Source organism: Ursus maritimus, unplaced genomic scaffold (assembly GCF_017311325.1).
Source record: "Ursus maritimus isolate PB19 unplaced genomic scaffold, ASM1731132v1 scaffold_8, whole genome shotgun sequence".
Lineage (NCBI taxonomy): Eukaryota > Metazoa > Chordata > Mammalia > Carnivora > Ursidae > Ursus > Ursus maritimus.
Genome location: NW_024426996.1, coordinates 13,644,571 through 13,716,659, shown reverse-complemented (window position 1 = coordinate 13,716,659; position 72,089 = coordinate 13,644,571). Strand labels below are relative to the sequence as shown.

Here is a 72,089-nt window from a genome sequence, read left to right as displayed (position 1 = left end):
CCCTATTTGTCCTAAATTCCCTGGAGCAAAGTGGAGCTACTCAGCCTTTTTTCCTTTCATTTACTCCACCCATGATACATCACCATCCCTACGGCATGGGGAGGCCCATCCATTATATTCTCTCCTATTCTGTGTTCAGGCATTTGTGTATGCATATGCATTTATGTGTATATGCATATGTATGTACACATGATCATTTAATGGACATGTAAGGATAGTAAAATGTATTGTTAGCACACCGCATTTACCTGAAACACAGGAAGTTAGGGAAATTTCACATATGGACACTTTGTAAAAAAAAAAAAAAAGTGATAGCCTGTTGTATTAAAGCAAGAGTTGTAGGTTCTCACATTAAACCATTAAATGTTTGGTTCTACTTCCGTAATTTCCTGAAGCCACATCTTTCATTACTTACCAAATATACATTCCTGTAATCCCTGGCCAGGTTCCTTCCTTTGCTCAATTTTTCGCTATTTTACGTGCATAGTACTCTCCTTTCAGCAGAGCCTACGAGCCTGGGGTCAGCTGAGACCCATTCTAAAACTTTACAACTCTCTACAGGCATATTTACAAAGTGTTACCTGAAAATACCAGGGAGCCACCAGACATTCCGTTTGTGTGCAATTCATTAAAAAGAATTTACATTCATTCCACTAGTAAGAATTATTTACTTCTCTGGCTCTGGCTTGAGAGGATGTGGTAGGTTCAAGTCAACAAAACTGTCCTTGTCCTCCCCTTATTCATCGGCATTAGCCACTCCACAGGTGTAAACCCATACACAAAAAAATCTGCGTGCTTGAAGTGGAGGAGATCTGAAGCACAAAAGCATAGAGTTTTGATTATAATGTACCTCCGGGGATTAAGTAAAAACCACAGCCAACAGCCAGCTCCTGAGGATTATTATTAGTGGTAATGAGAAAAACATTTTGAACCTGGGCCTCAAACTGCATTCAGTGTGCTAAGCAATGCAGGCACAGCATGAAGTGAATGTAAATGTTAACAAGTTTTAGCTTTAGGCTTCTCATTAGTGCCCTTATTGCAACTGTAATGTGCAGAATGCACCACTAGAGAGCAATCATTTCCCTTAGGAAAAAATACATGGATTTAACCAGAAGAAGGTACCACTTCAGACCCAGTAGAATGGCTATAAGCAAAGAAAAAGACAATATACAGTGTTAGGATGAAAAGAAACCAGAAACCTCATACTGTGCAGATGGGAATATAATATAGTACAGCCACTGTGGATAAGTTTGGTAGTCTCTTAAAAACTGTTACCATACAACCCAGCAATTCCAGTTGTATGAACCTATGAAGATAAATGAGAACATGTTTATGTTGAGACATGCTCATGAACATTCATGGCAGTGTTAAAAAACAGAGACCAGCCTTGAAAATTCTCTGAACAGACAAAAACAATTTAGTCATACAAACAAAACTTATCTTATTTTGCAAGACTAACTTGACCTGGGTCATTTCTTGCTTATGCCTTTGAAAATCATAAGCAAAACTTGAACAGTTCCCAAAGTTGGTATGAGGAAACACACTGACCAATTCCCTACCATTTAAGAAAATTCTAATATAACCAAAACTGTGAAGAATAAACTGCTTTCTCATTATATAAGCTGCTTGATAACAAATACTCCTCTGAGCCTTATTCCAGGTTTTGGTTTGAGTGCTCCCGGTGTGTGTACAATACATTTTTACTAATCACTACTTTGGTGATGGGTTGGTTTTACTTCCGTTATTTCTGAACTTTTGCCATGTCCTAGCAACAGAAGTGGGATCCAAAGAAGACCCTGAATGTCTCCAAGGTCAGTGAACAAACAGGTGCTGGTACCCATGAAGCCCACGGAACTCCGTCTTCTCACTAATCCTGGAACTTGAGGGTAAGTCAGTCTGGCATCTGAGCCCTGCTCCTTGTGTTTTCAGCTCTCCAACTTTATAGTGCACACCTGCATTTCGCTTGTTGAAACTTCCTGGTAAGTCATTCTATTCTGTTCAAAGGGTGAATGGGGGGGGGTGTGGAATGTGATTCTCTGTGTTTTGAAACCGTTAGAAAACAGGGCCTCTCTCAGTTTAGACATTTAAAGGCAAGGATAGTTTTCCACCTGGTCTATGGAGGAGGCTCTTGTGCCTTTTTGGAAAATGAATAAACTTTTGAAATTGTGGGGACCACTTTGGGGAACCTTTAATGTAAATAGGTCCACCTTAAGGAGCAGCCTTAGAAGATTCCAAACCTCTCACAGACCATGGAATGCATCCTTTTACTGATATGCAGAAGCTTCTAAAAGACAAAAATGACTCCAAAAAGAGCTCTGAAAGTATCCTTTACAGCATGCAAATAAAAAATCTTTGGCCATCTGAGCATGTATCCTTAATTTAGTGCATCTGTCAGGAACACAGCTTGGGAGGCACCTGGGTGGCTCGGTTGGGAGTCCCACTCTTGATTTCCGCTCAGGTCATGATCTTGGGGTCATGAGATCAAGCCCCTCGTTGGGCTATGTGCTGGGCTTGGAGCCTGCTTAAGAGGAGCCCTCTGCTCCTACCCCTCCACTCTTGCAGGCATGCGTGCTCTCTCAAAAGAAAAAAAAAAACAGCTTGGGTCCAACAACCAACAATTCTTTTGACTTTTGTACCTTGAGATTTGGGTAAAATTTTCAAAACAAAAGCTCTAAGATCTCTGTGGATGTCTCTTTTTTTTAATGCCTATGTATATTACAGGTGTGGTATTTTTCTTCCAGATGGTATTAAAATTAAATTGCGAAGAGTTCTATTTAATTCACTTAAAGAAAATTAAGGATACTCCCAGATGTTTTTCAAGATCAGTATGATGAGATAATCTTTGATAAATAAAAACTTGTTTAAGTTTGGCTGGTTTAATAAAAGCAGGTATGTCTTCAAAATTTGCCAAAAAGAAAAATAAGATGATTAGTTGTTTGATGTCTAATCCAAACATGAGTGTTTAAAGCAATAACTTGAAGTTTATACTAATTTTAACTGAATGATGGATATTCATTGACTAAGTCATTTCTAAACTTACATTTAGCATTTAATGTTTATCTACTTTTGGCTTTTTAATTTCTATAGGGAGATAAAAGATATTTGGGTCCATTAATAAACATGGTTAGTGCCACACCAAAAAAAATCTATGAGGAAGAATATACTTCTAGGAATTATGAGATACATTTATAAATTTGTCAACCCACAATTGTTTTCTTAGGAGCTTTAATTCCTAGTGAAAACTAACAGTTACAAATTCTAATATATGTAATTAAAACTACTAGAAGTAACAGGGCTAAAAAAATGAACTGTAGGTGAAAAGTAGGTAAGGTGGGGCGCCTGGGTAGCTCAATTAAGCGTCCAACTCCTGATCTCAGCTCAGGTCTTGATCTCAGGGTTGTGAGTTCAAGCCCCCATGTTGGGCTCCAAAAAAAAAAAAAAAAGGGTAAGGAAAATAGAATGTGTGTTTTGGATAAGGAAAGGTATGAAAGGACTTTTGGGGTTTTGCCTTGTTTTTAGGGAAAAAAAATTTTTGTCCTAAAGTAAAATGATTGTTCCAGAAGAAGGAAGGAAAAAGGACAAAACCTAAGTGGATATAGAAAGTTACAGAGGGGGGGCGCCTGGGTGGCACAGCGGTTAAGCGTCTGCCTTCGGCTCAGGGCGTGATCCTGGTGTTACGGGATCGAGCCCCACATCAGGCTCTTCCGCTATGAGCCTGCTTCTTCCTCTCCCACTCCCCCTGCTTGTGTTCCCTCTCTCGCTGGCTGTCTCTCTGTCAAATAAAATCTTTAAAAAAAAAAAAGTATACTGATGCAAAAATTAAAATTTGGCTGATTATTGGTCTGCTTTTAATAAGAAATTGTAAACAAAGTGTTTTTTTTTTTTAACTAACTTTGATGTAATTTGCCTAGGAAATAAAGATCTGTGTCTTATGAAAATATTTCCTGTGCTTCAAGCCTTTGAGTCTTCTCTATTAAAAAAGCTTTTTTATAACTATGAAACTTTTCTGTATTTGCCTTTGAAATCTTTTGTCGCTTTGGTTGAATGGATAACTATTTTCACAGTGACCAATGATCATATTGGATCAGATGTTTTAAATCTTTTGACAAACTTCTCCAAATCAAATTCTGAATGAAAAAGAGAAGTATTAATTTATTTAGGCTTATTTGATACATTAAATTGTATGGGAAACATCAAATAATTTGTAATTGCTTAATGTTCTTAGATCCTATTTCTGGGATATATAGGTCATTAAAATAATTCAGAAATTATAAGATTTTTAAGAATTTCATATGTCTTGTATAGTGTTATCAATTATAGTTTCAGGTATAATCTTAAAATACTATGGATCATAAAAAATAACCAAAGTTACCTGCCAGTTGCATCATTTTGAGGGTATATATATATATAGGAACTCTCACCAGATCTTTAATAAGTCTTTTGCCGTTTACAGACAGTAGTTGTTTACTCTGTTTTGCAGAAGTGTTCCTACAAAAATGCTTCATTTTGAAAGAAATTCATGGGAAAGATATTGACAGTTATTCAAAGATGCAGGCTTCTGGCAACTTTCGTTAACACTGAACTGGGTAAGAATTTCTAATGGAAAAACTGCTAACCCAAGATGAAACAAAACAAGAATTAGAAACAACTAAATGAACTTATGAAGATGATTAGAATTTTTGTGATTTCATTTAAGACACTGCTAGTTCTTTAATGTTTTTCAGATTTAAAGGACCCCTTTTTCTCCTCTCTTAAGCTATCTATAACTTACAGCAATTTGGTAAACTGTATGTTTGCAACAAAGGCTAAAGCCTTTATCGCTTTCATTCCACCTGATCTCTCCAGATTTTGAAAAGTATTTAATTAGTTCAGGAGCGCCTTGGTGGCTGTCAGTTGAGTGTCTGACTCTTGATTTCAGCTCAGGTCATGATTTCAGGGTTGTGAGATCAAGCCCCACGTTGGGCTCCACACTGGGCATAGAGGCTGCCTAAGATTCTCCTCCCTCTGCCCCCCAACCCCGCTCACACTCACATGCATGCATACTCTCTCTCCCTCTCAAAAAAAAGAAAAATTAGTTCAATAAGAATCTGCTCTGTTTGTAACAGGACAGTTGGGTAAGTCCTAGGCTTGGCTTCCTAGCCTCAAGCTTTTGAAAATCCAATCTGAGATTCCTTATGAAAAGTCCCAGCAAAGCAGTAAATCCCTGTTCTTGCTGCACTTGTGTAATTAGGCCAACTTTAGATTTAATTTGCAAATTAGTCTACTGTCATTATCTCTGATCATTATGGGAATGATGAGGAAAAATTACCTTTTGGGATACCTGGGTGGTTCAGTCGGTTAAGCATCTGCCTTGGGCTCAGGTCATGATCCCAGGGGCCTGGGATCGAGTCCCGAGGGGCCCTTGCTCAGTGGGGAGCCTGCTGCTCCCTCTGCTGGTGTGCGTGCTCTCGCTCTGACAAATAAAATCTTTTTTAAAAAATTACCTTTCAATAATACACCTGTGTGGATACTGGATTCTAGTACTATTGTCTTTGAGGTTTTGTTTTCTACCTGTAAACTAGACTAGATCCTGAATTCTTCTAGTTTGCTCCGGTGTTTGGCTAGAACTCTCCAAACTAACACATCCAGTTTTCTCCCACTCTTTTGAGTTGGAATCACTATGAAACTAAAACTGCCCTTTTCCCAGAGCCATGCAAGGTTAAAGCTGCACAACTTGATATAAACTTCAGAGAAATCCTCACAACAGCTCATATGTCTGATTCACATTGCAAACCAGGAAAATCTGTCAGACTCTCATGGCTTGCCCCCACTCCATCTGAACCCAACACTAGAAATTTTCTCAACTGACAGCTCTCCGATTTGCTGGAACTATTAATCTTTCTCTTTTGTTTCCATGGAAATGCATCTCGTTAAATTACCTGTTTCCTCACATTATACAGAGACCTAATTTAGGTGAAAGCTCAACTGACACAGGAAAGGACAAATATAAGGATGTTTTAAGTAACCATGAGGATGTGAATGCTAATATGTCATGTTGGGCCTATATATATAAATAGGTTTGTTTTTTTCCAAGTGGTTTTCCTCACCGTCATCACATTCACGTCTCCAGTGCATTGTATATTCTTGAGGGTTTTCAATGCCTGTCAGCAGCCACTGACATACCAATTACCAGACAACTGGATGAACTCAACGGTAACCACAGAGATGACGTAGATGGTGACTGCATGGCCCTCCAGTCTGACAACTAGCTGGATGAAAGCCCTGAACATGTGATTCTTTGGCCTGACTAAATTAACAGTGGTAACTGAGAATAACACTGTACTGGTTAACAGTACTCTCAGCCTGCTAAGGAAATGACCAAAAGGGGGTGATTATTAAAAATAAATGGAGAACAGCCTTAAAAATTCCTTGGGCCAACAAAACCACTTTAGTTATACACAGTAAACTTAATTTTGCAAGATTAACTTGACCCGGGTCATTTCTTGCTTATGCTTCTAAAATTCATAAGCAAAACTTGAAACGTTTCCCAAAGTTGATATGAGGTGACCACTGACCAATTCCCTATTAATCACTGGGAAGAATAAACAGTCACTGCTTTCCCACTATGTAAGCTGTTTGTTTGATAATATACCCTTTAGCCTCATTCTGTGGTTTGAATGCTTCTAGTATATACACAATAAACTTTTACTAATTACTACTTTGGTAATCAACTGGTGAATGGATAAACATGTGATATAAACATAAGATGGAAATACTGTTCAGCAATAAAAATGCTATAGTATAGATTGGTGAGCCTCAAAAACCAATTTATACTAAGAAGCCAGATGCTTAACTATCTAGAATACAATCTCACCTATACCCAGAAAAGGCAAATTTATAGACAGAAACCACATCCCTGGTTGCCTGGGGAGAAGTGGGGATGGACTGCAAGAAAAGTCATAAAAATTTGGGGGCAGGGATTGATGAAAATGTTTAAGTCTGGATTATGGTAATGTTGGCACAACTCTAAACTTAATAGATGATGGATTGTAAACATGGTGAATGAATTTTATATAAATTAGACCTCAGTAAACCTGGATCCCAAAGCACGTGGATTTAATACTGCATTAGAATAGGTAGTGAGCACTGTTAGGATATAATACAAATAGCCCTGTATCATTTCAGTCCTGGGCTCTGGTTTCCAGACAGGAAAAAAGAACATTGTTTGCAGATGAATGGGGGGGGGGGTAGGGAATCAGGCAATTTATGGTCAGGTAAAAATTTTATTACTTTTGGCCACAGGCCAAAATGGAAACATTAAAAAAAAAAAAGTTGCAAAGCTTCAGGTAGAATGGAATTATTTTCTGAATGAAAACCAGTACTGTGGAGTCACATTTATGAAGGGATTTATAATATCAAGTTAAGGGTCTGGTGTGTATAAAAAACTCATACTTGAGACAAGAAGTGATGATAGACCCATCTATGCCAAAGCAATGTTACGTATCCTGAATTATCCTTTATAAATTCCTGATTTTTAAATTTACAAGAAAGAAACTTCAGGGGACACCTTGGCTCCATTGGTTAAGCGTCTGCCTTTGGCTCAGGTCACGATCCCAGGGTCCTGGAATCAAGCCCCACATTGGGCTCCTTGCTCAGTGGGGAGTCTGCTTCTCTCTCTGCCCCTGCTTGCTCACTCTCACTCTTTCTCAAATAAAATCTTAAGGAAAAAAAAAAAAAAAAAACCTTCAGGTATGACAATATCTGGGACTAAAAACTGTTAAAGTCTACTAAGATACTCAATTTTAGAAAGGAGTCTAGCAGTAATAAGAGAAAGTTAAGTGAATATTAAGACAAAACTATGCCCTTTTCTTTGGCTCTAGAATGGTAGTGGCAACACACTACTTGTGGGGGTTACTAAAGACTTTTTTTTTTTTTTAATAAAATACACTTCATTATTTTTTAAGTAAGTGCTAGGCCCAACGCGGGGATTGATCTCATGACCTTGAGATCAAGAGTCCCATGCTCTACCTACTGAGCCAGCCAGGCACCCCCTAAAGGGCTCTCCCATTACTGTTTGTTAGTTCCTGGATAAAATAAGAACATTTTAAAATGCTTACTAGACTTTCAGGAAAGCAGGGAAACCTCCAAGGACAATATGTAAGCAGGAATGGTAAGTAAACAGAAAAGCCATGGTTGTCCTGAGGACAAATGCCCTTATCAGCACTGGGATTGAGACTAAAGCCTTGGATGGACGGTAAGGGGAGGAGCCAAGCCTGAGTACCCCAAATTAGGCCAGGAACAAAGAAGAGGGTTAAAGTGTCCCAGGGGCAGTTCCTGGCCTACAGAAGCAAATGCAAAACCTCTCTGAGAGAACATGCCCAATTTAGAAACTCTGGATTCCCACAAGTTCAACCAAGGAAGCATTCACAAAATAAAATCATCACACGCAGTGGCAGAATGGCACCATAAAGAAAAATTCAGTGACAATAAACAGATTTAGGACCCCTGAAAGACTTCAGATACTAGAATTACCACTCATAGGATATAAAGTTAACTATATATGAAATGCTCAAAGAAACGAAAAAGAAGCAAAAATGAATCAAAAAACTTAGGCCAAGCCTATCTAAAAGAGAATGAAATAGTACATTTGGGAATGAAAAATAGCAGTTGAAACTAGAGATTCCATGTTGTAACAGCGGCTTAAACTATTTCATTACTTTTCATTTCAGCTCTGTGTAAAGTTCCAGGAAAGGAAGTGATATTCAAAGAGCCCGTGGTTGAAATTTTCTAAGCAGAAAGATATATGACAAATATGACACACATCTAGATGCATTTTAATGAAACTACAGATGAGAACAGATGAAAGGATTGTAATAGTAGCAGAAAGTAAAAGATCCCATAGGAAGGAAAGGATAGCAGTTGACTTAAACTACAAAGGAAACTAGATAATAGTGGAATAACTTCTAACTGTTGAAAGAAAAGAATTATTAACTAGAACTGTACCCAGTTAAACTATCAAGAGTAGCAGTTAAGTGTTACGTGGAATCTGAGAGTAGACCTTAAGTGTTCTCACCAGACGCACACATGAAACTGTGATGGACCTGTATATCTCAAATCATGTTCTGTGCGTGGGTGTGTGTGTATATATATGCATTTTTAATGTAATCTCTACACCCAATATGGACCTCAAACTCAGCCCTGAGACCAAGAATTACATGCTCTACTGACTGAGGCAGCCAATTACCCCTATGTTCTATACTTCAAATATATGATTTTGTCAACTACAACAAAGCTAAAAAAAAATTTTTTTAGATGTAAAAATGGCAGTAAAATGACATTTTCAGATGAACAGAAACTGAGAGATTATCTTGAACTTCCTTAAAGTAACTTCTAGAAATACATTCTTTAGAAAACAAATTACCTCAGAAGGAATGTCTGAGATCACAAAAGAAAAATGATCAAAGTGAACCCAAATAAATATTAATGTTTACATGTGGATTGGGAAACAACTAAAATACTGAATAACAAAGGTTGGAAGAGAGGTGGTGAAATTTAGTGTTCTAAGGCCCTCAGTGTTCAGGAAGGCATTTAACATACTAAGTAACTTTAGGTTGTTGAAGATTTCAATGCACATTTAAGGTTAACTACTAAAAGAGTAGGAAGGGGTGGAGGGAAAACACACAGAAAAATATTTTTAAAAAGGCAAAAGTCTTGGACAGAAATGGAAGTGCTGGTAAAATTTCTGACCACTTAACCTGCTTCCCACCCCCCACCCAACCCCCAAAAAACAGGACAAGTAGGATAACAAAACCTATGTACACCATCCTAATTAAACTAGGTGTTTCAGGAACCCCAAAATTTGGGCAGGTATAAGACCTGTGAGAAATTAGCAACTGAGCAGGGGGGAAGCAACCAGGAACGTGAACCACAAAAGAGGGAAACATACTGGAAAATTCAGAGGACCAGCTCCACAACAGTACTGAAATTGGATGGGGTTTTGCCTTCTCAAATACTGAGAGAGCAAAGGGTCTGAGGTCTGAAAAGGCTGAAGCATTTTTGGGTCCATGAACTCTCAAAACTAACCAGTGAAAGCTCCCTTCCAGGATAAAATCCCTAAAAGCAATCAAATACACACCTGAAAACACACACTTAAAATGCTCAACTCTGTTTAAAATCAGCATATACCTAAAACCTCAACACATTAGTAACAACTAATCATAATATGGAATGTTGAGGAACACTGTTGAGGAAGAGATTAGCCAAAGAAAAAAAATGGAAACGTACAGAAGATTGAGTAGCACAAACTGCTAGTTTGATACAATGCACAAATACAGGTAGCGCAGTCGTTAAGCGTCTGCCTTCGGCTCAGGGCGTGATCCCGGCATTCCGGGATCGAGTCCCACATCGGGCTCCTCCACTGGGAGCCTGCTTCTTCCTCTCCCACTCCCCCTGCTTGTGTTCCCTCTCTCGCTGGCTGTCACATAAATAAATAAAATCTTAAAAAAAAAAAATGCACGAATACAGAAACTGCACCAAAACAGGCTTTTTAAGAATACATAAATAACAAAATTTAACTCCACAACTGGCCATAAAACAAGTTCAATATATTTCCATGAAGTGGAGTCAAACAGGTCATGATCACTGATCAAATAAAATTAGTAATTTAAAAATACACTTCTAACCTCATGGCTCAAAGAAAAACTCGTAATAAACATTTTAAAAATATTTAGAAGTGAACATTAATGAAATGATGAAAATAAAACTTATGGGATCCAGAAAATTATGGCATTTTAAAAAATAAAACTTACCAAAACCGACTTAAAAATTCTAAAATATCCTCTTATCAATAAAATAGTGAACTGGTAGTTAATTTTTCCACAAAAGAAAACTGTAGACCCCAGTGGTTTTACAATTAAGTTCTAGCAGATGTTCAAAAAGTGGATTATTTCAATGTTAATTCAGAGAACAGAAAGAATATTCCATAACTCATTCTTTGAGGCTAAAAACTGAAAACAAAGTAACAGATTAATCTCACTCCTGAGCACAGATGTAAAAGTCCTAAACAAAATATCAGCAATTAAAGTTCAGAAGTGTATTTTTAAAAAGATTGTTACTTAATGATCAAGTTGGCTTTAGCCCAAGAATGTAAAGATGGCTCAACATTCAAAAAAATTTTTTATGTGTAATTCACCACATTACCAGATTAAAGGAGAATAAACACATTTATTTCAAGAGGAAAACAAAGTGTTTCATAAATTTCTACCCCTACAATAAACTTAATAAAATAGAAGGAAACTTCCTTGCTCTGATAAAGAATAGCAAAACCTAGTAAAATTCAATATTGTAGGGCTGTCAGTACTTCCTAAGTAACTATAAATGAAATATGGTTCTAGTTAAAAAAAGAAAAAAGAACCTCCTATTGTTTTTATTCCCAAAGAATTTGACAACTGATTCTAATATTTAATGAAACAAAAGGCCAAGAACACTCCTTAAAGTGAGGGGAGACTTGCTCTATAAGCTATCAAGACCTTTAATCAAGTTACAGCAATTAAAATAATGTGCCACCTTAGCTCTTGGTTAGACAAACTGACCAATGGAATGGCAAAGAAAGTCCCAAAATAGACATTTACATGGAAATTCGCCATGTAGATAAAGTCCCTGAGGAAAGGATGGATTAGTCAATAAATAGAAAACTGGTCATCCCCATAGTAAAAAAAATTAAATTACTTCTCACACATAAATCAATTCCAAATAGACTAAAGACAAACGTGAGAATTTCTGACTTCTAGACTATAAGAAATATCTTAAGACCTAGAGCCCCTGGCTGGCTCAGTTGGTGCAGCATACAACTTTTGATCTCAGAGTTGTAGGTTCCAACCCCATGCTGGGTGTAGAGAGTACTTAAAAATTAAATCCTTAATTTTTTTTTTTAGATTGAGAGAGCGAGCGAGCGAGCGAGCATGCACACACATGAGCAGGGGGAGAGAAACAGGGAGAGGGAAAGAGAGCCTTTCAAGCAGACTCTGCACGGAGCACAGAGCCTGACAGAGGGCTCGTGGAGGTGATCTCACGACACTGAGATCATGACCTGAGCCACCAAGGCGTCCCTTAAAAAAAAAAAATCTTAAGATATAAAAATAACTATATTTGAATGTGTTAAGATTAACAATAGAAATATTAGTATCCTATTATGAAGAACTCTTTTAAGAAAAAATAAAAGGACAAAAGACACCAAGAAGTATTTCACAGAAGAAACAAGACTAGTGAAAACATGCTCAACTTGTTAGGAAAATGCAAATTAAAGCCACAATAAAATGTCATTTTTCACCTACCAGATTGGCAAGAATCAGATCTTCCAGTATAAGCAAATGATAAACCATATTGTAAACTAGCACAACCATTTTGGAAAATAACTGTATTATCTTATAAAACTGTTACAAAGCTAATCAGGCAAATACCTTACAACCAACTCTGCTTCTAGGTATATAAAGAAATTCTTGTAAATCCGTACCAAGAAACTATACGAATGTTCATTTTAGAATTGTCTGTAAAAGCCAAAAACAAAAATAAGGAAAACTGTACCCAATTATAAAAATGAACCTGTTGAATGGAAAAATCAAGTAACATAAGGCTACATATTAAGTACGATACTATTTTGTATAAAGTTCAACAAAAGTAAGCATTATGTGGAATATGTATATATAAAGCAAAAGACAAAAAACAAAAAATGATTGATTCAGGACAATAGTTACCTCTGGGGAGGAGGGTAAGCTGGGTACTGGAATTGGGAAGAACATGAAGGTACAGTCAATACTATCAGAAATGTTCTAGCTCTTAATTAGGGAGTGGGTATGTAGGTGTTCAGTTATTATTCATTAGTTTCATATTGCATGTATTTTAATATATCAAACATTACATAAAGAAATGCAATGACCAGTGGTTGCCAGAGGTTGGGTGTGGGGTGTGGACAAAGTCGGTGAAGGTGGTCAAAAGGTACAAACTTCCAGTTATAAAAGAAGTCCTGTGGCTATAATTACAGTATGGTGACTGTAGTTAAAAATGTTGTGTTGTATATTTGAAAGTTGTTAGTAAATCTTAAAAGTTCTCACCATAAGAAAAAATTGTAACTGTGTTGTGATGAATCTTACTTAACTAGACTTATTGTGGTGATTGTTTCACAAAATATACATATATTGAATCATCATGGTGCATACCTAAAACTAATGTTATGTCAATTATATCTCAAAAAATAGTGACCAGAAATACTTTTACATTGTGAAGACAGTATAAAAAGGAAATCATCTTCCCTTAAATGTATGTATACTACCTTGTAAAAGCAGATGTATAGTATAGCTGGTTAGGTGGAACAGTGGGATTTTTTGGTCACAAAGAATAGTGGTCGTAACCATTCATTAGTTGTGGATCTTGGACAAGTCATTAAATGTCTTTGAATCTATTTTTTAACTGTAAAATACAGAATTATTGTAAAGATTAAAATGCTATAAAGTGGTACAAACTACACAATTTTTAAAAAATTTATTAATTCTCCCCTTAGCTGTTACCCAAATTTAAGAAACCCCTTGTAAGGGCACCTGAGTGGCTCAGTCGGTTAAGCATCCAGCTCTTGATTTCGGCTCAGGTCATGACCTCAGGGTCTTGGGATCAAGCCCTGCATCAGGCCCCAAGCTCAGCAGGGAGCCTGCTCAAGGATTTCTCTCCCTCCCCCCCTCGCACTTGTGCTCTCTAAAATAATTTTTTTTTTAAAGATTTTATTTATTTGTGAGAGAGAAACTGAGCGCACACAAGCAGGGGTAGCAGCAGGCAGAGGAGAAGCAGACTCCCCTGCTGAACAGGGAGCCCAATGTGGGGCTTGATCCCAGGACCCCGGGACCATGACCCCAGCCGAAGGCAGACACCCAACCGACTGAGCCACCCGGGTGCCCCAATAAATCAATCTAAAAAAAAAAAAAAAGCCCCTTACAGTCTAAAGAGTTTGTTCAGGTAGGCTGAACTTAGCCTCAACCATTAATATAATGGAAGAGTAACTCTGAAACAACGAAACCACAAGAATTTTTCATCAAATAATGTTTCCCCTCAAAGAAGCTTTATACTTCTTTCACTAAAGTTACTATTGCTCAGGGGCGCCTGGATGGCTTAGTCGCTTAAGCATCTGCCTTCCGTTCAGGTCTTGATCCCAGGGTCCTGGGATGGAACCCAGCATCATGCTCCCTGCTCAGCAGGGAGTCTGCTTCTCCCTCTCCTGCTCCCTTTGTGTGCGCACGCGTGCCCGCTCTCTCTCTCTCTCTCACACACACACATACACTCACTCTCAAATAAATAAAATCTTAAAAAAAAAAGTTACAATCACTCAGGGCGATTTTAGAAATCTTCCATTGCGGGGCGCCTGGGTGGCACAGCGGTTGAGCGTCTGCCTTCGGCTCAGGGCGTGATCCCGGCATTATGGGATCGAGTCCCACATCAGGCTCCTCCGCTGTGGGCCTGCTTCTTCCTCTCCCACTCCCCCTGCTTGTGTTCCCTCTCCTGCTGGCTGTCTCTCTCTCTCTGTCAAATAAATAAATAAAATCTTTAAAAAAAAAAAAAAAAAAAAGAAATCTTCCATTGGAACGGTCTATTTGTGAAAAAATTTTCCAGTTAAGGAAAATCTTAATTTTTTTAGGGTAGATGTCCCCTGTTGTAACTATAAAATATTTTTAATCAAGCTTGAAAAAAGTGAATCATAAAAGTGAAACATGAAATAAGCATGAAAAAAGTACACATGGCCATAATCAAGATTCTGGTCAAAATTAACATGACTAGGGTTCCTGGTGGCCCTGCGGGTACAGCATGCAACTCGATCTCGGGGTTGTAAATTCAAGCCCCACACTGGGTGTAGAGATTATTTAAAAACAAAATCTTAAAAAAAACTAATTAAAAAAAATAGCAAATGACTAAAATGAGTGACAAGACTAATTCTCTTGGATGCCTTACAAATGGACTCTCACGGCCATTTTCAGAAAAATGTTTAGCAATGGCAACATAACTGGAAAAGGGAAAAAAACCACTTACTTGGAAGGACAACATTCATCCTAATGCATAAAGAATCTCATTTCTGTACAAGTCCTGCAGTTGCTGAAGAGACTATTGCTTTAATCATTACTAAGATTAGTGAAACTACTTACATTAGTTGCCTATATCCTTTATTTTAAAATTATTATTATTATTTTAATTAGGCTCCATGCCCAGTGTGGAGCCCAATGTAGGCTTTGAACTCACGACCCTGAGATCAAGAGTTGGATGTTTGACTGAGCCACCCAGGTGCCTCTAAATATCCTTTATATGAGAAAAAAAATATTACAGTCAACTTAATGTCAGGGTTGGAGAATAAACAATTAGATAGTTTTGATAGGATTCTGTAAAAGTAGTAAAAAAACGAGAAGCAAAGTTACATAGACCTTATAGAAGTTGCTATTCATAGGGGTGCCTGGGTGGCTCAGTCATTAAGCGTCTGCCTTCAGCTCAGTTCGTGATCCCAGGGTCCTGGGATCAAGGCCCGCATTGGGCTCCCTGCTCAGTGAGAAGCCTGCTTCTCCCTCTTCCACTCCCCCTGCTTGTGTTCCCTCTCTCGCTGTATCTCTCTCTGTCAAATAAATAAAATCTTTAAAAAAGTTGCTATTCATAATAGATACATGTAGAGAGTGTGTGTGTGTGTATTTTTTAAGATTTTATTTATTCATGAGAGAGAGGGAGAGAGGCAGAGGGAGAGATGAGGGATTCGATCCCAGGACCCTGGGTCATGACCTGAGCCAAAGGCAGATGCTTAACCGACTGAGCCACCCAGGCGCCTAGTACATTTTGAATCAATAAATAGTACTGATATGAATCCAACTCTGATCTCAGTACTCGGCAGTATATATGATAATGTTTTATTTTGATTTGTTGGGGATATTACTACACAAACTTATTTACAGTTTTAAGAAAATATTATAGAGAAGTTTTACTGCAACTTTTAATTCCACATAAAGAAGAGACAGAGCCAATGACACCCCAAAAATAATTACTTTGGAAGTCTGATGTAAAAAAACGACAGAAAACATTAACTGATAAGATATGAATTAGATTCTAAATGCATTCTCTATCAAGAAAGACATGGAGAAAAAAGGAACAAAGAAAATTCTTAAGTTTACCATTTGCAAGAGGAGTTTACATAATTTCAACAATCTCTTATCTATGCATTTAATAGCATTATAAATTCAAAATGTGTGCGGGAATTAAGAGAATAAATAATATTGCTTAGAGGGAGTACAAAGTTTATTAAACATTTAAAATTATTTAAAATAACCAGTTACACAGAGTACAGTGAAATTAACCAAAACCAATATCAAGTAATTTGTTTCTAAAGTGGCAATACAATACAGGAAAGCAGTGGCTTTAATAACTTTATGGGAGAATCACACAAAAGCACCTACAATACTTCTTGAAGAAATAATAATATGCAAATTTTCACTTTTTTTTCCCACCTACCATTTCAAAATTTTATCTCTATTTTATATCACTTTTTGGTTTTCTTATTAACATCTGAGGTTAAAATGAAAGGCCTCACAATTAAGTAGCCATATTCTTTTAATAATGTCATCTCTTTATTCCTGTGAATGTAATCATCTTTCAACTGCATGATTCCTTCAGCCTGATTCTCATTAAATATCTTAAAGAATGTTTTAAATAAACTGTGAATATTGGTTCCACTATTTATCTTTTCATAACCATTGTCAGGTCTTTCAAAACTATGCTTCTAACGATCTACACATAATATAACAGCCAGCCACATGTTTTCTTCACTTCACTTTCCTTATGAGTAGTTCCTATTTTATGAGTAGCTAGGGTACCTTAGTATGTTAGATGACTACAGTATAGTAAAAACCAGAAATAGAAATTTAATACCTTAAAAAAAAAAAAAGAAATTTAACACCTTTATGTTCCTAAACTCTGCACACGTGACAAAAGCAGAAATACATTTTAAAAAAACCCACTTTAAATAATCTTAGAAACAGCAAGATCATGATCCTCTCTCCCACAAAATAAATACAACATTCTAGTAACCATAGTCAGACAAGCATTATAATACAAGAATTCCAGTAGACATAAGAAATAGACAGTTGAAGCCAGGTGTCGAGATTTTATGCTCCACATCCAGCTAGTTATAACCAATCCAGTGAGTGCTAGAGAGTAAAATGCTTTGAGGAATGAATGAAATATAGTTATACAAGAGAATACTGATTCAGATCCAGCAAAGACTTATGAACTTGCCAATAGGCTGATAGCAAAAAGTGGCATAATTTGGGAACTTTTAAATCTGCCTCATGAAAGACCTTTATCTGCTAGCCTGAGATCCTCCTACAATTTGTTTTTCTTTTTTTGGTCTAATATACTCAATAGACACTGGCTTTTGTACTGTGGCTTCTGACCCCACTATACTGACAAGCCCAGGCTACCTTTTAATGAGGACCATCACAGTTAGTAGGCAATGAACTTCAGAGCTGGGTGGATGGGGGGTAGTGTTCCTCAATGCCCCAGCTTCCTTGTGAACCAGCAATGAACTACACTAAATTGTGAGGCATGATGACAGGAAAATTCAGGGAGGCCTGGAAGAGAGGTACCAAAGTGCATTGCAAATACAAAACAGAATATTTTCATATTCTTCATAAATATTTATACAAGTATTTACATATAATGAATAGACCATTTTATAATACTGGCTAAAACCACGAAGAGCTGTTAAATCAGTAGGTTTATCAATATCCTGGCTTCAAATTAATGCACAGAAATATTTTCAACTGAGGTTCAATATACTGAAGGTGACTGAAGAGAAACAGTAAATTTCAATCTTGCTCTGTTTTTAATATCTTTTCTTGGTAATAATGGACTTGAACTAATCAGTAAGCCATAATCTATAAAGAATTTTTATAAAAATGCATTCATTTTCTGATAATAAATACATCCAAATTCCAGTATTTTTAAAAACCAGGATGGTGGAAAAGAACAAAACGGAAAGGTAATAATCCTGGGCTCAAAACCAAATGATTAAATCAAAGAGAGAAATATTTTCAGATTTCTCTCAGGGAGTCATGTAATCTGCACCATTTCTTCTCAAGGTCTCTCAACTGGGCACTAGAATAATATCAACTCTAAAGCCTTCTCCTCTAATATTTCTTCTGGTTCAATTTTTGCTAATATGAAACAAATACTTTTTGCATGAGATGAAAAAATAAAAGTGTAGATTTATTCAAATGGGATTAGTTCAGGTAAATATTTGTCACCCTAAACAAGTCAAACTGAAATTAAGGGCTTCTTACAGCACTCCCATACAGCTTCTGAAAATTCAACCAAAGTGGCACTGAGAAAGATTAAACATTTTTTCTACTTCTATAAATACCCAAGAAATTGAAAAATCGACATCTAGAAAAAAAACAAGGCATAAATTCATCAGCACCAAGTAGAAATGATCTTCAAAAGGAACAAGATATACTTGTGTTGATGAACAGGTTCTACTCTCCCCTCTAGGAAAAGTCCACTGCCTTAACACTTTTAGGCAAAAGAGAAGGTAAAACTTGAGAGTTTTGATTTATCCAAAATGTCTTTAAAGAGGGATTTCAAGGTTTTGGTACTACTTTAAACATTTTTCAGAGGAGGTATGGTTTCAGGTTAGATTCTTTTTCTTCCCTATTCCATTATTTGCTAAAGTGGGGAGTATCACATTTACTTTTATTACTAATAGATCTTTAGCTACAGGGCTAAATGTTGCACTTAGTCACAATACGACAGTTTCCATTTAAAATAAGACTCTAGCAGTAGTGAAAACTGTTCAAAGGTGGTCACACAAAATCCTGGCTGTCCTTCCTGCATATCAAATATGACTAAATTGTTGGTGGCTGGAACTCAAATCACATACAATCAACCACATTATTGGATCCATGACCTACATCTCGAATTTGGCTGGTTAGACAGGCACACACAGCCACACCTGCTCCAGCTCTGCAGTGAGACACAGATCCAACCAGCTCCCACCTGAAAAGACAGAGGAAAAAGTATGTTATCTTAAAACAAAGCATGACTTACTTTACTCAAAACACCAACCACAGGCAAAAACTCCCTATTATTGGGACTGGTTCTGAAAGACAGGAAGGTTCCTCAGGGAGATAAGATATCCCTAACGTTTTATATTAACAGCTATGTCTAGTAGTATTTTAGCACTCTGGAATAATCTGTTACTGGAAGATCCCATTAAAGCATACAGAAAACATGAAAATTACCTATTCAGCACTGGATCAAATGCTTCCACTGTATTTAAGTATGCATTGCCATTATGCCCACCAACTGCAAAGATTTTGCCCATCACTGTTGCGATCCCCACTCCACCCCTGGGAGTGGTAAGTGCCGCTACATAATCCCATTTGTTGTTTCGAGGATCATACCGCTCAACCGAACTCAGAGGAGAATTATCATCAAAACCACCTATATATATATATAAAAAAAAGATTTTAGAAATAGTACATTTCATAGAAATTAACTATTAAATCTCAATCCAATAGCTTCTACACAACCCAATCTTTTAAAAAACATTTTAGAAAGTAGAGAAAATTAGGGAAAAGATTCACCCCAATACATATCATCACTATCAACTCCTATGAGACATTTTTCAACAATTCGAGATAACTTAGTATTTTATACCTCAATGCTAAGATTAAAAATCTCAAAATAGAAAAAACTAAAGTCCCCGTATCTAAGCAGATAATTTAGGAGGAAAACCCCCCCACAAACATTCATAATTTGTCCTTCGCCTCCTAGAAGCAAGTAATACAGTATTGAGATTCCTTCTCTGTGTGTATGTTATCATATTTTTAAACAGTAAGAGGGCCCGAGAAGAGAATAAACTACCACTGAATCATTTGACTCGAAAGTTTTCCAACTGTTTCCCCTAATACTGTAATTGTCATCATAATTACAGAGACGGCTACGACTGAATTCTCACCAATTTTTGTCAAAACTACATCTTCATGCAACATATTCTAGATGATGACAGTTCTCTCTACACATCATTCTAACAATGCTACTTATTATATTCCTGAGGGGTAAATATAGAGACTGTTATTTTGACAGTCTTCTTTCCCCTAAATGTGCCTTTTTTTAGACTCCATCTCAGTCTATATGAGTAATAACTCTCTTCAGCAACTATGCCTATTTTCCTGAGGACAGGAAGTGTTGCTATTATGATCAGTCTATTCAGAAACAAGGTCAGTAAAAAACAAAAAACAAAAACCCACAACAGTTAACTTCTCTAATGGGTTTAATTAAATCAATTTAATTGAAATAAAATTCACCAATTTTATGTGTATAATTTGATAAATATCGACAAATGTGTACAGTAGTATCCTCACCACCACAACAATATAAAACATATTTTCATTATAATAAAGGGTTTAGCTCTCCTACATAGAAGTTGTGAGAGGTAGCAACTGTGTACTGCAAGAACTCTGGTCTCTCACAGACTCAAGTTCAAATTCCAGCTTTGTCACTAGTTTAAAAGGCATGTGACTATGAGGTAAATTATTCAAACTCTCTGAGTCTTCGCTACCTCACAGAGCTGTGAGGATCAGACAAGATCTAAAGGTAAATTATGTTATTTCTTTTAATATACGTAAGCACTGGAAAATTCAGCATTATTTCCATTACTTGCAGATATTTCAATGCTAATACTATCCCACACTCTCTTATCAAGAACTCTAAGTTATGTAATAACAAACAGTTTACATCAACATAAGTGTGACATACGCTAGTTACAACCTCTCTGAACAATTTCTTTCTCTGTAAAGGAGGGAATTACTAATCACAATATTGCCACCCACTTTACTGGGTAACTACAAAGTACCAGATGCAGTTTGAGATGCTTCACATATTATCTCTAATTCTTAGAATAATTCTCTCAAATAATTCTCATTATTAGTTCTCATTAATAATTCTCATCATTATTACCATCTTATAGTTCTTTAAAACCTTGCAACTGAAAGTGTGCTGAATGGACCAGAAGCAGCATTGATTATCGCTTGGGAGCTGTTAGAAATATGGAATCTGGGGGCGCCTGGGTGGCACAGCGGTTAAGCGTCTGCCTTCGGCTCAGGGCGTGATCTCAGTGTTCTGGGATCGAGCCCCACATCAGGCTCTTCCGCTATGAGCCTGCTTCTTCCTCTCCCACTCCCCCTGCTTGTGTTCCCTCTCTCGCTGTCTCTGTCGAATAAATAAATAAAATCTTTTAAAAAAAAAAAAAAAGAAATATGGAATCTGGGCTCCTCCCCTGCAGTTTAACAGTATCTTCAGAAGTCATACGCATATTCAAGTTTGAGAAAGCACGGCCCTATGGTTCCTTCCAATTCTGGAATTCAGTAAGTAAAAAGCAATACAGAGATACTAACAGCCATTATGCATATGAAATATCCATTGCTTTGCTTAAAGGAGTCAACATAATTCCCTTGAAATGAAGATGAGAAAAAAATCTTAAATCTTTAAAAGATTTCAGCAAAGCACATTTGTGTCCTTACATTAAATATATATAGATATCTAGATATATCTAGATATATACATATATCTTATTTAAATATAATCCTCTACTTTAGATATATTTGCTACTCCTAGTAAAAATATGAAGGTAGAAATTTTAAACAGGAAGGATGAAGGCATAAAATAAAGCACAAATGTGAACCTTGGTAATTTGAAAGCAAAACTTAGGACTATTCCATTTGAACCTAAATGCAATATAATTTGTATTACTGTGTTGTCTTATGACACTATCACCGTATATCCTGCAATAAATGAAACTAGAGAAATATCATCCACTCACCAACAACGTATAAGCAACCATGGAGCTCACTAACTCCATTGCCTGCTCTTCGTTGACCCATTTCTTTAACTTCTATCCACTTATCCAGATGTGGATCGTACCTCTCCACACTAGACAAAGAAGCTACTCCATCATTGCCACCTACTGCATAAACATGGTTCTAGATAAAGAATAGAACACATGACATTAGACTTTTAATTGATTTGTATGTGGTCCTATCGGTAGGCCAGAATGTTTAAGAAAGCAATGTTTCACGAGATAATACAGTATATGATCATTACCTGCATCCTGGAGATATGAATATAGCAGACCTTTATTTATTAGGGCTGTGATACAATGCAATCCATGAGCAAACTGCCACGTAACTTACTATAAGAGCCACAGAGCCAACTCCTCCACGGGGACTATTCATTGGTGCCACTGTACTCCACTGGTCAGATTCTATATCATATCTTTCTACATCATTGAAGCAAGTGTTGTCATCTAACCCTCCAATCGCATAAATTGGACCTCCCAAGGAGGCCAAGGCAATTCCTCGCCTGCAAAGACAATATAACATACTTAAGCATCCGGTTTTGTTTCCAGAAAAAAGGTAGTAAAAATATCATGCTAAGGGAAGTTATTTACTTTGTTAAACCTCAATGAGGTTTTTTTCCCCATTTTTAGATTTATCAAAGCTTCTGAATAGATGGCTACAAGGTTGCCAAATTGTGCAACTGTATGTGAACAGTGCCCTCTGGATTTACAATGCACAGCCTACACAGGTTAATTTAAACTCAAATGAAACAAAGTGAAACCCAACAAAATAATATAAATGGAGTCCAAAACATTCAACAGTAAAATGAATAACGAGAGATTAATGAATTGACAGAGATGTTTTGCTGTGGAAGTCAGAAGTCAATCTCATTTCTAAACACAAGTCATTGCAGAGCACGTGTTTTGATGCAGAGTTTCACGGTACCACACAAAAGAACATCAATTTTTGTATTACAAGCTTTATATCACATCGCTTTACTTTTGAGGGGCATTTATTTCCCTTCTTTGGAAAGAGGGAGACTTAGCCCTTGTTAAAAGCTAATTCACTGTAATGGTGATCAGAAAAAAAATTATATCAATTTCTTAAACACTGAAGCAATAAAAATTAAACTATTCTAAAACTATAAACTGCCACTGACTTAGTATGTACTTTGCCGCTTCATCTGTGACTCATCTGAGGAAGGAGCAGACACAGGTGATACAGAGATAATATAGGTAAAGCACTTAGAACAGTGACTGGCCCATATTTAGTGCTATGTATTAGCTCTATTACTGGAGAATGCAGCTGGTCAACCGAGATTCTAAGTTTACCAAAGAGAACCCTAGGAAGGATTCTTAAGGGTAACGTTGTTACTCATTTTCAATCCCCTTAATTTCGAGTATAGAGCAATGACTTACAAAATACTGTGGCTATAAAAATTTGCAGGTGTGTGAACACGTGTGTACACTCTAGAACATACAGGTGTTATATAATGACAGACGTGTACCTAGTAAATATCCCTCCCCCCTCACCATCCCAAACCAAAATAGCTAATAATGTTATTTCCTACTCTTCAATACTCTCTTGATTTTCATGAAATCACACATTTGAATTCCCTCCTAAATCTCTGGCTGGTGCTATTCTGTTACCTTTATCAGTGCCTTCCTCTCTACCCCATCATTAAATTATCAAGTTTCCTAAGGCCTCTTACCACTTACATGCTCTTTCCCAAGGCAATCTCATTCTTTTCATGGATTTATGATCAAATGTATATTTCCAGACATATATCCAACTTCTACCTTAAATCTGTCATGGTAGCTCTTCAACCTTAATTTTTTGCAAGTGAGCGAGGTGGGGGGGAGGGCAGAGAATAGAGGAAGAGGGAGAGAGAGAGCCTTAAGCAGGCTCCCTGACACAGGGCTCCATCTCATGACCCTGAGATCATGACCCGAGCTTAAATCAAGAGTCAGACGCTTAACAAACTGAGCCACCCAGGCATCCCTCTTCAACCTTAACTTTAATCTGAGATGAAACTCACTGCCTACTTCCCTGTGATAGGCAAATTTTAAGATGTACCCCCCCACCCCAGTATATTCACCCTCAAGTTTGACTCCCATGCTTATACTACATTATATGGCAAAAAAGAGATTACTTGAATGGTCCTAATCTAATCACACAAGCCATATTAGAGAGGTTTCTCCAGCTGGTAGCAGAAGACAACTCAAAAACTCAAAGAATGAGGTGGATTCTGCATGCCACTGCTTGTTTGAAGACAGTGAGGAATGCCTGGAAAGGACCTGAGAGTGGCTTCTAGGAATTGACAGTGACACCTGGCAACAGCCAGTAAAAATGAGAAACTCAGTCCTACAATCTCAAGGAATGGAATTCTATCAATAACCTAAATGACCTTGGAAGTAGGTTCTTCCCCAGAGCCTCCAGATGAGAACTTAGCCCAACCTACACCTTGATTTTGGCCTTGTAAGACCCTAAATGGAAAACCCAGTCAAACCCGCTGGACTTCTGATCTATGAAACTGTGAGGTTTAATAAACAGATACTGTTTTAAGCTGCTGTGTGGTAAATGGTTTCAAAGCAATAGAAAACAAATATACCCATCGCAAGGGAAACAAAAATTTTTATCTTGTTCATTGCCTTTTTCTTCCTAATGCAGAAAACTGTACCACTATCCATATCCAATTGCTTAAGCCAAAAACTGAAGGATCATCCTTGCTTCTTGTTCTTTCCACCTTCCACACCTGATTATCATAAAATCCCTCATCCGTTCCTATTGTTTCAGCCTTATTTTTTCACACCATTCACCTTGATCTTTCAGCCTTACTGGACTTCCTTTACGCTCTCTGCTCTTGTTGACCTCCAGATTTTCAGACTTCATTTCTTCCCACCCATAACCCTTTTACCCACCAACACTTAACCAGGGTAAGTTCTTCTACTCCTTCAGATCTTAGTTTAAATGGAACTTAAGATTTTCTCCATTTTCAAGCACCCTTTACTTATCCTATGCTTAGAATTTCTCCATTTTCAAGCACCCTTTACTTACCCTATGCTTAGAATTATGACCTTGGGGCGGCTGGGTGGCTCAGTCAGTTGAGCTGCCTTCAGCTCAGGTCATGATGTCAGGGCCCTGGGATAGAACCCACATCAGGCTCCCTGCTCAGCAGGGAGTCTGCTTCTCCCTCTCCCTCTGCCGCTCCCCATGCTCATGCTTGCTTGCTCTTTGAAACAAACAAATAAAATCTAAAAAAAAAAAAAAAAGGAATTATTGCCCTTGTAATTATATCTTTATTTGTATCTTTCCTTTTAGAATGTAAGATCTACAGAAGTAGACCCATGAGATCAAGACTTGAGCCAAAATCAAGAGTCAGACACTTAACTGACTGAGCCATCCAGGAGCCCCTACTGCATTTCTATACACTAATAATGAAGCAGCAGAAAGAGAAATTAAGAAAACAATCCTGTTTACAACTGCACCAAAAAGAATAAAATACCTAGGAATAAACCTAACCAGAGATGAAAAACCTATACTCTGAAAACTATAAAACAATGATGAAAGAAATTCAAGACAACACAAATGGAAAGATATTCCATGCTCATGGATAAGAACAAATTGTTAAAATGTCTACCCTACTCAAAGCAATCTACAGATTTAATGCAATCCCTATCAACAGCATTTTTCACAGAACTAGAACAATCCTAAAATGTGTATGGAACCACAAAAGACCCCTGAATAGCCAAAGCAATCTTGAAAAAGAAAACTGGAGGTATCATAATTCCAGACTGCAAGTTATATTATGAAGATATAGTAATCAAAACAGTATGGCACTGGCAAAAAAAAAAAAAGAAATATAGGTCAATGGAACAGAATTGAAAGCCCAGAAATAAACTCACAATTATATGGTCAATTAATCTTCATCAAAGGAGGAAAGAATATGCAATGGAAAAAAGAGTCTCCTCAAAAAATGGTGTTCGGAAAACTGGGCAGCAACATGCAAAAGAATGAAACTAGACCACTTTCTTTCACCATACACAAAAACAAATTCAATGTGGATTAAGGACCTATATGTGAGACCTAAAACAATAAAACTCCTAAAAAAGAGCAAAGGCAGTCTTTTCTGACACTGATCATAGCAACATCTTCCTAGATATGTCTCCTAAGGCAAGGGAAACAAAAGGAAAAATAATTGGGACTACATCAAAGTAAAAAGCTCTGCACAGCAAAGGAAACAATAAATAAAACTAAAAACAACATACTGAATGGGAGATGTTTGCAAATGACTTACCTGATAAAGGGTTGGTATCCAAAATGTATAAAGAACTTAACAAACTCAACACCCAAAACCCAAATAATCCAGTTAAGAAATGGGAGAAAGACACGAATAGACATTTTCCCAAAGAAGACATCCAGAGGGCCAACAGACACATGAAAAGATGTTCAACATCACTTATCATCAGGGAAATGCAAATCAAAACCACAATGAGATATTACCTCACACCTCTCAGAACGGCTAAAATATAAAACATAAGAAACAACACTGTTGGCAAGGATATGGAGCAAAAGGAACCCCTGTGCATTGCTGGTGGGAATGTAAACTCGTGCAGCCATGGTGGAACACAGTATGGAAGTTCCTCAAAAAGTTAAAACTAGAACTACCTTAAGATCCACTACTGGGTATTTCCCCAAAGAATATGAAAACACTAATTCAAAGGGATATATGCACCCCTATGTTCACTGCAGCATTATTTACAATATGGAAGCATCAATATGGAAAATTATAATATGGAATATTACAATATTCCAAACTATGGAAGCATCCCAAGTATCCACTGATAGATAAATGGATAAAGAAAACATGCTGTATATATGTGTACACACACATACACACTGGAATATTACTCAGCCATAAAAAAGAATGAAATCTTGCCATGTGCAACAACACGGATGGAGCCAGAGTATAATGATAAGTGAAATAAGTCAGTCAGATAAAGACAAATATTATGATTTCACTCATATGTGGAATTTAAGAAACAAAAAGGGGGAAGGAAGAAGAGACAAACCAAAAAACAAGACTCTTAAATATAGAGAACAAACAGATGGTACCACAGGGGAGGTGGGTGGGGAATGGGTGAAACAGATGAAGGGGATTAAGAGTACACTTATCTTGGGTGATGGGTATTAAGGAGGAAATTGTGATGAGCACTGGGTGCTGTATGGATGTAATGAATCACAAAATCGTACTACTGAAACTAATATTACACTATATATCAACTGGAAAAAAAAGAGATCTAGGCTCACTCCACACCAATTCCAAAATAAATAGTTAGAAGGAAAAATTTAAAAAAATATATTTGGGAAATAAAAAGAGTACACCTATCTTGATGAGCACTGAGTAATATATGGAACTGTTAAATCACTATATTCTGCACCTGAAACTAATATACCACAGTACGTTAACTACACTGGAAGTAAAATAAAACAAAAAATCCTCTCTCCCCAAACCAGAACCCTTCAACAATTTTTTATACTACACGGTTTTCAGATCTCTTATTAAAGTGCTAGTCCTTCTATGCATCCCAGGTTATCTACATTTATAACAATTTTTGTGTAGCACCCATAAACCATAATTATTTTCAAATTATAAACATACATTACTGTATTAACAGGTTATGTTCATTAAAAAAACATGCAATCAGAACAAATTTAAAAGGATGCAATAAAAAATATATACGTCCAATTTTTATTCCCATATCCCAACTGATGTTGCATATCCCACTTTGAGACCCCGGCTATAGCTATGGAGAGATCAGCATAAAAAACAGAACAACTACAATCTTCTTTGATCTAAAGGCTCCACTTCTCAATATAGGCAACTATATTATATTCGTTTTCCTTTTTTTAAGAGCTGTGCTTCATATTGGTTCAAGTAATTTTTTCCGTAAGAAACATAATTGCAAACCTGATTTTCCACCATGTTGTATTGATATAATGTGTCTTTCATAACACCTGAAGCAGGTTTTAACCTATAACTTTATTTTTAGGTATTGCCTATAGATTTAGAGTATGTTTGGCCTACTATGCTTTTGAATCTTGATTTGATCAAATACTAGCTATCCATTCACCCTAAGATATCTGAAAACTTGATATTCAAGTCATTAAGAAAATTCTAGTCAACATTTACTAATTCATGTTATGGAAAATCTTCCTCCTCTTTAGACTGATCCACTTATCAACATATATTTCAACTTATGTAGGTGAAAATTTTAAATATTAAGGCTCATAATAAAAAATGAGTAAAAAAATGAGGGCTATTTTCTTTTTTAAAAGAATTTACTTATTTATTTGAGAAAGAGTAAGAGATAGAGAGAAAGCACAAGCAGCAGGGAGGGGCAGAAGCAGGCTCCCGGCTGAGCATGGAGCCTGATGTGGGACTCAATCCCAGAACCCTGGGATCATGACCTGAGCTGAAAGCAAATGCTTAACCAACTGAGCCACCCAGGTGCCCTGAGAGGTATTTTCTTAATATGTTAAAAAAAAAAAAAACCTATGCCTTAGTCCTAAAGCCAGTATCTCATTTAGTAGGGAAACATTAGAGACATTTCCACTAAGATCAAAAATAAGATAAAAACACCTACCATCTCTGCTACTATTCACACTGTATTAGATTAACAGGCAATATAACTAGAAAAGAAAACTAATTCAAAGCATAGGGTTATGTGGAAAAACTGGCAATATTAATTAATACTATTGTATTAATGTTAGTTTCCTGGTTTCAGGAATCGTACTATGATGGTGCAAGATGTCACCATTATGGGAGCTGGGCAAAGAGTATACAGCAGGATTTCTCTATCTCAGCACCACTGACATTTGGGGCGGGGAAAATTTGCTGTGGGGGGCTTTCTTGTGCATTACAGGATTTTTAGCAGCATCCATGGCCTCTCCCAACTAGATGCCAACAGCCACTCCCCCAACATCCCCACCCCCAAACTGTTACGACCAAAAATGTCTCCAGATATTGCCAAGTATTCCACAAAGGAAGCAAAATCATCTTTTGTTGAGAATCACTGGTACATAGGAACTCTATTATTTTTGCAACTTTTCCTTAAACCTAAAATTATTTCAGAGTTAAAATAAAGAAAGAAAATCAATGCTCAGGTTTAGGTGGAAAGTATGTTAATCATTACCATATTCTAAAATATAAAAAGAAAATATAAAATATATCTCAAGAAGGAAAATATAAAAATTATAACCATCACATTGGATGCTAAATTTAACAAAATGTATTTAAGACAGTAAAGTTTCTAAAAACGTAAAAAGTAGAAAATTAGCCCTTTCAATGATTGGAAGCTTTATTTTCCACCAACAAATCAAAAAGAATTCCATGCTGATTCACCTCTTTGTGTTCATTGATGCTTTCATCATCCATTTATTAGTGAGAGGATCAAACATCTCCATGCTACCTAAATGTTCATTTCCATCATGTCCACCTACTGCGTACACTTTACCTGTCAAACAGAGAAGCATTTTCAGTTGATTCCAAGTAAGTAAACTGATGGTTATTTACGTATATATGTGTGTGTGTGTGTGTGTGTGTGTATATATGTACATATGTACATATATATATATATATGATCAACATATAATTAGAATAGCATGATAATTTCAACAAATAGTCTTCTGTTCAACATTATGAATAATGTCACTTAAATAGTCAAATGAAAATAACTGTAAGCTTCTACTTAATAAAATGCTGGGAACATGCTGTTCAATGTGAAGTTATTTAAATGCTCAAACACTATCCCTACCTTTGGTTTCCCAACTTTTTATTACTTAGTAGATGAAATCACTAATCATGCTTTCAAAGAATGTTTAATAAAATTTAAAAACACTCAACGTTATATGAAGAAAATATAAAATTCAATACAGTATAATCAAACTTTCTAAATGAAGTTATTAAAAATACACATACAATAAATAATTTTAAAGGTTACTACAAAAATGTCAACTGTGACTAGAAATTTCTGGGTGTTTGGGCTACAGATGATTTTTACTTTTCATTAGAATGTTCTCATATTTTCCTGAAAAGAATTTACACTTTTATAATCAGGAAAAAAAGTTATTTTTTTAAAGTCCCCTAACAATTTACCCATGGTTCTGTAATCACTTCCTTTTCAGTAACCAGTAAAAAAAATCTCATTTCAATAATAATTAGGCATAGAAAAAAGCTGATATATATTTATTATTTGAATTCAATAAACACTTTCAGTTTGATTAGTTTGCAGATATAACTCCGAAGAGTTTAACTCTTTAACTTCCTTTTCCCAATAAGCACCTACATACAAGACATTGTTCACTGAGCATCTATGGGCATAAGGCAAGTAAATAATCACCACACAAATATTTTGATATAGTGAAACATTTTGTAATTTAGCAATTTTCTTGCAGAAAGAAATTCTCAAAGTTCAAGTATTTTAAAAGAGTGTTATCATCACGTGCCATGACTTAAGATAATAATGGACCCACCTTCCACAGAGATTACACCCACATGTCGCCTTCGACTATTCATTTCTGGCCCAAAAAACCAACTGTTTTTGTTGATAGAATAGCATTCAATACTGCGAAACGGGTCACCAGATCCACCTCTACCACCTACACAAAACAGCACACCTAAAGGGAAAGCCAGAAAACACAGATCAAAATTATAGCTCCCTAATTTTAATTAGTGTGGAAAAAATACTTAGGAAGTCAAAATTTTGATGAACTGCTAAAAAAAGAGTTATCTGGATAACTTCAATGTCATTATGTTACTAAAAATCTAATTTTCTTTTTTTCCCCTTATCTGAATTTCTCAAAGAATAGGATACAACAGCTATCTCTGTTTGCTAACATCCCATTTTATAGTATGGTTTATTTTTTTTTTTAAGATTTTACTTATTTATTTGACAGAGAGACATCCAGAAAGAGGGGGAACACAAGCAGGGGGAGTGGGAGAGGAAGAAGCAGGCTCCCAGGGGAGGAGCCTGATGCGGGGCTCGATCCCAGAACCCTGGGATCATGCCCTGAGCTGAAGGCAGACACTTAATGACTGAGCCACCCAGGTGCCCCTATAGTATGGTTTAGATCTTCACCTACTCTGTAAAATTGCTCTTGCTAAGGTCATAAGTACATCTAATAAACTCTTAATTTTTTTTTTTTTTAAGATTTTATTTATTTGAGAGAGAGAGCGCGAGCACGAGAGAGAGCATGAGCTGGGGGAGAAGCAGATGGAGAGGGAGAGGCAGGCTCCCCGCTGAGCAGGGAACCTGATGTGGGGCTAGATCCCAGGACCCTGGGATCATGACCCGAGCCAAAGGCAGATGCTTAACCGACTGAGCCACCCAGGTGCCCCTTAAGTTAATTTCTTATTGAATACAAATTCAACACTCAATATGTTGATCACCCTGCTTTTTGGGAAACTCCTTAACTCTCTTGATTTTCATAATACTGAAGTCTCCTTTTGTCTCCAACAATTTCTCTTTCCTGTTTCCCATGTTTCATCCTTTGCCTACTTCTCACATACTTCATGTTCACACAGGAAAAGTGCATTCCTTGATTTTAAGTTCCATCTGTATCATAATGCCTTCCAAGCTACAGATCTAAGCCACGTTTCCACTTGATGTCCCACAGGCACCTCAAACCCAACATATTCAAATGGCTCTCCCTTCCTCACCTACCTGAAACCTCTTCCTTCCCTGAGGTGCCCTGCCCTTCCTCTCCCTCACAATTTCACTGCCATTGCTTTAGTTCAGGCCCTCATGTGCTCTTATCCAACTACTGCAAAATCCTGAGCTTTCTTATCACTTAGCGGTCTTTTTGCTTTCAGACCTTCAACAGAGTAAACTAACTAAAAGGCTCTTTTGACAGCTTTCTATTACCTAAATCAGTTTTTAAAAACTTTAGCCAATGCCACTAAATTGTAGATTTAAAAATGGTTAAAATGAAAATTTTTAGATTATACATATTTCACTGCAATCTAAAAAATCAAAAGAAAAAAGAAAAAGAAAAACTTCAGTGTGGTTCAAGAATCACCTGGAAAGCATAAACCACAGGTTGATGGTCCTGACCTCCAGAGTTTCCGAATCAATAAGCGTGGGGTAGATCCAAGAATTTATATTTCTAACAAGTTCCCAAGTGAATGCTTATGCTGCTGGGCCAGGGGCCACCACTTCTTTTACACTTTGAGAACCACTGCCCTACAGGATAAAGCCCAGCACAGCATAAAGGCCTTGTACTGTCTAACCTGATCTTCTCCCTCTCTTTCTCTTAAACTTCATGTTCCTGCAAATGCATACAGTGCTCATCCTTGATGTTCCAAAGCCAATTTTTGGTAACTATCATTCACTTAACACAGTACAGAAATGATCCATTATGCTGATATCTGTCTCCAGAGTCTAAGATAGGTTAGGACTGTGTGTTAAACATTTTGTACTAATCAGGGCTAGCACAGTGCCTGGCATGTACTAGGCATTCAACAGATGAAAAATGAACTGAATACCCCTTTCCTTAACTGGAACCTAAAAAACATCTGTTTATTATTCAAAACTAAGACTGAGGTTTACTTTCTCTATAAAACCTTTCCTGAACCCTTCTGAGGTAAAAATAACCATTCTTTTGTGTTCCCCACTATACTTATATCAACATCCCTTTACCACTTCATTGCATTTATTTATTCACATGTCTATTTCCCTATATTGGACTGCAAGTTCTCTCAAAATAGGGCTGGCTATATTCTATGTGTATCTGCATTTCTGATGTCTACCCCAGAACCTGGCATGTGGGAGGTACTAAATAAATATTTGCTGAATGATTGCATTAAAAAATGTACAGAATTGCTTGTGTCATCTTTTCCAACTAAATCAATACTTTAAGTCAAAGAAATTTAAAGTTGGAAGAGGCTTTAAAGGTCATGGAAATCAAAATTGTTTATAAATAAATAGGCTTTCAGAGATTACAAAATCTGCCCCAAATTATAATATTTAATGGCATAGCTGGAATAACAATCCCAGAATGTAATCTCAATCATTGAATAGATTTTCTGTAGAAACTAGTATTTCAATTATACAGTTCACCTAGGAACATGGAATGGAAGGGAAAAAAGCTAAAAGTGAAACAAACAGGATACAAATCCTTCCTATGCTATTTCTCTGTGTAGCCTTGGGCATATTTTTACCTTCTCTGAGCCTTAGTCTCTTCATCCATAAAATGGAATAACACCATCTATCCCATAGTAAGGACTAAGTCCTACACTAAAACCTACTCATTAAGTTCCTACAATCAGGTAAGAGATCAGGTATACAAGGTCTACTATATGCCTACTATATGCATATAACTCAGGCTACCAAGGTGTTGTTTAAATTTAAAACTGAATTTAAAGAGGAATTTCATTAAATATCCTGACTTCCTGAAACAGGATTCACAACTTAAAAAATCCTACACTTCAAAAAATTTAATTCTTAACATCAACCTATTAAAAAAAGGAGAGTCCTTTCCATGTTAACTACAGTTGACACCTGAACAACCCAGGAATTATGGATGCCAGCTTCCTGTGTAGTTGAAAATCTGCATATAATTTTTGACTCCCCCAAAACTTAACTCTTAATAGCCTACTGCTGACCAGAAGTCTTACTAGTAACATAAACAGTCAGCTAACACATATTTTGTGTATGTATTATATACCATATTCTTACAATAAAGTAAGCTAGAGAAAAGAAAATGTTATTAAGAAAATCATAAGAGGGGTGCCTGGGTGGCTCAGTCAGTTAAACATCTGACCCTTGACCTCAGCTCAGGTCTTGATCTCAGGGTTGTGAATTCAAGCCTCTCATGGGCTCCATGCTAGGTGTCGAGCCTACTTAAGATTAAAAAAATAAGAAGAAAGAGAAAATACATTTATAGTACTGTAAAAAATCTACATACAAGTGGACCCATGCATGTAATTCAACCCCAGGTTGTTCAAGGGTCAACTGTATTTAGAAGAACTGATTCTTCATAAGTACATATATGACATTCACATTTTCTTTAACTAGATAAAACCCCACTATTCATAATCAAGTACTGCCCTTTGTCCCACAGATCTCTTTATTTGATTATTATATTGGGTAGCAACAAATGTAGATAAACTCTCTGTTCAGAGTACCACTTCCTGAATTCCTGGATTTTCATTTATTTTCCATCATCCCTCAAATATATTTTTTTTTACTTGTAAAAAGTAACATAAGCGAACATGAACTATTAGGAAAATACGGTCTGAAAACTGCGGCAAATAAAGGTAAAATTGCATGCCTCCTTAAATATAAGACCTTTAGATTCTAAAAGTCTAACAATCTATTATACAAATTTTAAATGCAGTTAGTGCCTTTCAAGTTTTGTTGTTATTTATTTATTTTTTTACTTTTTTTGTAATCTGTACACCCAACATGGGGCTAAACTCATGACCCCAAGATCAAGAGTCATGTTGCTCTTCCCACTGACTCAGCCAGGGACTCCATTTAGTGCCTTTCTTTTGATAAAACACAGAACCTAGTAATATTTAAACACAAAATATGTGTTAAGTTCCATCCCTGACACTAGAGATATAAACCTGAATAAGGTATTTCCTTATCTTTGAAGAGCTCAAAACATGTCAAATAAATAAATTTCAATGTAACACAGCAAAATAAAACAAGTGTAAACAAATATTCTAAAAGTACAAATGACAGAGGAATTAACTCTGCGAGAAGTATCAAGAAAACCTTAAAAAAAGAGATTTAAGCAGGCTCTTTGAAGTGCATAGAACTTACGGCTTTTTTAAAAATTGGCTTATTGTAAAACTACCTGAATCTTGTCCAGTAAAAATTCACATATAACCATACTTGCCAATTACTACTTTAAGACAATCAGGTACTAACCATCTTACAATTAAGTTTGGGAATATAATTCTTCCAGTAGATATGCTAAAATGAGTCATTTAATTACCAGCAGTCTGCTTCCTTGGGGTAGTCCGAATGGAGTATTCAAAGTCAGGAACTGCTCTGCTACTCAAGTGAAGATGGTAGTTTCTTGCTTCATCTAATAAATCTCTACATTTTAGATTTTGCTTGACAATCTGTTCTTTTGCCACAACACCCATAAGAAAATCAACTGGCAACAGCGGCAAACGCACCTAAGATCACGAAGAGTTGTAGATGTAAAATTTAAGTTGCAATTAGATATAGATAGCTCATGCTCTACTTTGTAGTATTTTATGTTGTCTTTTTAAAACTCATTTACTACACAAAGCCTTTCTAACATGTGAAGGAAGTTCAATGAGCCAAGTTCTAACGTGATTTCTAGTATGGTCTGCACTAACGAAATCAGATTATATGTTAAATGCATCTTCCCCCCTTTAAATACAGATTTAAGTAGACGGGATAAAATAATTCAACTGCATTCATTCAAGTTTCTTACTTCCAAAAACAGTAGTGTCATAATCACAAGGCTCCACTGCTGCTAGAAAAAAGGCACAATCAAAACAAAATTGCCATGTTTTGTTCTTTTGCCTTTTAAAGCCAAGATTGAACAAATGGAAATGGGATTTCTTCATTGCTTGAACACAGAAACATTCATAATAAATCAGTGTTGTTTTCTCCAAATCGATCACCTTGGAAGGTTATATATTAAATCAGGGACGCATCCCCACTTTAAGTAGAGGCACTCACTTTTCTTCCCTTAAAGATGCATTGATTTTCTAGTGGATTAAGGGGATGATCGAACCAGGTAATATAACTTTGAGTTAAAAGTACATATGCATACACACAAATAAGATAGCTGTGAGATCATCAAATTTTTTGGTTCTGTTGACAAACTTATTTTCAAAGTAATTCTAAGGCCTATTTATTATCTCCCTACCCAGGTTGTCCTGTTGACAGAAAGTAAGTAACATAGAAAAAAAGCCACGTTTCTGAGGTTATAGAAGTGACACTGTGGTGAGGAAAGAAAATGGAAAGTAACGTCTTGTGGTTCTTTCCAGATAGGAAACTAATTCACAACAATTTAGAAACTTCATTATAAAACAATAGTTACTTAGAGCTGTTTTCTCAGAACCAGTTTCTATCAGCATAAATAAAATATTACTACAATTTCAAAGGGCTATTTTCAACATTCAGGTTAAAAAGAATGACATTTCTAATTAAATGTAACAAATTCAGACTTATCCTTAAATAGCACAGTGAGTAAATAGGAAAGTAGAGAAAGCCATTTTCACACTGTATTACACAAAGATTTCCAAATTCCTTTGGATAATCTACACTTTTCATGATCAATGAAACAATCTAATTTGCTTCCATATCACTTCATTTTTCTATACACAATCTTATTTCAGCCCCTACCTGTGCAAGTGTTTCATCCAACCATTTGGAATGATGCTGAGGATTGGCAAGAAGCCACTTGATGGCTGCACTATAGACCTGCTTTTCATTCTCAATATTTAAATCACTGGAGGACAAAAGCTTATGGAGATGTTGGGGTGACACACTTACAAAGTCTTCACACTCCACTACTTCAGTAAAATGCTCACAGGCATACTGATCCGCCATGTCCATTAAGTCTATTCGGTTGTGACTTTCAGCAAAGGCTCTCACTGCCAGGCAGTTGGAGGGATGAAAATGTAACTTCATGTATTCACAACAAGCTCTAGCCACCAGTTCAACCTGTAGAATACAGGCTGCATATAGGAGAGGTTGGACATTGTCAACAGTCAAAGTGAGCCGTGAAGAATAGACAAATTTTACCAAGTCTTCTATTGCATCACCATCAAAATCTCTGATCTCAATCAGTGTTTGCTTGGCTTCAGCCATTTCAGAGAGAAACATGGCTCTGAAGTAGGGGATAACACAAGCCAATACTAGTTTGTGACAAGAGATCAGCTTTGAGCCAACCTGTTCAAAACAAAGAAACAAAAGGAGATTCAGTTTAATATAAAAATCAGTTTTAGATCAGCATTGAGCATGTGTGGTAGCAGAGAAAAAACCCACAGGGATTTAGTGTGTTCGTTTTAACAATGCAATCCTTTGGTCACTTATTTTAATCTAAGCTAGTTGAAATTTTCTTCTTCCAAATAAGCCACTTATTGTCTATAATGTACATATACTAAAATCATAAATTATGATTTTCTATATTATCTCAAATTTCAGGAGCATTCTGTGAATGAGAAGAGCAACACACATCATCTAGCACTACTTGAGCACTATTCTTATATTTGGTCTGTGAGTCCCCTTTTTAAAAAAAGTTTTTTTTACAGTTTTGATACAATTGACATATCACATTTTGTAAGTTTAAGTTATACAACATAATGATTTCATTTATGTACATATCATGAAGTGATTACCACAATGTTTAGTAACTAACACCTCACATAATTACAATTTTTTCTTTCCCTTATGATAAGAGCTTTTTAAGATCTCTTCTCTTAGGGGCACCTGGGTGGCTCAGTCAGTTGGGCATCCACCCCTTGGTTTCAGGTCAGGCCGTAATCTCTAATGGGTCATGACAGCGAGCCCCGTGTTGGGCTCCACACTCAGTGGGGAGTCTGCTTGGGATTCTCTCCCTTTGCCTCTCCCCCCAACCCATGCTGAGGCGTACACTCTCTCTCAAATAAATAAATGAATCTTTTTAAAAAAAAAAAAAAGATCTCTCCCCTTAGCAACTTCTAAATATACAACACAGTATTAGTAATTACAGTCACTGTGTCCGCTAAGTGCTTTTCACTTAACTCACTTAATTGTTCCAATGCCCCATAAGTAGGTACTATTACGATCCACAATTTATTAGTGAGAACACTGAAGCACAGAGTAAATAAACTATTATTTAGTAGTATTTACTATGAGCTTAACTAAAGTTTTTTCATTTCTTAAATTATTTTGAAATAATATAATAAAAAACACTGAAATCTTACCACCTTATTTGTTGAAAAATTATGCTGCCAATAGTTTGCTCTTATAAATGACACAGTAAACTTTGCTGTCACTGAATCTGTTCACACTCCATTATTTCCTACAGATAAATTCCTAAAAGTAGAAATGGTATTTCAAAGTATAGGTGCAGTTTGGATATATACTGCTAAATTGTCTATTTCTGATCTACCTACAATATTTGTGCCATATTTTGACTGATAACTTACTAAAAAATATTTGTCAATTTGATGAATGAAAATACTATCCCATTGTTTTAGTTTATCTTTTACTAATGTCATTGAATCATTAATTTTGGGTTATTTTTATCTCTTCTATGAACTTTTTTTCTGGGACTTTTTTCATATGTAAGAACTCCTCATACACTTAGAGTGTTGAGTCATTTGTCATATATACTTCCAGCTTTTCTCTTTTATGATGTACTTTTTTTTTTCACCTCCTATAGATTTTTACACAATCAAATAAATCTTTGTCTTTATGACTTCTGCCTTAGGTGCTATGCTTAAAATTGGAATCATTCTGATAGCCCATAAATATTAACTTCAGGTATTCCCGTATTTCTATGGTTTTATTGTTTTACATCTTTATTTCCATCTGGAAGGTTCTGGTACTGAGTACCCAGTTTTCCCAGCACTTTATGTTAAATAATCATTAAGTACAAGAAATAGGATAGTGTTTTACCAATTCTTCTGTTTGCATGTAGCATTTTGACTAAATAATACACTTATAGTTGTGTCTCATTATTTGGGAATGAATTTTAAAATGAGAACTTCTAAAGAAAAAGGCCTGAGGCGTATTACAATGTATAAAGGCTTTTGTTTATAAGTGTTCCTCCCTGACCTTTTTTTCACTAATGTGAAGGAAAAATGAATATTCCTTCAACAAACACAAGATTATCATTCCTGTTATACTAATTTTTTAAAAGAATTCAGAAGGCAGGATTTAGATTCATTCTATTGAGGGTCAAGGTGTAACCTAGACTAAAGCAGAAAGCTTGGCATGTTTTCAAATTCACTTCAGCCGTAAAATGGGATCTGAAACCTGATATTAAACATTTCAAAAACTGGCTAAAATTATTTTTTTTTAGAATATCTGCATATGCCGCCATTGAGATTTAGTTTCTATGCAAATATTTGTAAATCTCACATGACATAAATCTGCTTCAACAATTTGCCATTACATAAAATAGAATTCTACAATTCCCAGTGAAACATTATTTTAACACTGCTTTCTTACCCAAGCTGTATAAATCGAGGGACCACAAATTATTTTCATATTGTTCATAAGGTTTTGTCCTTCAGTAATTCTTTTTTTTTTTTTTTTTAAGATTTTATTTATTTATCTATGTGACAGAGAGACAGCCAGCGAGAGAGGGAACACAAGCAGGGGGAGTGGGAGAGGAAGAAGCAGGCTCATAGCAGAGGAGCCTGATGTGGGGCTAGATCCCACAACGCCGGGATCACGCCCTGAGCCGAAGGCAGACGCTTAACCACTGTGCCACCCAGGCGCCCCTGTCCTTCAGTAATTCTATTTTAATTTGATTCAAATAAACTAAAACTTCAATATTTCACACACACACACAATCACACCCCCTATGTGCCCTTTTAGAATACCCATCTTAATTTTAAAAAGGTCTTTGAGCCATGTGTATGAAATAAGCCAAATATTTTGATGTTGCTTTTATGCATTAATTCTCTCCTTTGACATTATATAATCTCATTATGTTACTGAAAGTTTATTTCTATATTCTTCTGCTCTAGTACATAAAAATAATTATCAATTACCAAAAACATTTCATCAGAAATTTAGGAATGAAAGAACATTTCATCAGAAATTTAGAAATGAGGGACGCCTGCGTGGCTCAGTCAGTTAAGCCTCTGGCTCAGGTCATGAGCCCAGGGACCTAGGATCAGTCCCACATCGGGCTTATTGCTCAGTGGGGAGCCTGCTTCTCCCTCAGCCTGCCATTCCCCCCTGCTTGTGCGTGGTCACTCCCTCCCTCTGACAATAAACAAAATCTTTTTAAAAACCTGCATAATGGAAACAATGGATAACATTTTAGAGATCCAATAAACAAGGATCTACAAATATAAATATTTAAGTACCTCCTTTTCTGAACATGAAAAAAATCAAAATATCACTTTATTACTTGAATGTCAGAAAGTAAAAGTGATCATTTATTACACTGCTTAACAGAGAATGCTTAAGTGTTAAACATAAAATCACCTCCTCCTTTATCATTTCTCTTTTAGTAGATTAAACTCCTGCCTTCCAGTCAGGAGTCATCCGTTACATTTATAAGGCTAATAATTTTATCATTTCTACCTCTTGGAAGTATGCTACTATAATGTAGTTCAGATATTTTGCTTCCCAGAAATCTTTTGGAGGACTTATTCTCACCTGGTCATTTAGAAGTCTGACACCAAAAAATTATGACACTTAGTCTTGAAAGTATTTATTAGAATCCTATAAACATTTGTTTAAAAAAATTACAGAAACATGTAGTTTCAAAAAAAAAAAAAGCAAGTCAAATAATATGAATAAAACATATTCAGTGGCAGCATCAACAGGTGATGTAGGGGGTTTCCTTCCTCTAATAATCTGTTAACCTCTTTAAGTAAAATTAACTATGATCTTTCATAAGAATAATTACATTTCCTCAAACTACATAAAGCATGAGTATAAGCATCTTTGTAAATGTTACTCTTGTTGATCTGTAACATGAGAATTATGAGTGCCATGCAATACCTCTGCAAGACTAATTTCCCCATCCTTTAGCCAACCAAATTGTTGCCCTTAAAAAGCTTGCCCCATATATAATTTTAGACCTGCTACTGGATATACTGTTTAAAATGTTTTCACTAATAAACAAAATAATATATAAACAAGTTTTACCTCTCCCTGGAATGACCTCAAGATAATAATCTCTTATGTGAAGCCTTTCCAATCACCTCTCAGGCGTAATTCGTAAATCCTCTCCTACGTTACCATAAAAATAACACAAAAATGATAATCACTAAATCGTACTATTGTTAGCTGTGTTTGTGCCTATTCCTGGCTAAATTTCAAATGCCTTCAAGGCAAGAATAGACTATTATTCAAATTTCAAGCTTATTTATACTCTCCATGTACTAGGATAAGACCTTGGTAAATATATGCTCAATAAACTTGTTATTTCTAATACAGGTGCTCATTTTGGAATTTTAAAAATCAGCTAATGACCATGTATATAAATAACAAAATAAATCTGAATAATTGCCTTTTTGTAAAAGATTTTATTTTATTTAAAAGATTTTATTTATTTGAGAGAGAGAGAAAAAAAGAGAGCATGAGTGCGGTTAGGGGCAGAGGGAGAAGCAGACTCCCCACTCAGCAGGAAGCCCAACGTGGGGCTCAATCCCAGCACTCCAGGATCATGTCATGAGCCAAAGGCAGATGCTTAACTGACTGAGCCACCCAGGTGCCCCTAAAGATTTTACGCTCAGGGCATGATCCCGGCGTTATGGGATCGAGCCCCACATCAGGCTCCTCCGCTATGAGCCTGCTTCTTTCTCTCCCACTCCCCCTACTTGTGTTCCCTCTCTCGCTGGCTGTCTCTATCTCTGTCGAATAAATAAATAAAATCTTTAAAAAAAAAAAAAGATTTTATTTTTAAGTAATCCCTATACCCAACATAGGACTCAAATTTACAACCCCAAGATCAAGAGTCACATACCACTGACTGAGCCAGTGCAATGCTCTTTCTAAAATGTGTGTCCTAAAAGCAATAATGGTCTAAAGAAACATACTAATAAAAGAACATAGATGACTTTATATCAAAGAATAATCCTCAAAGTTATATGAATATAAAAAGTGAAGTTTATGTTGAACAGAGCATTATAAATTATCCACAACCCGATTTGACTTAGTTGTTCTATGACAGTTAAAATTCTGACAGTTGAAGAAATGTTGAATTAGAATTAAGAAAAAAACCCAATAACAGACCTGTAAAAGATTAAGTTGTAATACTTTTTTTTTTTAAGATTTTATTTATTTAGGGGTGCCTGGGTGGCTCAGATGGTTAAGCGTCTGCCTTCGGCTCAGGTCATGATCCCAGGGTCCTGGGATTGAGTCCCACATTGGGCTCCCTGCTCAGCGGGGAGCCTGCTTCTCCCTCTGTCTGCTGTTGCCCCTGCTTGTGTTCTCTCTGTCAAATAAATAAATAAATAAAATCTTAGAGAAAAAAAGATTTTATTTATTTGTCAGAGAAAAAGACACTACTTCACTATCAGGTATAGATAGTCTCACTTAAGAGACAATTATTTTAAAGTTGAGGTTAAATTACCAGGTGGGAACATATACTAAAATACTAGTGCAGCTGAATAAACAACCAAGACTTCCTAAGTTTCTTTTTTTTTTTTTTTTTTTTTTTAAGATTTTATTATTTATTTATTCGACAGAGATAGAGACAGCCAGTGAGAGAGGGAACACAAGCAGGGGGAGTGGGAGAGGAAGAAGCAGGCTCACAGCAGAGGAGCCTGATGTGGGGCTCGATCCCACAACGCCGGGATCACGCCCTGAGCCGAAGGCAGACGCTTAACCGCTGTGCCACCCAGGCGCCCCAAGACTTCCTAAGTTTCTAAGTAATTTCTAAATTCATGAGTTAAAAGCTTACTGGTCAACAGCAATTTATTAATTTCCGTAATTATAACTACTTAACATTTTAAGGTTCCAGAACTCTCAGGAGTTAAATTAACTAAGAAATAATGAATATTAACATTTAACTAGTACAATAATTGTATCTTATGCTAACCTCCCTTTATGTATCTAACATAAGACTAACATCATCTTGACTGTGACAAATAAGTATGGCACCAAAAATTTGCCTTGTGTGATTCTAGAAACCCTGTTTTCATAATGCAATAAAGAGATTGAAAAAGAAAAAAAGAGAGTCTCACCTTTAGTGTGACATCACAGAGTTCTCCATTTTCATAAAACCGAAGAAGGGAACCATGAAAATCTTTCCAAGCTTCATTTGCTTCAAAGATAAAGGAGTCTTCCCCATCACCATCACTAATTGAAGACCTATTCTTTATTTGCTGGTGCTGCTGTCTTTTCCCCTTTGTGCAGTGATTCCTAGCTTGTTTTGCATTCACAGATTCTGAAGCCATTTGCAACACTCTTCTTTTAATATAGCTCTCTTCTCAAACATCCTATTTATTCTTTTGTAAAGAGTGGGGAGAAGGCAGAAGGTAGATGCAGCCTGCTAACCTTCATTTTTTAAAATCCACTCAAATTGCCATTGTCCAGTTTCCTGAGATTAAAAAACACATAAAAACGCACCAAAAGAAAAAATATCATTAGTAATTACAGCTTACCAAAACTACATATGTAAAATGACCACATAAATTATTACTTAAAAAAGAACAAGTAACTTTGAAGCTTTATGCTAAATGTCATGTAAGTTACCTCACCTAATTATTTCAGTGAAGGAACTCCTTTAAAATCTAATTTGAAAATTCTGGGAAGATGGTGGAATAGAAGCATCAGGAATCTGTCTTCCCCACCTAGGCAACAATTTCACTGGTAGAATCTATCTAACTATTTTGGAACTCTGTGGAGTCTGTTGAAGGCTTGCAATTTCCAGGGAAAAACTGAGATGTTTAATTTTAGTCAATTTAAGCAGTAGCAGCAGCGCACCCCCACATACTCAGTCAGGTGGCAAGTAAGCAGCTGTGTGCATGTTCCTGAGAGCCTGCACAATTTTCAGGAGTCAGGGTGGACAAAAAGGACCCAGTCCTCCAAATATCAGGGATCTCTGCTGATTGCTGACTACTGCTTCTGATCAGAGGTGTAGATAAGGGGGTGGACAGTCATTGTTAATACACTTCCACCTATTGTTGCAAGTCCTTCCCTCTTAGCTGAAGTGACTTCCAGAGGATTTAAAAGGCTTGTGTCCTTCCTTCCCACTCATTTTTTTTTTGTTTTTGTTTTCCCTTTTCAGAAGCAAAACAATAAAAAACAAGAATATATACAAGGAAAATTAGAAAGTGACAATGCATGCCAAGGGAAATGCTCAGAAAAGACCTAAGAAGACCTTAAATTATACCTCAGGTTGATCTTCAGCACAGAGATTGCCTAAAACAATCAAAAAGAGAGAAAAAAGTAACGAAAAATAGCAGACCTTAAAGAAGGATTGGATTAAATCTGGACACTGATTTCCAGAACTACTACATTATTAGATTCAAATGCCCAGTGTTCAACAAAAAAATTACAAGACATACAATGGAACACATTTGGGATGGGGGCCAGGAGACAAACAACAAACTGTCCTAAAAAGGAACTAAAGGGATTTACACTACATGAAGACTTTAAAATAAGTCTTTTAAAGATGCTCAAAGAACTACAGGAAGATGTGGAGTCAGGAAAAGAATCAATACCATCAAAAAAAGAAACATAAAACTAAATAGAGACCAAAAAGAGTTTCTGGAAATGAAAAGTACAATAACTGAAATGAAAAATTCACTAGAGGTGCTCAGGACAGATTTGAGCAATGGAAGAAAGAATTATCAACCTTGAAGACAAGACAATGGAAATTATGGACTCTCAGGAAAAAAATGAAGAAACATCAGCAGAACCTAAAAGATTTGTGGAACATCGCACAGACCAACATACACATTGTGGGGATCCTAGAGGAGTAAGACAAAAATAAAGGGGAAGAGAGAATATTTAAATAAATGACTGAAAACTCCCCAAATTTGATGAAAAACATGAATATAAACATTCAAGAAGTTCTACAAAAGAGGAACTCAAAGAAAACACAACAAGACATTATAATCAAACTTCCAAAAGCCAAAGATAAAAAGAGAATCTTGAACACAAGAGAAAAGTGAATCATCAAATACAGGATTCCTCAATATCAGCAGATTTTTTATCAGAAACTTCAGATACCAGAGAGGGTGGGCAGATATGTTCAAGGTACTAAAGACAAAAACTGTCAATCAAAAAATACTATATCTGGGATTAATGTCCTTCAAAAGTGAGGGAAGAATTAAGACATTCCCAAATAAACAAAAGCTGGGAGAGCTTGTGACCATTAGACCCAGCCTGCAAGAAATATTCAAGAGAGTCCTACAAGGTTAAATAAAAGAATGCTAAACAGTAAGTCAAACTTATATGGAAAAATAAAGAATTCAGTAAAAGTAAACACATGGGTAATTACAAAAGCCGGTATTACTATAGCAATGATTTGTAACCACATTTTGTTTTCTACAGATTTAAGAGACTAATACATCTAAAAAAGAAAAAGTAATCATTAATGTAAAAGCTGGGATTACCATAATTTTCATCTGTAACACCAAATCTGGTTTCCTATACAACTTGAGGGAATAGTTAAAAATAAATAAAAAATTAAAAATTAAAAAAATTTTAATCAAAATTTAATAATTACCAATTGTGTCCAAGGGCACAAACAAGCTAAAATGGGAAGGATTGAAAAAAATATTCCATGCAAATAGTAGCCAAAAGAGAGCAAATACACATATACTAATACCAGATAAAATAAACTTTAAGTCAAAAAATGTTACAAGAAACAAATAAAGACATTATATATTAACAAAGGATCAATACAGCAAGAAGACATAACAATTGCAAAGATTTATGCATATAATGACAAATCATGAAAATACATGAAGTAAAAACTAACAGAAATGAAGTGACAAATAAATAGTTCCCGAATAATAATTGGAGACTCCAATACTCCATTCACAATGGATAGAACAACCAGACAGAAGAAATAGAGAACACAACACAAACCCACTAGATCTAAGACATAAAAAGAACACTCTACCCAATAACACAATACACATCCTTCTCAAGTGCACATGGGACATGTATCAGAGTAGACCACTGTTAGGCCACAAATTAAGTCTCACAGATTTAAAAAGATAAACAGCATACCAAATATCTTCTCTAACTACAACAGGATGAATTCAGACATCAATGACAAAAGAGAAATGGAAAACTGGCAGGACTTGGAAAATTTATACACTTTTAAACAACCAATGGATCAAAGAAGAAATCACAAGGGAAAATAGAAAATTCTTAGCAAATGAAAAAACACAACATACCAAAACTGATAGTAGCCACAGTGAAAGCAGTGCAAAGGAAGAAACTTACACTATAAACATATTATAAAAATCTCAAATCAAAAATCTCAAATCTAGCTTTACAACTTAAGAGACTAGAAAAGAAAAACAAATCAAACTCAAAGCTAGTAGAAGAAATGAAATTAAGATTAGAACAGACATAAATGAAATAGAAAACAGATAAACAATAGAGGAAAACAAACCAAAAGTTGGTTCTTTGAAGAGATCAACACAATTGACAAAACTTCAGCTGAATCAACTAAGACAAAAAGAGAGAAGGCTCAAATTAATAAAATCAGAAATGAAAGTGGGAACATTACTTCTGACTCCACAAAAATAAAAAGAATTATAAGAGAACACTATGAACAATTGTACATCAACAAACTGAATATGAAATGGACATGTTCCTAGGAAACAAAACCTAATTCATAAAGAAACAGAAAATCTGAATAGACATAACTATTAAGAAGATTGAATCAATAAAAAATCTCCCAACAAATTAAAGACCTAAACCTAATGCCTTCACTAGTGAATTCTACCAAACATTTAAAGAAATAATACTATCCTTCCGAACTTTTCCCAAAAAAATTGAAGAGAACAGAAAACATCCTAACCCATTCTATGAGGCCAAGCATTACCCTGATATCAAAGCCAAACAAAGACAGTAAGAAAACGACAAACCTATAAATCTTAGGAACACTGCTGCCTGAAACTATAAAACTCCTAGAAGAAAACACAGAGTAAAAGCTTCATGACATTGGATATGCCACGATTGCTTGGATATAACACCAAAAGCACAGACAACAAGAGAAAAAACAGACAAATGGGACCACACCAAATTTTAAAACTTTTGTGCAGCACAGAAAACAACACAATGAAAAGGAAACCCACAGAAAGGAAGAAAATATTTGCAAGACATGTATATATAAGGGGTTAATACACAGAATAAAGAAGTCCTTCAACTCAACAACAAAAACCTCAAACAGTCTAATTTAAAAATGGGCAAAGGACTTGAATAGACATTTCTCCAAAGAAATAAAAGTGATCAATAAACACAGGAAAAGATGTTCAATCATCACTATCAGGAATATGCAAATCAAGACCCCACAACCATTAGGATGGCCACAATCAAAAATTCAGAAAATAACAAGTGTTGACCAGGATGTGGAAAAATTGGAACCCTTATGAACTGTTGCTAGGAATGTCAAATGATGCAGATATGAGGTGCAGGAGGAAAATAGCAGATTAGGAGAATCCTGAGCTCATCTCATCCCAAGGACACACCTGGAAAGCCACATCAGAGGAACTAACTTAGAAAATGACCCAAAGACTGGCAGAACAAACTTTCCAAAGTTAATCATGGGGAAGAGGCCACATAAAAAAGGGTAAGAGGGACAGAGACATGATCAACAAACTAACTCCTGGCAAGACTAACCACATATGAGAGGCTTTCCACAAGTACAGAGAAGGAAGAAAAGCAGACCCCACATTGAGACCTGCACTGGAAAAACAAATCCCCACAATATTTGGCTTTGAAAACCAGTAAGGATTACCTTCACAAGTTTTTACAATCAGTGAGGCTTAACTCCGAATACTTAAAATGAGCAAGGCCTGGCTCTGGGAGAGCCAGAAGGTGACAGGAAACTGAATCATTGCCCTGAAAGACCCAGCATAAAAGCAACAATTTCAAAAGCACCTGGGTTATGCAGGAAGAAGAGTTATTTAATCTCAGAACATATGCTGGAGAGCAGGGGTCTTAAAGAGACTTCTTCAAGAACAAAAGAGCTGGCAGATGCCATTTCTCCTCCCACCCCAAGCCTGGAGAGCTGGACACTTCTGGAAACACACTCCATCTAGCTTGCTAACACCACACGCCCTGACCCTGCATTGTCCTGCAGATCTTCCCCATCCAACCCTGTCTCACTTGGCAAGCATCCCTCCAAAGCAGCTCCTGCTGCAATGCATCCTACAAACAGCCCAACTGGGGAACAGCACCACTCCAAAGTGACTCCTGTGCTGGGGACAGGGGCAGATAACCACACACACCAGTCCAACTGCAGCCTCAGAAGACTTACTGGTGGCAGGCATCTAGTCTGACTGCAGGCCTGTCAACCAACAAAAGCCTCTCAGGGGACAATGCAGGAAAAGTGTCCTGCAGTTCGGTGTTACCACAGCTGCAGCACACAAGCTAAGGGTAGGCATCTGGTCTGACTGCTGACATCCCCCTACTACAAGCCAACAGTGTCCCCAGACTTGCAACTCAACAGCACAGGGACCAAAACCCTGCCAAAAGCAGATAGACTGGGTCATTCCAACCAACTGAACCTAAGGCAAACACAGCTCAGCCACAACTTACATAGGAGGGTGCATGCAACACACATAGGAGACACCCCTGAAGTGCCTGTTTCTGGTGAACAGGGGATGCTGTACTACAGGGCACCACCAGACCTCCACTTCATAAAGCCACACTTTCAAAAACAGGAGATGTAGTTGACTTTCCCAATACATGGAAACGAACACAGAGTTAGATAAAATGAGGAGACAGAGGCATATGTCCCAAATGAAAGAACAGGACAAATCACAGCAAAAGAGCTAAATGAAATGAAAATGAGCAATACACTTGATAAAGAATTCGAAGTAATGGTCATAAAGATACTTACAGAACTTGAGAAAACAGTGAAGGATCTCAGTGAGATTGTCACCAAAGAGATAGAAAAGATAAAAAGAACCAGAAATGAACTCAATATCTGAAATTAAAATTGTACACACTAGCAGGAATCAATACCAGACTAGAAAAGGCAGAAGAATGGATAAGCAAACTGCAGGACAGAGTAATGGAAAGCAACCAAGCTGAACAGAAAAAAAAAGAGAACAATAATTAGTATAGGTTATGGGAACTGACTGACATCATCAAGTATAACAGCACTTGCATTATAGTGATCCCAAAAGGAGAAGAGAGAAAAAAAGGGAAAAGAAAACTTATTTGAAGAAAAAATAGCTGAAAACTTCCCAAATCTGGGGAAAGAGAGATACCCACATCTGGGAGGCACAGAGAACTGTGGGTTCTGGGATCGAGCCCCACATCAGGATCCTGCGCTGGGAGCCTGCTTCTTCCTCTCTCACTCCCCCTGCTTGTGTTCCCTCTCTCGCTGGCTGTCTCTCTAATAAATAAAATCTTAAAAAAAAAAAAAAAAAAAAAAAAGGATTGCAGACTAAATTCCAAATACCAGAGACTGAAATCTGAAGCCTTGCATGAGAGAACACCACAATCTCTGAACCTCTATTGTGTTTTGTATAGCCATTCTCTGTACAATTTTGTTATTGGGTTATTACATTAGCAAAACAAAACAAAATAAAGGCAAATGAAAATGAAAACACAATGGTCCAAAATCTTTAGGATGCAACAAAAACTGTTCTAAGAAGGAAGATTATAGCAGTACAGGCTTACCTCAAGAAGCAAGAAAAATCACACACAAAAACCTAATCTTACACCTAAAGGAACTAGAAAAAGAAGAACAAAGACCAAAACCAGTAGAAGGAAAGAAATAATAATGATTACAGCAGAAATGAAATAGACCCCCCAAATCAATAAAACCAGCAACTGATTCTTTGAAAAGATCAAAATTTAAAAACCTTTAGCCAGACTTATCCAAAAAAAAAAAAAAGAGGAATCAAGTAAAATCAGAAGTGAAGGAGAAATAACAATTGACACCACATAAATTCAAAGGATTATAAGAGAATATTAGGAAAAATTATATGCCAACAAATAAGAACAACCTATAAGAAATAACCTATAAGAAATGAATAAATTCCTAGAAACATTATCTTGCAAAACTGAATCAGGGAGTAATAGAAATTTGGAAAAGACTGACTACTGGCAATAAAATTAAATCAGGAATCAAAAAGCTCCCCAAAAACAGAAGTCCAGGGCTAGATGGTTTCAGAGCTGTTTTCTACCAAACATTTAAAGAATTAGTACCTATTCTTCTCAAACTATTCCAAAAAATAGAAGAGAAAGGAAAGTTTTCAAATTTATTCTAAAAAGGCCAGCACTGCCCTGATACCAAAAGAAAAAAAAAAAAAAGAGAGAGAGAGAGAGACACTACAAGAAAAAGGAAACTACAGGCCAATATCTCTGATGAACATACATACATACCTATGATAAAGTTTAATATGTAAGTTAGACACAGTAAGAGATTAACAACTAATAAAACAATTACAACAATATATGGTAATAACAGTTATGTGAATGTGTCTCTCTCTCAAAATATCTTATTGTACTATACCCACACTGCTTTGACGTGAGATGACAAAAAAGCCTACAAGATAAGATGAAGTGAGATGAATGACATAGGCATTACAACGTACCGTTAGGCTACAACTAACCTTCTGATGAAACGTCAGGAGGATCATCTGCTTCTGAACAGCAGCTGACCTCACAAAACTGAAACTGCAGAAAATGAAGCCATGGATAAAGGAGGCGCAGGAGGACTACCGCACTCTGAAATGTACAAATCTTGCCTGGATTATAATAGCCCCCGTTAACCAATCACCATGCCCCTATCATCCCTAAACATCTATTACGGGCAATGCTGCCAGACTTATCTAGCTCTCAGTGTCAATTCCAAACTATGTATGTAGTTCAAACTACTTATCCTGGCATTCATTGCTCTGATTCCAACTTACCTCCTAGTCTTTTCCTCCATTAATTTTTGACATAAAGTAGGGGAAAGGAGGGGGAAAGGCTACTTACTAAACCACTATGTGTCACATATTTTGCCAGAAATCTTACATAAACTTTCTCACTTAAGCATCATGAATACATTATAGATGGCCAGTACATCCCTAACTTGCCCAAAGTGACACAGGTAGAACATGGGAGCTAGGATTTCAATTCAGCTCTGATTAAGCCCATTATTTTTCTATTAAATCAGACTTCACTATTCCATTTTTCTCAAATATATGTGCAAGTACACAAGCTATTTCATGTGAGGGTATGATGTGTAGGCCCAAATTAAATGTTTCTGAATTCCATGAAGCCTTCTGTACATTCTCCCAATGAGGTGTGATTACCCTTCTGTGAACCCACATAGTACAATGTACTTCTCTGACTATTCCTTTAGTATTTTAGGCTTTTCTGCTTAATACAGTGCTAACTCTTAGAGAACAGTATCTTAATAATATCTATGTATCTTGCCCACATAAGCCTGGGTCATAAGTGATTGAGTCAACATGATTTTTATGGGTTGTTTTTTCCCTCAATATAAAAGAACTGAATCAACTCTTCATTACTCATTAGGCTACTGAGTCTTCTTTTCATCCAGGACTTTCATCATACCATATTTTGTACCCTAAAAGTCTGAGTATTAGGATGGCAAGCATTATTAATGTTACTTCTAAATTTCACTAAGTTTACTTACATACAATTCAAAACTATCGTACACATTTTCCCTTGTATGAAACCACTCTAACTTCTGTTTAGTGAAAGGCTTAATTTATTATTGTTATCACAAAACTATTTTCTTTGTCAGAGGATTGTTCTATGAAAAGGGCACTACTATTCATTTTTATAAAATTATTTTTACATTGAAACCAGATTTGGGCAAGACACAACAGCTTAAAAACTTTCTATACCAAATTCTCTTAAAATGGTCTATTCAAAGAATGCAATGTCTGTCCTCAACTTTTTAAAAAATCTATCATATATAAATAAAATAGGAAGACAAGATCAGAATATTTACCCTGACATTTCACTCCTCTAAGGAACTTCACAGATTTGGAGACTCATAAAGATGTATTAAGTGAAAGTAAAACTCAACCTAAACTCTAACCCAAAATGCTTTTAAAAAAATGTATCTAAGATTTTGACCCTTAGGGGGGAAAATAAGATACTCCCCCTTCCCCAATATATTAAGAAATTTAAAAAGAAAAAAAGAGATGATCCACGGATGTCTGTTCCTATCACACCATAATGTGTATGACACTAAGCACATAGGAAGTGAGACCATTTTTGTTGTTGCTGTTCTTCTAAGTGCTAGTAAAGTCTTTCTCAATCAACAAAATAAGTTCTGAAGAAAGAAGTATTTCAAACAGAAGCAGATAGGTTTTACTGGTTCAGTGAAGAGACTATACAATGAAACTAATGTGTTTTTACATTTAAGCACAACTTACAATGAATTTCAGAAAACAAAACGTACAGCAAAAGCATAAAAATACTAAATATTAAGTCACTTCATTCTCCTTTTTCTAATTTCTTTGTATTTATAATCTGTACACATACTAGCATGTACTATCAATATATAATACCATTACGTAGAACATTGTATCAACTCATACTGTATTGTTCTCGTAGCTAAAACTTTGTCGGCAGAGTGACTTTTATACCACACATTAATCAGAACAGTACTAAGTAGAAGGAGGAACTCCAAATGGCACTGCTGCAGTACCAACTACAGGCAGCAATAGTACTCTTAGACTCATTCTTCTTTTTTTTTTTTTAACTGAAGTACAGTTGACATACATATTGTATGTTTCAGGTGTACAACATAGTGATTCAACAGTTCTACACATTATGCAACGCTCACCACAGTAAGTGTAGTTATGTCACCAACGTTATTACAGTATTATTGACTATATTCTCTATGCTGTACTTTTCATTCCTGTGATTTATTTTATAATTGGAAATTTGTACCTCTTGATTCCCTTCACCTATTTCACCAATTCCCCCCATAACCTCACCTGTGGCAACCACTATCTTGTTCTCTATATTTAAGAGTCTCTTTAGAGGTTTTTTTGTTCATTTGTTTTTTAGATTTCAAATATAATAAATGAAACCATGTGGTATTTGTCTTTTCCTGTCTAATTGATTTTACTTACCATAATATCCTCTAAGTCCATCCATGTTGTCACAAATAGCAAGGTTTTGTTCTTTCTTATGGCTGAGTAATGTTCCACGGTATTTATACCACATCTTTATCCACTCACTATAGACGGACACTAGGGCTGCTTCCATACCTTGGCTATTGTAAATAATGCTGCAATAAACATAGTGGTGCATAGGTATTTCCATTTTTAATTTTTTGAGGAACCTCCATACTGTTTTCCATAGTGGCTGCACCAATTTATATTACCAACAGTGCATAAGACTTTACTTTTCTTCATATCCTTGCCAAGACTTGTCTTTTTTAAGATTTATTTATTTTAGAAAGAGCACACACATGTGCACATGGGGGGGAGGGGGCAGAGGGAGAAGGAAAGAGAGTCCCAAAAAACTCTATGTTCAGTGTGGATCCCAAAGTGGGGCTCAATCTCACAACCCTGAGATCACAACCTGAGCCAAAACTAAAAGTCGGATGCTTAACCAACTGCACCATCCAGGAGGCCCTTATTTCTTGTCTTTTTGATAACAGCCACTCTGACAGGTATAAGGTGATATTGCATTGTGGTTTTAATTTGCATTTCTCTTATGGCTAGTAATATTGAGCAACTTTTTATGTACCTGTTAGCCATCTGTCTTCTTTGGAAAAACATCTATCCAGGTCCTCTGCTTGTTTTTCATATATGGCCTTTATTATGTTGAGGTATGTTCCCTCTAAACCCACCTTGTTGATCATGTGATTTTTGTCTTTCCTCTTGTTAATGTGATATATCACACTGATTGAGTTGTGAATACTGAACCATTCTTGTATCCCTGGAAAAAATCCCACTTAATTGTGGTGAATGATCTCTTTAATGCATTGTTGAATTTGGTTTGCTGATATTTTATTGAGGACTTAGGCATCTATGTTCATCAGAGTACTGGCCTATAATTTTCTTTTTTTTGTGGGGTCTCTGGTTTTGGTATCAGAGTAATACTGGCTTGGTAAAACAAATTTGGAAGTACTCCTTCATCTTCTATTTTTTGGAATAATTTCCTAAGAATAAGTACTAATTCTTCTTCAAATATTTGGTAGAATTCAGATGTTTGGGAAACCACCTGGTCCTGGACTTTTGTTTGCTGGGAGTTTGGTAACCAATTCAATTTTGTTATTAGTAACCACTCTGTTCAGATTTCTATTTCTTCCTACTTCAGTCTTGGAAGATTATGTTTCTAGAAATTTACCCATTTCTTCTAAGTTGTCTAATTTGTTTTCATCGTAGTCTATTATAATCCTTTATTTCTGTGGTGTTGGTTGTAACTTCTTTTTCATTTCTGATTTTATATACTTGAGTCCTCTTTTTTCTTCTTGATGACTCTAAAGATTTGTCAATTTTGTTTGTTTTCAAATCATTCCTACCATTTCTTTAAAGTCTCGATTTCATTTATTTCTGCTCTGATCTTTGCTATTTTTTTCCTTCTAATTTTGGGCTTTGTTCTTTTTCTAGTTCCTTTAGGTATAAGGTCAGATTGTTTGAGACTTTTCTTGTTTCTTGAGGTAGGCCTTTGCCACATACCATAAAATTTGCATTGTGTTTTCACTTTCATTCGTCTCCAGGTATTTTTTTTATTCCCTCTTTGATTTCTTCATTGACCCACTAGTTGTTTAGTAGCGTGTTTTTCACCTTCCATGTTTGTTTTTTCAAGATTTTTTTTCTTGTAATTAATTTCTAATTTCATACTGCTATGGTAAGAAAAGATTCTTGATATGATTTTAACCTTCTTAAATGTATTGAGACTTGTTTTGTAGCCTAACATGATCTATCCTGGAAAATGTTCCATGTGCACTTTTATTTTTTTAAGATTTTTTATTTATTTATTTGACAGAGAGAGACAGCCAGCGAGAGAGGGAACACAAGCAGGGGGAGTGGGAGAGGAAGAAGCAGGCTCCCAGGAGAGGAGCCTGATGTGGGTCTCGATCCCAGGATTCCGGGATCACGCCCTGAGCCGAAGGCAGACGCTTAACGACTGCACCACCCAGGCACCCCCATGTGCACTTTTAAAGTATGTGCACTCTGCCCTTTTTGGATGGAATGTTGTGTATATATCTGTTAAGACCATCTGGTCTAATGCGTTGTTCAAATCCACTGTTTCCTTATCTGGATGATCTGTCCACTGATATGAGTGGGGTTTTAAAATTCCCTACTATTATTGTATATTGTCAATTTCTCCCTTTATGTCTGTTAATATTTGCTTTACATATTTAGTGCTCTTATGTTGGGTGCATAGATATTCATAACTATTATATCTTCTTGTTGGAGTGATCTCTTTATCATTATGTAATGCCCTTCTCTGTCTCTTGTTACAGTCTTTGTTTTAAAGTCTATTTTGTCTGATATAAGAATTGCTACTCCAGTTTTCCTTTTACTTCCATTTACATGGAATTTCTTTTTTTATTTTTTTAAGACTTACTTATTTGAGGGGTACCTGGGTGGCTCAGCTTAGGATTCGACTCTTGGTTTCAGCTCAAACATGATCTCCGAGTTGTGAGACTGAGCCCCACAGCGGGCTCTGCACTCAGAAGGGAATCTACTTTTCTCCTTCTCCCCTTTCCCCTCCCCTTGCTCACACACTCTCTAAAATAAGTAAACAAATCTTAAAAAAAAAAAAAAAAAGATTTTAGAGAGATAGATGCACCTACGTGGAGTATCTTTTTGCATCCCTTCACTTTCAGTCTGTATGCATCTTTAGGTCTGAAGTGACTGTCTTGTAGCATATAGATCGGTCTTGATTCACTATTCAGTCACCCTACGTCTTTTTACGGAGGATTTAGTTCATTCACATTTAAAGTAACTACTGATAACGGAGCCTGGGTGGCTCAGTAGGTTGGGCAGCCAACTCCTGGTTTCAGTTCAGGTCATGATCTCGGGGTCATAAGATCAAGCCCCGTGTTAGGCTGTGTGCTCAGCGGGGAGTCTGCTTGTCCCTCTCCTTCCATCTCTGCCCCTCCCCCAACTAGCACATGTGTGCTCTAATAAATAAAATCTTTAAAAAAAATAAGTAACTACTGATAGATATGTACTTATTGTCGTTTTGTGGTTTCTGGTTGTTTTTATAATTCTTCACTGTTCCATTCTTCTCTTGCTCTCTTCCCTTGTGATTTGATGACATTCTTTAGTTGAATGACTGGATTCCTTTATCTTAGTATATCCATTATAAGATTTTGATTTGTGGTTACCATGAAGTTCATATTTAACTTCATATTTAACTTCTATTTTAAGTTGATAAGTCACTTAAGTTTGAACCCATTCTAAAAGCACTACATTTTTATTCTCCCCTTCCATGTTTTATGCTTATGTCATATTTTACATCTCTTAAATTTGTGTATCTTACTTAAAATTACTGTATATATAACTAATTTTAATACTTTTGTCTTACAACCTTCATACTAGCATTGTAAGTGACTGATCTACTACCTTTACTATATGTTTGACTTTACCAGTGGAATTTTCTCCTTTCATGATTTTCTTACTCCTGGTTTTGGCCTTTTTTCCACTTAAAGAAGTCCTTTTAAAATTTCCTGTAAGGTCTATTTAGTGGTAATGAATTCCAAGTTTCATTTGTCTGGGAAACTCTTTAACTCTCTTTCAATTCTCAATGATCTCACTGGGTAGAATATTCTCGGTTATACTTTTTTTTTTTCCTTTAGCACTTTGAATATATCATGCCACCTGCTTATGGCCTGAAGAGTTTCTGCTGAAAAATCAACCAATGGCCTTAGGTTTCCCTTGCATGTCACTAATTGCTTTTCTCTTGCTTTTAAGACTCTCTTTATTTTTAATTTTTGACATTTTAATTAGTATATGTATTGGTATGTACCTCTTTGTGTTCATCTAGTTTAGGGCTCTCTGTACTTCCTGGACCTGGATGCCTGTTTCCTTCCTCAGGTTAGGGAAGTTTTCAGCAATCATTTCTACAAATACTTTCTGTTACTTTCTCTCTCTTCTGGAGCCCCTATAATGCAAATGTCAGTATGCATGATATTGTCCCAGAGATCCCTTAACCGATTCTCATTTTTTTTAATGCTTTTTGTTTGCTTTCCAACTTGGGATGATTTCCACTCCCCCACCTTCTAGATCACTGATCCATTCTTCTGCATCTTCTAATCTACTGTTGATTCCCTCTAGTGTCTTCTTTATTTCAGTTATTATACCCCTCAGCTCTGATTGGTTCTTTCTTGTATTTTCTCTTTGTTGAAATCCTCACTCATTTCATCCACTCTTCTCTCAAATCTGGCAAGCATGTTTATGACCATTATTTTGAATTCTGTATCAGGTAGATTATCTGTTTCACTTAGTTCCTTTTCTGAGGTTTGTCTTGTTCTTTTATTCGGAACATATTCCTCTCTCCCTTCATGTTGTCTGACTCTGTTTCTATGTCAAGTGAGTCAGATATGTCTCCTTGTCCTGAAAGTAGTGGCCTTGTGTGGAGGGCTTCCTATGTGGCCCAGTAGCACAATCCCATCCCTAGTCACCAGAACTGCATGTGCCCTCATACTGTAACTGGGCCATGACTGCTGCAAGTACACTGGTGGGTGGGGCTGGCCCCCACCTGGGATGACTACACTGACCAGCCTCAACTACCATGGGCACACTGATGAGCAGGGCTGGCCCCTAGCACAGCTGGCTGAATGGCCTGGCTGCAGCTACTATGGGCATGCTGGTGGGTGGGGTTAGCCCCTGGTACAGCTGACTGAGAGGCCTAGCTGCAACTGTTGTGGGGGTGCTGGTGGGCAGGAGTCACTTGGGAAGAGCTGCCTGCTGGGTATGAGGGGGCAGCAGTTGCTTTGGGGGAGACGGGGAGACACAAAAGCTGCCAACTAGGCATGACAGGATGGAAGCTGCTGTGGAGGTACCCCTGCAGATTCGGGGGGAGGGGGTAGATCCACAAGAGAATGTTGGGCAAAGGAGCAGTACTAGCAGGGTAGATGGAGAGTACAGAACTGACTCCCACCAGCTTTGGGCCAGTTAGGCTGAAGGGGGGCAAGAAAAATGATGCCTGCCAGCACTTACACTCCCAGAAAAAGTTCCTACAGATCTCAGCCTCTCCAGCACATTCTCTAAAATTAGTCAATAAATCTTCTTCATATATATGCTAGGCATTTTTCAAACTGCCACCTCTGTGCTGGGTCTGAGAGACAGTAATATAGGTGCTGGTTTTAAAAGGAGAGGCTCAATGTCCACAATAGCTAAATCGTGGAAGGAGCCGAGATGCCCTTCAACAGATGACTGGATTAAGAAGTTGTGGTCCATATATACAATGGAATATTACTCAGCTATCAGAGAGAACGAGTTCTCAACATTTGCTACAACATGGACAGCACTGGAGGAGATAATGCTAAGTGAAATAAGTCAAGCAGAGAAAGACAATTATCATATGATTTCTCTCATCTATGGAACATAAGAACTAGGATGATCGGTAGGGGAAGAAAGGGATAAAGGGGGGGCGGTAATCAGAAGGGGGAATGAAACATGAGAGACTATGGACTATGAGAAACAAACTGAGGGCCTCAGAGGGGAGGGGGGTGGGGGAATGGGATAGACTGGTGATGGGTAGTAAGGAGGGCACGTATTGCATGGTGCACTGGGTGTTATACACAACTAATGAATCATTGAGCCTTACATCGGAAACCGGGGATGTACTGTATGGTGACTAACATAATATAATAAAAAATCATTAAAAAAAAAAAAAAAGCGAGGCAACCAAAAAAAAAAAAAAAAAGAGAGAGATAAAATAAATAAATAAATAAATAAAAGGAGAGGCTCAGTTTCCTATAGCCCTCCAGCTCTCCTTCAGTTAAGCCCTGATCTTCAAAGCCAGATGTTATGGAGGCTCATTTTCTCAGTACAGATCTCCCAGGTGTGGGGTACCCAATGTGGGGCTTGATCACTCCTCACGGAGGACCTCCAGGCTTATGATATCCTTCCCACTATGCAGAGTTTTGGTTCCCAGCCACATCTCTGCCCTACTACCCTTCTCAATGTGACCTTTTCTTTATGTCTTAAGTTATGGAACAACTGTTCTGTTAGTCCTCAGGTCATTTCCAAAGTGAGTTGCACGTTATGTAGTTGCACCATGATGTGTCCATGAGAGGGGTGCTCAGAATCCTCCTACTCCATCATCGTCCCAAGTTCCTGTTCCAGAAAGTCTAGATTCATTCTTCTTTAAAAATAACTGTAGTTTGTACTCTTTATGATTCAATTAGGTGAAAATTTTAAGATGATACAAAATATTACACTTTATACAGGATCTGATAGGTTATACCCATTATCTCCTTTTTATTTACAAAAGCAAAGAATAGAGGTTTTAAATTTTGAATCAAGCAGTTCAAAAGAAAATACACTGTGCCAGTAACTAAAGGAGAAGCTGCTGCTTTGACAAACTGGATTATAGTTACAGTAGTTCCTACTTAGTCAAGGTATATATGGCTTCTAACAATTTACTGCTGTGATTTAAACATGTTTTTCTTAGCATTACCATGTATTAGATACAATTGTTATCTAAGTCTGCTTGTTAAATACTAGTGTCATTCCCAGAGTCTATAAACATTTTCACTGCACTGAATACTTTGTAAGATGTTTCTATTTTGGGGTCTGCTTTATTAATAAGGCCATCTATTAATATTTCACTACCATAATCATTTGTTTGAACTGTTTGAACATAATTTATAGTCAATAGTTGGGGAGTCTAGTATAAAGTAGTAAAAATTTTTTTATTTTATTTTTAAAGATTTATGTATTTATTTTTAAAGGAGTGGAGGAGCAGAGGAAGACTCTTAAGCAGACTCCATGCTAAGCATGGAGCCCCATGCAGGCCTTGATCCCACAACCCTGAGATCACAACCTAAGCCAAAACCAAGAATTGTACACTTAACCAATTGTACCACCCAGGCACCTCTAAAAAATAAAAATTTCTTAAAAAGATTGAATTTTACCTAAGTATGTGAACAACATGTATGAACTCTCTCTTAGGTAGGGACTCTATTACTTATTAGTTTTGTTTAAGAATGTCACAGAAGTCACTAGACTGTACTTAAAGATAAGAAATGATAATTATTTGAATAAAAATATAAAGCCTACCAAAAAATAAATTTACCAATAATTTGTTTCTAAGTGTGAAAAGATATTTCCCATTCAATATCTGAAATGAAACAAAAAACACAAAGCTAGATAATTACTTAGAGAAAGCTACGCTTGTCAGACACAGTCCTTCTGAGTACAGCAGACTGCTAATCTTACATAGGGTTTAGGAGGAAATGTGGAGGCCAGGGATTGGTGGATTTTTCAGAGGTTTCAAAGCATGATTACTAGAAGGGCTACCATTGACTGGCTGGCTTGCAAAATCCTGTTCTCTAAGACAGGTTGTTGTTGATTTGATTACATCGACTTAAAAACAATTCTAAAGAATGTCATTTACTCAGTAAGTCACTCAAACCAGTGTTAAACCTGCCAACTGTTACCATGGCTACACGAGAATCAGTCTTCTCCTAGGAGTTTGAAAACTTCCTTTCATTTTCACAAGGTAAGCACACAAACCAACATACACATCCATACATATACTGTGTATGTAAATCATATGGTTTTATAATCACATTTCAAGAAATTACAATAAAAAATAGAAATATGGTGTTAAGGGAAAATACCATTTGTCTTAGAATATATTCATTTAATCAGTCATCTTATACCCCAGGTTATGTTAATTCAAAGATGAATATGAAAAGCAACAAACAAGTGCTTTATACAGTGCTATTCAAAGTGAGTCTGGTCCACAATTTTTTTCTTTTTTACAGGTCTGCAATGAGGTAAGTACAAAAATGGAGTTTCGAAACTCTTACAGGAAATTTATATTTGACAGAATAATTTTATACCCTTTGAATATAATGAATAATTGAAGTTTATATTTTGTACATCCATTTTTTAAATTTTTCTAGTAACTAGTTTTTGTTGTCTTTTATTAAAAATAACAGTTCACAAACTGGTCTTTCACTACAGAAAGAAGCACTACTTCATAAGATTCAGAAAGTTAAATATTCACAATAGATGAGGGTGTTATGTTTTGTTGTGAGGATATAGGCAAAAAAAAATGTGTATCGCCAAGCAAGTAAACACCTGCATCAAAATAGGAAGAGTGGTGACAAAACTGGAAGAATGATGACAGAACACATTTAAAGGCTGCATCATCTATCCCCTAGAGGCAGTAGGGGATTATGTTGTATGAAAAAAAGAATGACTCTGAGATAAAAACTGCTTCAAAAGAATCAGACTCTAAATGTGAAGAAATTTAGGAACACCTTAACTTATCTCTTCTATTTGCCTTTAAAAAAAAATTGAATGCACAAAAGTAATCTAATCTTTAAAAAGATTATCTAAGATAAGTCTCCCCTAAAAAAGATGATTAAGACATGACATAATTCTTACCATTAATGAGCCTGAATTATCCAGATGGGACAAAAACAGATGATGATAATAATAATGTGGTAAAGGCAATAGTAAAGAGATATACTGGATATTATCCGACAACCCAAACTAGCCTGGATGATCAAGGCTCCCCACTGAATGTGAAAGCTCCCATGTATTCAAAATTCCCACTCCACTCTACCCAACTATAACCAAGTTTCATACATTCTACTTCCTCAGTTCCTCTCATATTGTCGGCCCTGCTCTTCCAGCAATATCACTTTAGTCCCAGGCCCCATCATCTCACAGTTATGATTATAGCCTCCCAACAGCCTCTTCTCTCACCAGTGCATCCTTCCTACTGCTGCCAGTTATCATTCCCAAATTCAAATCAGATCATATCACCTCAATGCTTAAAAAATTCCATGAATAATATTTTTAAAAATCCATGAATAATGTAAAAATAAGGAGAAAGAAAACTGGATACAAGATGTATGATCTCTCTTTTGTAAAGATGTATATGTGGTAGGTTTCCACCCACGAGATGGTTCCAACTGCAATTGCTGTTTTGGAATCAACTAATGAAATGATTCCAAAAGTCTCTATTATAGAGAAATCTGTGGAGGAAAATAAGGAAACATAAGTTTAAAGTGGGTCACAGAAATTTATGGGATGGGGTGTACAAAGTATATTCACAAAAGTTCTTCAAATTCCAAGAACAAAAGGGAAATGACTAAATATTTATTGTTATTACAGCTAGTGTACCTATTTTAACTGGATTAAATATTCTTATAGGTCATAAACATTTTATAATGCTTTAAAGTCCCTTATATAATGACCATAAGGTACAGTTGTTGATTTTCTAGAACTTAAAAAGAGGTAGCATGAAGCACCGATGCTGGCTGGCTCAGTCAGAAGAGCATGTGACTCTTGATCTTGAGGTTGCGAGTTCAAGCCCCATATTCAGTGTAGCAAGCACTTAAATGAACAAATTAAAATTTTAAAAATAAAAATAGGGGTGTGCCCGGGTTGCACAGTCAGTTTAGTGTCTGACTCTTGGTTTCAGCTCAGGTCGTGATCTCAGGGTTGTGAGACTGAGCTCTGCGACAGGCTCCACGCTCAGTACAGTCTGCTTGAGATTCTCTCTCCCTCTCCCTCTGTCCCCCCACTTGTGTGCTCTTGCTCTCTCAAATAAATCTTAAAAATAAAATAAATAAAAATAAAAAAATAAAAAGAGGTGGCATAGTATAGCAGAAATAACACTGACTTAGGTATCAGGATAATTGGATTTTAGCTACATTTTTGGGAAGTTACCTAATCTCCCAAGTCTCAGTTTCTTCATTTATAAAAGAACAGGATTGATAGGTCATGGATCAGTAATCTTTTTCTGTGAAGGGCCAAATAATAAACATTTTAGGCTTTGTGGGCCATTTAGTCTCTTTCATGACCACTCAACTATGCCATAGTAATATGAAAGCAGCTAGAGACAATACATAAAGATATGAGTGTGGCTGTGTTCCACTAAAACTTTATTTACAAAAGTGAGAGCAAGCTGAGTTTGGCCTATAAGACCCTAGTTTTAGGTAACCACTGTTTACCTCTAAAATGTGAGAGTGTTTTTTTTTTTCTATTTAAAATTCCCTAAGCTGTTATCTTTATTTTTATTTTTATATATATTTTTAAAGATTCACTTTTTTAAGATTTTATTTATTTATTTGAGACAGAGAGAGAGAATGAGCAGGGAGAGAGGCAGAGGGAGAGGAAGAAGCAGGTATGGGGCTTGATCCCAGGACTCTGGGATCATGACCTGAGCTTTAGGCAGACTCCTAACCAACTGAGCCACCCAGATACCTCTAAAGATTTATTGATTTATTTGAGAGAGAGAGAGAGGGAATGCACACGTGCATGCAGTGAGGAGGGGCAGAAGTGGAGGGAGAGAATCTCAAGCAGACTCCCCACTTAGCACAGCAACGCGAGCAGGGCTCCATCCCACAACCCTGAGATCATGATCTGAGGCAAAATCAAGAGCCTGACGCTTAACCAACTGAGCCACCCAGGCGCCCCAGTTGCCTTGATTTTTAGAGAAATCTGTTAGCCATATCTAACACAGGACACATAAACTAGTGATTAATAGCAGACGTTAGGACCAGACAGTTTTGGGATTTTCTATTAGCTGTTAGCCTTGGACAAGTCACTTAAAATCACTCTGAGCCTCAGCTTTCTTTTAAAGTTGTTGTGAAGTTTAAGTGAACTAATAGAGGTGCCTGGCTAGCTCAGTCAGAAGAGCATGCAACTCTTCATCTTGGGGTTGTGAGTTTGAGCCCCATGCCAGGTGTAGAGAGAACTTGATAAAACTTTTTTTGTTTAAGTTTAAATGAAGAAATAATATATGAAGTATTTAACCCTATATCTCGTATACAATAAACATTCAATAAATGAATGTAACTTTTGTAATAATTTTACATCATTAATATATGACATTATATTACATATAACATATTACTTAATATTACATTATAACAATTTTACTTTTTTAAATTATATGATCCTGAGTCCTTGGTCAGGAAGACAGTACTCCATTTTTTCCAGCAAACAAATAAAATATGCTTTATAATGATCTACATTCAGGTGCATTTTTCACTAAAGCAAAAGATGAGGACAGGCTATATTACCCTAAGTCTTCCTATTGTTTTTATTATTATTATTTTTTTTAATGACAACAGTCAGCTTTGAGAGCTTACTATCTACTTACTAGCTGTATGACCTTGGTAAAGTTATATAACCTTTCATTAGCCTCCATTTCTTCACCTGTAAAAATGTGAAAACAACAGTACCAACTTTACAGGATTGTTATAAGAATTAAATGAGTTAATAAATTGTCTGGCGCATACACCATATAAGTAACTGCTATTATTTGAGTTAGATACTTAACATTTGTTCATTTCAGTCCTCGGGACAAGCTGAAAAGGTATTCCTATATTTATGGCTGTAGATAATGAGGTTCAGAGAAGCTAAGAAACCTACCCAAGGTTACCAGCAATTAAGTGGCAATGCCCAGAACTCAACATAGGCTTGCCTGACTAGAAAGTCAAAACTCTTACCACAAGGCTAAAGATGACATTAACTATTATCTATGTATGACATATACAAAATGACTTTTAAGAACTAAAATAGGGGTATTAATAATAATCTCCCCATACAGGAAACATTTTTGAATTTTTTAAAGCTCAAGGGTAAGAGAATACACATAAAATCACGGATCTTCTTAAAATGATAGTTTTCCCATAAGTAAAATTTTCCCTGAAATGATTCCTCTTTTTTAATTATGTTCAATTAATTTAACTCAAACTTTCATTATTAAAGTATTAAGCAATCATCAGCATTAGAATAACTAAAGATCCAGCATAGTGACTTATTTTGTACCCATAAAGTACTTTGCAAATGCTGGCATTCACCTCTAATTTATCTTTGAGATTTATATAGGACTCTCAGACTAATTTTATAAAAAGCAAACCTAGAAAGCCAAACACAGTTCTGTTACTTTATTCCATAAATTCCCAAGTATTGATTTAGAACTTGAGCTTTGAAAAGCTTCCTTCAAATGAAAATACTGACCAATATTAAAGGGGAAAAGTAAAAAACACCTCAAGGAAAAAGACCAAAAGACATTACTTCACTACATAGGTTTATTCTTAAGTTTGTGCTGCATTACTTCATCCACCTCACACACTTCAGGCCTTGTGAATGCTACTGGTAACTGATCTAGAAGAGAAGTTGGCTTCACACTATAAAGCCTCAGAGCTCAGCAACCTAATACTAACAAGAAACATAGGGCAGTTTGATGTAGCTTACTTCCAAACTCTATTTCAAGAATGAACCCAAACTTAGAACTCTAACCTAACTCTAAAATTCCCCAAATGCAAATAAGATTAATCTTCAATGTTATAAAATTACAATTATAATCTAATCTACATAAGCAGATTGTCAATTTTCTTTCCAAACCAGAAATTCCGAGAGTCAAAATAACAATTAAGAATTAATAAAACATTGTACTCTGTGCTATACAGGAAATTAATAAAACATTGTACTCTGTGCTATACAGGAAGAAATATTATATGACAACAAATACACTAGGTAAATATCATTATCTAGTCTGTAAGACAAAATAATTTTCTTTAGTATTTGGTGTTCTGTTGAGAAAAGAAAAAATGTTCAAATTTTAGGTTAAGGAAACCAAATTATCTTTTAGCATTTCAAAATAATATTCTAACATGCTACATTGTATTAGGGTATCATTCCTTGCCAAGTATTCTATTGCCCATCAAGACAAGAAAGGAGGGGAGGAATGGACAGTATTTGCCTAACAATAATGGATCCATCAGGGGTGTCATCTCCACATATAAGAAGCAGCACTATTGTTCATATGAACATAGTATATCATAAATATCAACCTCTAGTTCTGGAAGAAAAACAGGTACTCATGGTGGTTCAAAAATTATCTTTCTCAAAAAAACCAAAAACTAGTATTAAAAGTAATCTGCAAGGGGTGCCTGGATGGCTCAGTCAGCTAAATGTCCAACTCTTGATCTCAGCTCAGGTCTTGATCTTAGGATTGTGAGTTTGAATTTTTTTTAAGTTGGACTTCACGCTGGGCATGGAACCTACTTTAAAGATAATAATAATAATCTGCAAAATGTTTAGTAAAGAAGTCTGCCTAGATAACTTATGCTAAGAGTTCTTAGAACCTTTGCAGGGGGTTGTGCATGAATCCTCTTTAGATAGCTGTTGAAAGCTATGGGTCTTCTCCCCACAAAGTATGGATATACAGAGTTCAGACTCTTGTAAGACTATGGACACGCCCATAGATCTAGGTTAAGAACCAAATGAAGTAGAAATCTTCCCGAGGCACCTTTGACTCTCTTTCATAATTTTACCTCTGACTCATAAGAACCAACTAAATCATTCATAACCAGACAATGAACTCTCATGTAAAGCCAGCCCTTAAAAAAAAAAAAAGTTTCATAGTATTTACTCAAGCAGTATTCACCTGAAAATACACTGGCAGCATTTTAAAACACAGCATGTAACTAGTGATATCAATAAACGTTACAGTGTATTACAGTTTATAAAATGATTTCACATTATAACAAGTAATATTTTTTTAATTTTTTATTATGTTATGTTAGTCACCATAGAGTACATCCTTAGTTTTTGATGCAGTGTTCCATGATTCATTAACAAGGTAATATTTTTATCTCCCTTTTACAGCTAACAAAATGGAGGTTAAGAAAATAAACTGCCCTGGTCACACAGCCAACAAATGGACAGTTGGGATTCTAATTCAGTTATCTAGTTACAGAACTGAGCTTACTTAGTACATTACTATATCCTGATGCTTCCACAAAAACCCCTCAGAGAAAACAGATTAAAAAAAAAAAAAAAAGCCTAATGGGTCACATCCTATTGTAGATATAGCTTGACATCAGTAAAGAAAAATTAGTATATTTAAAATACTTGATTTCCTCTTGCTTCATTGGTTAACATAAAACATGGTTTTCAGAAAAATAAATGGTCATGCTAATGAGTTTTAGGACTGAAAAATAAGGACATTTTGTTATTCTATGAAGCATTCCTTCTTACTCAACTCTAATTATTAATATACAAAAATAAATAACTCTTGAAAATGTAAATATAAGAAACTGAAAGTTTAAACATCCAATTTTTTTAAAACACAAAAACTATCTGAAATTAATTTTTAGGATGTTCAAAATATTCCTTGCAATATTTTCTAAATAACAATACTCATTTCCATTCTCTACAACTCTTAAAAAATTCTTGATTTTTTTTTTAAAGCGTCATTTGTCTAAACCCATAGAATATACAACACCCTATCGTAAACCATAAACTTTAGGTGATAATGATCTGTCAATGTAGGTTCATCAGTTGTAACAAATGTACCATTTCTATATGGGAATTTCGATGGTGGGGGGGGGAGGCTGTGCCTATAGGGAGCCAGGCAGGGGGCGTATGGAGGCAGAGGGTGTACGGAAAATCTGTACCTTTCACTCAATTTTGCGATGAACCTAAAACTGCCCTAAATATAAGCTATATTTTGCAAAAGGGCTGGGGCGGGTGTGTCAAAATTTACCTCATTTTCTTAACAAATGAGGAAATAATTTTCTAAAAATTACCCTGTGAATTAAGTTTCCTGCCAGAATACAGTAGTTGCCATTATTGCAGCATATATTATCATTTAAAAAACCATCAACAGTAATCTTATCAAATGCTAAAAGAATTAGTTTTAAATGTTAATATGAAGCTAAGAGCACATGTGAGTATAGTTTTCTGAAGATTCCTTTTTATATTTATGTTCACACTATTTGATAGTTTAAAAGGCAATATATTAAGGGACTAAAAGTCTGAAGTGGGTCATGGGTTGACTGACAAACTAAAGGGGGTGCCAGGAGCAAGCAGTAGGAAAAGTAGCAGCCAATGAAAAAAACCACCGCCAAGCAGACGTTCTCTCTTCTCCCAAGTCGACCCTCTGCCAGGATCAGGATTCAAGGGAGATGGAGAAAGGGTTTCTTCATAGAGTGAGAATGAAGAACAGCAAGAGTCAATTATCAACTTATATAAAAGAAAAACAATGCAAAAAAGAAAAAAGAAAAAGCGCAACTAGTAGATAAAATACTTGTGTCAACCCAGGTTTCTCAAGAAGCCTTCCCCAAAGTATCTTCCAAATGTGGTAACCACCCACAGCGGTAACATTAGCATAAAGAGCCAAAAATAGTTATGCTATTAAAAAAGATTAAAACGAATACGACAGATAAAAGACAAAGGATTAAAAGATAAAACGAACTGAAAAAGGTTCGATTTTCCGCGAAAGTCATCTGATTCAACACTGCCCAGTGGGAATATACGTAAACCGCTTTTCACACCCAGGCGCGCAAACGCTACGACTGTGCAAATCCAGTAGAGGACAAGCCCCGGGCTAGAAAACTCCCAACTCCGTAGACAAATCGCCCTGCCTGAAGACACCAGCAAGTTAACTAAGCCCAGAACTGAGTGGAAGGAAGAAACAGCTGGCTCCGGGGCAGTAAAACAAACTCCGCGGAGCGGCTGCGCCTTCTGAAAGGGGCTGCGGTTGCTGGCGCCACACCAGGAGGCACTCTTCGACAGGGTCTCCACCACCGCGGAAGGGACAGCTGGCGCGGGCAGCAAACCCCCAGTACCAGCGATTCCGACCAGCAGCGAGCCCCGCGGAGAGGCAAGTCCCGACGGGCAGCGAGCCCCTCCGGCGGGCCAGCCCCGGACCGGAGACGAGCCCCCTGGGCAGGCCAGTCCCGGACGCGCGGCGACTCCCCGTGCCGCAGGGCCGGGAGACAGCCCACCTGCCGCGCGCCCACAGGCCGGCCGCCCTCCCCGGGCCCCCGAACCCCGCCGGCCGCACTGCTCCTGCTCAGTCTTTGCACCCCACCAAGCACCTGCCCGTCCCCCTCTTCTTCGAAAGGCCGAGAGGAGAGAGCCAAGGGGGCCACCGACGCGGCTGACAGAACCAGAGGCTGGGGGATCTCCTCCGGGAAATGCGACCCCGTTCCTCCCGCCAACGGGACCGACAGAAAACATACTGCGGTTTAATGGGCCCCAAACCGTCTCAGCTGTGGAGTTTTAGTTACTGCTCGTAGGGCTGGAGTTTCCTCGAGCCGGAGGCGCAAGCCCGGGCGGCGTTACGATTTCAGGTTGGGGTAAGGGAGGGCTCGGCGTGAACCGACAGCACCGCACAAAGGGAAGAGAGACGTGAGGGGGAATGAACGCAGTTACCTCGGTCCTCGGCTCGTCCCTCCGCTCGGTTCCTGCCGGCCTCGCCAAGGCTGCAGCTGCCCTACCAGGCTCCAGCAAACCAGCGTCTTCCCGCAGCACCGAGCGGCGCCGCACTAGCCCCGCGCGAGCAGCTGACGGACGCGCGCCCTCCTCCGCGGCCCCGTAGAACCCCGGCCGGCGCCCGGGGTCCTCTCGGGTCAGCCCCGAGAGCGGCGGCCTCTGGGGCTGCGAGCGGAGCGCGCGGCGGAGCCTGCGCACTGCACTCTGGGAGGTGTGGTTTATGGTTACCTCCTCCGGGTGCCCGCCCCCCCACGTCCTCACCGCCCCCGCCCGCTTGTGGGCGGCGGGAGCTTTCACAGACCTGCTGTCCTGTGCTGCGGGGGGAAGGTAGACCGGGGCCTAGGGGACGTCCTCAAAACAGTTCTGGACAGGACAGCGCATAAATATCTCTGAAGTTATCCGTTTCTTCACTTCGGGGGCCATACAGAATTTAGTTTCTTTTTATATCCATCAACTCCCCTCCCGCGCGTTGAGTGTTCCTTAGGTTTCGTGTCTTTTCTAAAAATGGTGGAGAGGGAAGACTTCCGTTTTTACTCCTATGTCACTTTCTCCACGTGCTCTGCGGAGGATATACACAGCGGCTTGTGTTTATAAATACAGACCCACAGTTTATAAACCGAAGGAAGCAGTTAATTGACCTAAGCAGACACTGCCAAAAACCATTGCAAGTAAAAATGTTGAAATAAAACAATTTTTTCAATCAAGTCAGTGCAATGTAGAGGTGGGAGATTAAAAGAGAGAAAAGAAAAAAATTTAAAGGTTATTCTCCTAATATGTTTTTTGTTTGAACAAACTCAAGCTTTTACAACTCCAGGAATCTATTTCAGAATAAATTCAACCCTAGGTACATTTATGAATGTTAACACATAGGTTTGTATTGATTTTACTACAAAAAGAGCTTTTTTAAAAATGGTAGTATCTTGGGGTGCTTGGGTGGCTCAGTCCGTTAAGCCTCTGCTTTCAGCTCAGGTCATGATCCCAGGTCCTGGGATCAAGTCCCACATAGGGCTCCTTGTTCAGCAGGGAGCCTGCTTCTCCCTCTGCCTGCCCCCCTTCTTGTGTGCGCGCTCTCTCTCTCTCTCTGACAAATAAAATATTTTTAAAAAATAGAAGTAAAAATAGTAACATCTTACGTAAAAAACCCAAAATGACTACTTGAATTTGAAATTCCATTTCTAAAAAAAAATCGCCCTTTTTATATAACAGAAATTGAAATAATCCTTAATATTTCAAAATATTTCTCTTCAGAGGATTGTATTTTTGCAAATTTAATGTCAATGCCCTTAGAAAAATAGAGCAAGACCAGCTTTATTTTTTTAATTTTTTTAAAAGATTTTATTTATTTATTTGACAGAGAGAGACAGCAAGAGAAGGAACACATGCAAGGGGAGTGGGAGAGGGAGAAACAGGCTTCCCACTGAGCAGGGAGCCCGATGCTGGGCTTGATCCCAGGACCCCAGGATCATGACCTGAGCCGAAAGCAGACGCTTAATGGCTAAGGCACCCAGGTGCCCCACAAGACCAGTTTTAAAGTATACACACACACACAATTATAAAATTTGTCTGGAACCATGATGCAATACAATATAAATGTAATAAAACCATGTTCTAATAGAATTTTTTATATAATATGAACTTTTCTTTTTAATCAGGTGTACTATGTCTCCTAAAGAAACACTCTATAAGGGTGCCTGGCTGGCTCAGTTGGTAGAGCAGGTGACTCTTGATCTCAGGGTCATGAGTTCAAGCCCTGTGTTGGGCCTAGAGCTTACTTTAAAAAAAATAAAAATGAAATAAAAAATGCCATAGAGTAGAGTGGCTTTTTCTTTTCTAATTGACATATACAAAGCAATAGATTACTTGTAATTACCAACTACATCAAAGAAATATACACAAAATTTCGATACTCTTATCATTTATACATTCAAGAATATTTACTGAGCATTTAACTATGTGCTAGGCACTGAGCCAGGAAATGGGAAATACGCAGTCAACAAAACTAAACAGTCCCGGCACTCTAGTGGAGGAGACAGAAAACTGAGAGAAATGAAAAGGTATGCATAGAGTGACAAGGGGAGTGGGGAACATACAAGGTACACCAATCTAGAGCTTTTTGTTGGGAGAGAAGACTCACAAAAAAAAAAAAAAAAATCTAAAAATTAAATGAAATTTTCAAACCAAATGTGAATAAACTAGGGGTAGAGGGAGAGAGTCCTTCTCTAAAAAGTAATATATCCACAAAAATGCTCTCAATTATTTTAAAAATATATATATCTCACAAAACAAGATGCAACGTGATGGGATCCAGGACGTGCTACCCCCACATTTAGCATGTTGCCATATTGAATAAAGCTGAAGATATTTGAAAAAAACAGCAGAAGAAGGAAGGTCACTCTGCAGCTCACCCTCCCACCTTTCTTACCTGAAACAGTTGATAAAACTGCCCTGTAGGGACGCGTAGGTGGCTCCATCCATTAAGCGTCTGCCTTTGGTTTTGTTTTTTTTTTTTAATTATTTATTTGACAGAAAGACAGACAGCGAGAGAGGGAACACAAGCAGGTGGAGTGGGAGAGGAGGAAGCAGGCTCCCTGCAGAAGAGCCTGATGTGGGGCTCGATCCCAGTTCGCCATGATCACACCCTGAGCCGAAGGCAGACGCTTAACAACTGCGCTACCCAGGCGCCCCACGACTGCGTTACCGAGGCGCCCCTAAGCGTCTGCCTTTGGCTCAGGTCATGATCCCAAGGTCCTGGAAGAGATTCCTGCATTGGGCTCCTTGCTCATTGGGAAGCCTACTTCTCCCTCTGCCTGTTGCTCCTCCTGCTTGTGCTCTCTCTCTGACAAATAAATAAAATCTTAAAAAAAAAAAAAAAAAAGTCACGTAAAAAGTGCCCTCCATATACAAAGAGG

At 36.9% G+C, this 72,089-nt stretch overlaps 2 protein-coding genes across 6 annotated transcripts in view; one reads left to right on the top strand and one right to left on the bottom strand.

The window, feature by feature from the left end:
- Positions 1-2,364, top strand: part of AFF1 (AF4/FMR2 family member 1) — a 203,937-nt gene extending 201,573 nt beyond the window's left edge. For all 3 annotated transcript variants that reach the window (XR_005833430.1, XR_005833429.1, XR_005833427.1), the window contains one exon: positions 1,770-2,364. The gene's annotated coding sequence lies outside the window, so the exon portion shown is untranslated. The remainder of the gene's footprint in view (positions 1-1,769) is intronic.
- Positions 2,365-16,269: 13,905 nt separating this feature from the next.
- KLHL8 (kelch like family member 8) lies at positions 16,270-69,730 on the bottom strand. 3 transcript variants are annotated; one of them, XM_040625066.1, is made up of 11 exons: positions 69,121-69,729; positions 42,799-43,154; positions 36,281-36,829; positions 34,890-35,076; positions 30,420-30,563; positions 29,290-29,401; positions 22,239-22,407; positions 21,869-22,028; positions 19,287-19,488; positions 18,957-19,041; positions 16,270-17,618 (listed from the first exon to the last, which is right to left on the bottom strand). In XM_040625066.1, exons 2-11 carry the CDS (start codon positions 43,009-43,011, stop codon positions 17,574-17,576), a joined length of 1,866 nt encoding a protein of 621 aa, XP_040481000.1. In that variant the 5' UTR covers positions 43,012-43,154; positions 69,121-69,729; the 3' UTR covers positions 16,270-17,573. The 3 variants fall into 3 exon arrangements, with proteins under 3 accessions (XP_040481000.1, XP_040481002.1, XP_040481001.1); XM_040625068.1 differs by having other exon boundaries at positions 36,431-36,829; XM_040625067.1 differs by having other exon boundaries at positions 16,270-19,041; positions 69,121-69,730.
- Between the last annotated feature and the right edge of the window lie 2,359 nt (positions 69,731-72,089).

Coding starts and splice junctions, on each gene's coding strand:
- KLHL8 (XM_040625066.1), bottom strand. CDS start 43,011: ATGGCTTCAGAATCTGTGAATGCAAAACAAGCTAGGAATCACTGCACA. Junction 29,402..30,419: donor GGGTGTAATCTCTGTGGAAG/GTGGGTCCATTA, acceptor TCTGTTTGACAG/GTAAAGTGTACGCAGTAGGT. Junction 19,489..21,868: donor TGGTTGCTTATACGTTGTTG/GTGAGTGGATGA, acceptor ATATATATATAG/GTGGTTTTGATGATAATTCT.